Source organism: Trichomycterus rosablanca, chromosome 9 (genome assembly GCF_030014385.1).
Source record: "Trichomycterus rosablanca isolate fTriRos1 chromosome 9, fTriRos1.hap1, whole genome shotgun sequence".
NCBI classification, from domain to species: domain Eukaryota; kingdom Metazoa; phylum Chordata; class Actinopteri; order Siluriformes; family Trichomycteridae; genus Trichomycterus; species Trichomycterus rosablanca.
In genome coordinates, this window is record NC_085996.1 from 11,577,102 (window position 1) to 11,649,190 (window position 72,089).

General features: G+C 39.9%; 2 protein-coding genes across 5 annotated transcripts; one reads left to right on the forward strand and one right to left on the reverse strand.

The window, feature by feature from the left end:
- The first annotated feature begins 704 nt into the window (after window positions 1-704).
- On the forward strand, window positions 705-38,819 carry swt1 (SWT1 RNA endoribonuclease homolog). Of its 4 annotated transcripts, none has more exons than XM_063001138.1 (18): window positions 705-738; window positions 2,440-2,526; window positions 3,164-3,228; window positions 4,554-6,129; window positions 7,165-7,221; window positions 8,244-8,373; window positions 9,277-9,378; window positions 9,896-10,084; window positions 11,555-11,648; window positions 11,742-11,905; window positions 12,628-12,797; window positions 13,213-13,351; window positions 16,025-16,173; window positions 16,421-16,563; window positions 17,934-18,077; window positions 25,208-25,274; window positions 27,171-27,238; window positions 38,399-38,819. In XM_063001138.1, the coding sequence occupies exons 2-18, from the start codon at window positions 2,449-2,451 to the stop codon at window positions 38,475-38,477; spliced, it is 3,414 nt and encodes a 1,137-aa protein (XP_062857208.1). In that variant the 5' UTR covers window positions 705-738; window positions 2,440-2,448; the 3' UTR covers window positions 38,478-38,819. The 4 variants fall into 4 exon arrangements, with proteins under 4 accessions (XP_062857208.1, XP_062857209.1, XP_062857210.1 ...); XM_063001139.1 differs by having other exon boundaries at window positions 4,554-6,120; XM_063001140.1 differs by lacking the exons at window positions 16,025-16,173; window positions 16,421-16,563; window positions 17,934-18,077; ... (1 more) ...; window positions 27,171-27,238; window positions 38,399-38,819 and adding an exon at window positions 14,645-14,731.
- A 6,085-nt stretch (window positions 38,820-44,904) lies between these two features.
- Window positions 44,905-63,091, reverse strand: ivns1abpa (influenza virus NS1A binding protein a). The gene is made up of 15 exons (XM_063001888.1): window positions 62,961-63,091; window positions 56,451-56,691; window positions 56,183-56,316; window positions 54,683-54,852; window positions 54,516-54,591; window positions 53,741-53,914; window positions 53,445-53,570; window positions 50,349-50,456; window positions 49,825-49,939; window positions 49,484-49,711; window positions 48,267-48,388; window positions 48,062-48,188; window positions 47,821-47,952; window positions 47,538-47,711; window positions 44,905-46,068 (listed from the first exon to the last, which is right to left on the reverse strand). The coding sequence occupies exons 3-15, from the start codon at window positions 56,291-56,293 to the stop codon at window positions 45,812-45,814; spliced, it is 1,920 nt and encodes a 639-aa protein (XP_062857958.1). The 5' UTR covers window positions 56,294-56,316; window positions 56,451-56,691; window positions 62,961-63,091; the 3' UTR covers window positions 44,905-45,811.
- Between the last annotated feature and the right edge of the window lie 8,998 nt (window positions 63,092-72,089).

A 72,089-nucleotide genomic window follows, 5' to 3' on the forward strand; every position in this document is an offset into this window, starting at 1 on the left:
GGAAACCGGAGCACCCGGAGGAAACCCACGCGGACACGGGAAAGACATGCAAACTCCACACAGAAAGGACATGGGCTCTTCACCTGGGGATCGAACCCAGGACCTTCTTGCCGTGAGGCGACAGTGCCAACCACTTAGCCACCATGCTGTCCCACTTTAGATGCAAACGTACAAATAATATACACAATCAGACCTTTTTGTCTAATTGAGATGGGTCTTTGTTTTTGTATTTTATAATTTATTGTTGGAGCACTCTGTTCCATGTTGAGTATATAAATAAAGCAATTTAAATAATAAACATTTAATACAATGTTTTTTACATTAGTAATTCATTTTACATGTAATTTATTAATAAATTAATTTAAGCAACAAAAAAATCTAAGGAGCCACTTGGGAGCCGAAAGAGCCGGCTCTTTTTAGTGAGCCGAGCCAAAAGAACCGGCTCTCTAAAAGGAGCCGAAATTCCCATCACTATTGGCAATATAGTGTATATACTGTATGTGTGGGGCAATGCAGTCACATGATTCGGTACAGAACGAAGCTTGAGACGTCACTGGTCACGTGAATGCGGTTATGTTACGAATCAAGCATCGATGCACTGTTTTAAAACCACTGCTTAGTATCGGAGCTTCGGAGTCACTCGCTACATCACTAGGTGGCAGTAATGATCCATGTAATGAGTTTCTATTAACAACAAGTGAAGAAGAAGAATGAGTAAAGCCTTGAGCTGACACAGCGGTGAGTGTTCATGTTTGTTTTGGTGTCAAAATAAGAACTTTAGTTGGTCAAACTATTTTATTAACAGCAGTTATTTGTTTTATATCGACTTGTAAAAAGGAAATTTGCTCATTTATTTAATACTTTATGTGCTATAGTGCAGTTAACAATAATAATAATGTTTATTTGTGGAGTGTATGTAGTGTAGCATTCAGCTGCAGCAGTCTGACTTCACTGCTCTACAGCAGAGCTGCACAATTATTAACATTTTATTTACACATTTTTATTATTATTACTGACTTTCACAGTTTTTAGTTTTTAAGTTTAATTCTGGTGAGCTTACAGCAGTAGGTGAACTGAGGTGAGCTATCAGTTTCATTAGTGTATTAAATCACATCCCCATTCATATGATTTAGCTGTATGGTTTTGCAGAAAGTGGCTCATTCAACCACTTTTTAAAAAGTGTTATATTGTGGAATATTTTACCTTATTTTTTTGTCTATAAAACCTTTGTTGAAACCATAAACAGTCGTGTAAGAAATGAAGCAGCTACTGAGGAATGTGGGGAGGCAGCAGTGTCAAGGTTGCCTGATAACAAAATATTTCATTAGAGACCAATAAATAATGCTGTAAAAAGTGAACAAATTCATTAAAACTAAATGAAATTATTAAACATTGGTACAGAAAACTGAAGAAAATTTCTAAAATAAAATAAAAATTCACTGATGTAAAAAATGATAACAAAAAATATTAAAACTCTTTAGTTCCTCAGTTTTAGTATCTCAGTCTGCTTCTGACATCAGAACTTTTGGATCTTTTTGTGTAGTGGTGAGTATTTTAATTTTTTTTTATCTGAATACCTGATTGCATTACGCTTCCTCTGTACTGATGCTGATCTCCACTCCTGATTGAGGAGAGTGCACAGTAGCCGACTGCATCTTTTCACCTGCACGAGGCGAGTTCATATGTGGATCAGCTTTGTGTACGGGGAGCCACACACTGATCAAAGCTTTATTCCTCGACTCTGTGCAGGCACCATCACTCAGCCAGCAGAGGTCGTAATTGCATCAGTTATGAGGTCCCTATCCGGCTTCCCACCCTGTATGAACAACAGGCAATCGTTGCTTATGTAGGCGCCCAGCCCAGCCGGATGGCAGAGCTGAGTTTCGAACCGACGAGTTTGAAATGTCAGCTCTGGTGTGCTAGCGTGTTTTACCGCTGCGCCACCTAAGTGGTTGTTTTAACTTATTTTTTTTAAATAAAACCTTTGATGAAACAATAAACAATAGTGTGAGAAATGAAGAAGCTACTGAGGATTGTGGGGAGGCAGCAGTGTCAAGGTTGCCTGATAACAAAATATTTCATTAGAGACCAATAAATAATGCTATATAAAGTTATATAAAAAACTAAAATTAATTAAAAACTAAAAGAGATTATTAATCATTGGTACAAAAAACTATATAAAAATATAAAAACTCTACACACTTCTAGTTCCTCAGTCTGCTCCCGTGACCAGAATGTTTTATGATTTGTAAAAACCTTTTGATTTGTAAAAGGATCTTTTTGTGTAGTGCTAGCATAAGTAAATAATTTGTACAATACTTTTTATGAATTTTATCTCAAAGTTTTTTTATTTTTATCTGGTAATATTTTTTTCTGTTTTTGTTCTTTGGTGTAGATCTCTGTCAGATCCATTTTAAACATTTTTCTGTGTCCTTGCAGACAGCGACGATGACCAAAAAAAAGTCAATGAAGCACAAGAAAGAACTAAAGAAAGAAAGACCATCCACATCCTCTTGTGAAGATCAGGTAAAGTGAAAAACATCTGCATGTTCTATATTCTTTGGATTCAGAAACTATTCAAACCCTTTATTCAAACTTTTTGCACACTTTGTGTTATGGATTTGAGTTTGTTAGAAATAAAGTTGAACTTTTACCTGGCTAATATCAACCATACTGTAAACATGGTGCCACCATATAGGGCTGTTTTTAGACATTTTCAGTGTCTGGATCAGACAGACTGGATAAAAGCAGCCAAAAACAGCAACAGTTTGCCAAAGAAAACTCTGATTAGGTGATAGTTCACCTGTTAGCATGACAATAAACTGAAGTCTACAGATAAAAAAAAAAAAAAAAACACTGATGTGGCTTTTTGGCAAGTCTCTGAATATTCTTAAGGGGCACAACTAAAGCCCTGGCTTACACCCCATTGAACATGTGTAAAGAGGCCTGAAGATTGCAATTTACAAACACTCTCAATTAGACTTGACAGAGCTAGAGAGGCTCTACCATGATGAATGTAATAAACTGCCCAGATCCCAGTGGGTAAAGTGTGAAGCTCTAATTGCTGTGTTGAATAATGGGTCTGAATATATTTTGAATCCACTGAGCATAGTGTTTTTGTTGCAAGTCATTTTATTGTATTTTTGTGTTATTGTTGCTTTAGGAAGAAGATGACCCAAAGAGATCTGGCAGTTCTAAGAGCAAAAGCAAGCATAATCATGCTCACAGGTAAGAATCACATATGATATTAACACAAGTGGCAAGGCATGAAGATATGGTTCTGTCACCTTGCCCAGTCACTGATCTCCATTGGAGGTGAAAACGTTATAACACTTAGAAAAACAGAAAGCTACGGAGCCACAGCAAACCAAAGTAAACATCCTTTTCAGTACAGCTTGTTGAAGAATTTGCAAGGTCAAATCCTACTCTCAGACTAACATCAGGAAAGGGACGAGAAAAAAATAGCAGTCATTTGAAAAGCAGGAGGAACGTCCTTTACACTGATTCTAAGCAATGCTCTTCTGCTAAAAAATACAAAGATCTATCTTTTATAGTTGCACACAAGCATTAAGACAAATCAGAACACTTTTGGAATAGCATATGGCAATAACTTGGCTGTTTATGTATATAGAAAAAAGATCCAAAAAAACGTCATACCCACAGTAACGTATGAAGGTGGAAGCCTCATAATATAGGTACTGTGTCAAATACATAAATAAATAAAATATGAATTGAATCTTTTTAGTCCGGCTGCTTTTATATTTAGCTGGTCCGTATATTCGATTTGGCACAGTTTTACTCCAGATGCCTTTTCTGAGGCAAGCCTTTTTATTTATCCAGGTTTGGGACCAGCACTGAGAGTGCACTGACAAGAGCACCTTCTGTAAGCTAATCTGTTTGGCCCTAGCACTCAGACATATCCAATCATATCGGTGTAGATGCCCATATATATATATATATATATACGTATATATATATATATATATATACAGTATATATGTACCAAACATATATTATAACATACTATAACAGAAACCAAAGGCAGTGATAGCTCAGTGGTTACGGTACTGGACTAGTAATCAAAAGGTTGCTGGTTCAAGCCCCACCGCCAAGTTGGACCCCTGAACAAGGCCCTTAACCCTCAATTGCTCAAATGTTAAGCGTCCGCTTAATGCTGTTAATGTAAATGTAAAAACTAAAGTGGTTGAGGTGCTCAGGTATCACAGTGGTGGATTACGCTATTGGTCTACACAGACATGATCGGCTATATCTGAGAAGTGAATGGCGAAGCTTTGGAATGAATTGTCTACCTCTCCAGGGTATTCCTGCCTTGCACCCAGTGTACACCATGAAATTGGACCCGCCACAACGCTGACTAGGATATAATGGTTGATCAAAATGAAATCAACTGTACATGTGTTTTCATTTCAGCTGAGCTTATCAGCAACAAACTAAATCTCTAATTGAAACGGAGTGATGTTTTGTGTTGATGTCATAATTGTCTAGCTTTTTTCTGGTTTGCTTGTCATTGAAGTTAGTTTGTATGTCCATAGACGGAGCACTGGCAGCCCTCGGTCTCCAAGAGAAGATAGCGTCAAGACATTTAAACACAAACAGTCAGATGAAAAGAAACAGAAGTTCTCTCGGGACAGTGATGGAGCATCACATGACTCAGGGAAACACTCTTCATCTAAACATCATTCCTCATCCACAAGGAAGACCTCAAGCAGCAGCTCCAGTAGCCAAGCTCCAAAATCCAAGCCTGTTTCCGAAACTGTAAGCAAACACTCAGAGGAAGTGATTGAAACGAGAAGGCCTGCTCCAAAACAGTCCCATCCAAAAAGCAGCCAAGACTGGTCTCTCACTGAGGAACAAAGGAAGAAGCTCCTGAAGAGAAGGTCCTCCAAGCAGGAGGATGATTACCCTGTACCAAAGCGCCATTCCAGACAGGAACGGGCTGATGGTGGCACACACAAAAAGTCTGACAAGCTGTGCCAAGATGGAAAGGAGTTGGAAGTGAGAAAGTCTAAGAAGTCAGGTGAAGATCACGTCTCGGAATGGAAATGCCAGGATGGAGAGGAGCTAGAGGTGAAAAAGTCCAAGAAGTCAGGTGAAGATCATGTCTCGGAATGGAAATGCCAGGATGGAAAGGAGCTGGAGGTGAAAAAGTCTAAGAAGTCAGGTGAAGATCATGTCTCTGAATGGAAATGCCAAGATGGAGAGGAGCTAGAGGTGAAAAAGTCTAAGAAGTCAGGTGAAGATAACGTCTCTGAATGGAAATGCCAAGATGGAAAGGAGCTGGAGGCGAAAAAGTCTAAGAAGTCAGGTGAAGATCACGTCTCTGAATGGAAATGCCAAGATGGAAAGGAGCTGGAGGCGAAAAAGTCTAAGAAGTCAGGTGAAGATCACATCTCGGAATGGAAATGCCACGATGGAAGGGAGCTAGAGGTGAAAAAGTCCAAGAAGTCAGGTGAAGATCACGTCTCTGAATGGAAATGCCAAGATGGAAAGGAGCTGGAGGTGAAAAAGTCTAAGAAGTCAGGTGAAGATCATGTCTCTGAATGGAAATGCCAAGATGGAAAGGAGCTAGAGGTGAAAAAGTCCAAGAAGTCAGGTGAAGATCACGTCTCGGAATGGAAATTCAAAAGTGATGAGAAAACATGGACCGAAAGCTTATCCAAAGAGCCTCCTGTGGTCAGCAAACCTCCAGCATCTGAAGTTACACCAAACGTTTCACATCAAGGTGGTCATAAAGTACAGCATGAGCCTGCACTGCATTCAACCCTCAAAGCCAAAACCTCATCCAAACTTGGTCTTCCAATTACTTTCAAAATTCCAAAGAAGCTTAGTGTTTTAAAGGCACGGACAGAAATTTGGGACGCAGCCCTTGCTGAGAAAAAACCTTCCTTTATTGGTAAACATGCGTCGCTTGTTTCCGCAAAGAAACAATCTCCGTCTTCCAAGGCTGTCCCTCAGCCGACTGTACAAAGACCTCCTAAAGTTTCTTCTCAGGTTCCTCTTTACTCCGCTCCTCAAAAACCTTTCTGCTTACCAGAAGATAAGTTACTACATGACAGAGAAACAAAAGACACAAGCTCTCCAAGCAAAACTCCACCTGTGGTAAAACATGTACGTTTTTATATTTTATGATGGCATATAAGGGCCACCTTTTATTTTTTACTGTATAGGTAAAAGTAGAATAACAAAGTAGAATTATTATGGCCAAAGGTTGTGCTACGACGGCATTTGTAGGCTTGTCAGTTTAGCTTATTAGACTGCTGCACCACCCCAGCAGTCTTGAATAAATGACAATTGAATTCAATTTTATAATGTTTTCATTACTGACTCGATTTACACATCCATTTAGCATATACTGTGACAGTATATTGTCTAAGCAATTGAGGGTTAAGAGCCTTGCTCAAGGGCCCAATAGTGGCAACCTGGTAGTGGTGGGGCTTGAACCAACGACCTTTCGATTACTAATCCAGTACCTTAACCGCTAGGCTACAACTTTCTACCGTGCTAACATGGTAACATGGTTGCTACATGCTTGCTTTGCTTTATTACCCTTGTAGCTCTAGTACAAACCTAAACAAGTAAAGTTCAGGCATGGCAAGTGTCTCAGATAATTGAGTACATTAGGGGTACAGAGGGTACAAAGTTTTCCTCCCAATCTAGTCATATCCAATTACTCGATTGCATTACGCTTCCTCTCTACTGATCTTGACCTCCACTCTAATTGAGGAGAGCCGTGCCTAACACACGCCCCCTCCAACATGTGTGCAGTACCCGACTGCATCTTTTCACCTTTACCTTTGTGTCCGGAGAGACACACCCTGATCCCATTATCCCCCATCTCTGTGCAGGCGCCATCATTCAGCCAGCAGAGGTCGTAATTGCATCAGTTATGAGGAATCCCCTCTGGCACTCTCCTTGCAAACCGGCAAAACGTTGTTCGTGTAGGCACCCAGCCTGCCGGTAGCAGAGCTGACATTCAAATCGACAAGTTTGAGATGCCAGCTTTGGTGTGCTATAATGTGTTAGCGTGTTTTTACCGCTGTGCCACCTGAGCACCTTGAATGTTTGTATTGTTAACTGTAAAAAATACAAAATCTCGGCCTTAAAATATTTATGTGAAGTCTAAATCAAAACGTTATTTTTCAGGTTAGTCATCAGACCATTTCTGCTGAGCCCACGGAAAATACTGATGATGACCAGGAGGTGAGTAACAGAGTGAGTCATTTGGTGAAGACTTGTGAATGACTTTATAGTCATAGTATTACTTCATACCAGTAAATACTGTAAATCACACAACTATAGCCAAAAGTATTTGGACTTTACAACAGGATAACATATTTTAATGAATTTAAATAACCAGGCGTTTATTAAATTGTGTTACTATTAAGCATCCCCTTCCCCACAATCCCAGAAAAGTTTACTTACTGATCTAATTACTCTTGGGTAAACATAAACACATAAAAAAAATTATTTATTTATTACTGCAGTATTACTACAGTAGAAATACAGTATAAATACAGTACTACAGTATTTAATTTGGCATAAGACCCACTGGAACCAGTAAAATGAGCTTGAGAAACCTTGGCCTACAAGACATACTTATTTACACATACTACTGCATATGGTTGACAAAGCAGAGTGAAAACACAGTATGTGTTAGTGTTAGTACAGTGTGTTAGTGAGACGATTGGCCACCATAAGCAACCAGAACATCTTTACCGGACCTTGGTTTAGGTCTGGTTTAAGTCTCTGGAACTGTACTGGAACAATGAAACATCAGTTTACCAAACAAGTTTTCTATTAACTGGTTTATTGAGGGTGATGGTAGATAGTCTTAACACCTTAGTCCACGTCTCCTATATGTGTTTAATCAGTTTCAGATCTGGCGACCGTGAATGCCATAGCATATAACTACCTAATATAATTACCTCTTTTGCCCTATGGGTTACTGCATTGTCATACAGGAAAGTTGTTTCATGATCTTCTATCATATTGATTAGGGGTTTTGTCAGAAAATCTCTTGGACCCAACAGTGGACCCAAACCATGCCAACGAAGTGCCACCCTCTGCATCTGCACACCTGTTTTTCTAATCATTTATTTAGTGTTTTCTGTTTGTCACTTGTATGTACATACTGTTTTGGGCAGGGTTTAGTATGAGCATGCTATCTGAAACACAGGCTTTATGTGCAGTGTTGAGTGTAAACATCTGTGTTACATCTGTAGATGCAGCTGGTTGAGGAGTTGCACCAGGCGCGCACTAACAGACAACTGCAGGTGAATGTAGTGGAGAGCTATGGAGAGCTTACCGGCATGGATGTGGATCCACCAGAAGAGGGCACCACTGTTACATTCAGTAATGTTCCACTTGACTAAGTTATATGAAGCTTTACACTGCTGGTAAAAGTGGTCCAAATCATATCTGTTTTTTCATGAGTGACCCAGATTTGTCTGTTTAAAACTGACCACTACACGTATCCAGCCACATCTTTTCACCTACCAGTGGCAGATTCTCACAGAAAGCCCTCCCAGCACTGAGATGATGTGCTAAGAACCCAACAAACACACCACTATTAATTGTGCCTGTTTGAATGCTTGGCCTGTTCTATAGCACCTTGCATTTAAACCCAAGAGCTAAGATCTTAGCAGTGGTGGGCTAGCATGTAAGCTTACTGTGCCATTAGAGCGCCCCCTAATCTGACTTTTTTGTTGTTGTTGCAGTTTTCTCCCAATTTAGTCGTATCCAATTACCCAATTGCATATCGCTTCCCCTCTACTGATGTTGACCTCCACTCTGACTGAGGAAAGCCGTGACCAACACACCCCCTCTGACACATCTTTTCACGTGCAGGAGGCGAGTTCTTATGTGGATCAGCTTTGTGCACGGAGAGTTACACCCTGATCCCATCATCCCCTGTCTCTGTGCTGGCGGCATCAATCAGCCAGCAGAGGTCATAATTGCATCAGTTATAAGGCACCCTCCCTGAACAACAAGCCAATCGTTGTTCGTGTAGGCGCCCAACCTACTGGTAGCAGAGCTGAGATTTGACTGTATGAGTTTGAGATGTCTGGTGTGCTAGCATGTTTTACTGCTGTGCCACCTGAGCACCGTACCCTAATCTGACATTTTAAATTCTGATTTGGGCCACTTTTATACGTGGTACTGAAATCTGATACAAATCTACATCAATTAATGTGAGTATGAACATGCAGAACCTAATTTATAAGACTGTTGTGTTTTGTGTGGTTGACATTCCAGGTCAGGAGCCGTGCCAGAGAGACGTCCTCATAGTTCTTGATACCAACGTTCTGCTTAGTCACCTGGACTTTGTAAAGAAGATAAGGTCCCATGGACTTGGAGGTAGGAGGCCACAGGGCACATGGTTCACTACTTTATGTACTTATGGTATTACGTATATACAGTCAATTCTAGAATTTTTGGATAGCTAACCTGAGTTTCCTATCAGTGTGTACGTGTGTAATGTGTTTAAGTTCAGTAAAGGTGTACTTAATAAACTGGCAACTAAGAGAATACATGCCACAAATTAGTTTTTACTCAATTTCACACAAACTTGATTGTATCATTTCCACGACCTCAAATGGAAATTATTTCAAATAAAACGCACAATAAAAATAATGCCTGTTTTTAAATTGCTATAATAATTGAATAGATTTAGGTCTATGGATAACTAGAGGGCCTTTCGCGACCCACTTGTGGTCCCTAGAACAGTGATTGACACAGTAAGACTTAAGTAGCTGCCTCCTGTTTCCTTTAAACAGTGTTTGACTTGAAGAAATGATAATATGTCCCTAAATCGTGCTTTTCACTTTTACATGATTAAGTAACTTTATGTGATGTCCTCTTGTTTGATCTGCAGCGCTAGGATTTCCAAAACTGCTGGTCCCCTGGGTGGTTCTGCAGGAGCTGGACTCTTTGAAGAGTGGAAAACTGTCCAAGGATGTGGAGCGCAAAGCTCGGCCGGCCGTCGACTACATCTACAACTGTCTAAAGAACCAGGAGCCACGTCTCTTAGGCCAGTCTATGCAGCTAGCCTCCCAGGCTGCCTGTAAGTGTCTCTGCTAGTCCTGCTACAATACCATAATCTAGTGGTTTCAACATTTCTTACAGTTACATACCACAAGTTGTTACACCACAGGCTGAGCAGGTGTGGGTAGCACTGTCTGGATAGCACAGTCGCCTCACAGCAAGAAGGTCCTCGGTTCGATTCCTGGATGGAGCAGTCTGGAATCTCAGCACACCAGCACTGAGATTCTGAACACCCCGATTCGAATCTCAGATCTGCTACCGGTCAGCTGGGCGCCATCTAGCGGGCACAGCTGGCAGTGCCTGCAGCAGACAAAATTGGCCACAGAGTCTTCTGGGTGGGACAAATAACCAGACTAAGTGGGTAGGGTGCAAGGACCCTAGTTAGCAGACCAAGGAGCCTGTGCAGTGAGCATAGGTGAAAAGAAGAGGTCTGTAAGGACTGTGCACGCATCGGAAGAGGCGCGAGCAGCAATATACACTCCTCGAACTCTATCTATATCTATCTTAACCTTCTACTATTTTGATCTACTATGTGCTTTTTTATATTGTATTTAAAAAATGTACATTTCATGAAGTGGGGGTAGTAAATCGACCAGTAGTAGCTCATTGGTTGTGATTACTGGACTAGTGATCAGAAAGGTGATGAAGGAATTACAGTAAAGGATGACTCACATGACTATCACATTTTTCACCTCTTATTGATCGGTGTGGATGGTGGTAATGAGGGGTCAGTTTTCACCCTGTTTGCTGATCAATATCTTCTATAGATCTAAATCTCTTGCCATTTGTGCCTCAGTAATAAATAAGGCCCTACCTAGCCGTTTACCCCTGTGTAATATGCAATTTGCTGTGAAATTCAAAATATAAGGTTTGTGTTTAGCGAGTTAACATTTTTAATTCACGTAGCATTCTAGTGCCTTAAGTTTCCTAAAATCCTACGGCATTTTAGTTAGCAATCGATTAGTCAAAATGTCCAAGATGTCGGAGTCTAAAGCAGGTAAAAACACTACTCAGGTAACTGAGTTTGGAAAACTCCTGACCAATTCTGTGAGCCCCCACAGCCCCTGTGGAGGCTGTGGGTCAAAATAAGTATTTGAGAAGGAGCCTCGCACCATCACTGGATGTTGTATGTTTACATTCAACCATTAAGGTAGGCTGTGCTGTGTACTGTAGCTTCCATTGCTTCTATAATTTAATTTATAAGTGTTATTTAATGACTGCTGTGAAATCTGTGGGGTCCTAATAGAATAAGCCTTTCTCAAAGTCAGTCAGATCATTTTCACATACCATCTTGATCCAGTTGCTTGCTCAGCACTAAAGTAGATGCCATGACAGCACAGCAGGATGTTAATTGCGTCACTGAATCATGCACTACCCCTGCCCAGAGCATCAGAACACACTATGTTTTTCCAATCATTTACTCAGGATTTATGTGCTCACCTGCTGAGAGTTTCTGTAGTTTCTTAATACCTGAAATATGTTCCTGTAGATGGCCTGAACACTGCCAATAATGATGACCGAGTGCTGCAATGCTGCCTGCAGTATCAGAAGTTGTATCCAGATGGCGCTCTCATCCTGTGCACGTAAGCATGGACTCAAAGTTCCAAATATTAACAAAAGGTCTCTAACAAGCTGATCTCTCTTTTTTTTATCACATTTTCTTTTTGTGGCTGTAGTAATGACAAGAACCTGTGCAGTAAAGCTCTGCTGAGTGGAGTGAAGACCCTGAGTAAAGCAGACTTACAGCAGCAGGCTGAAGTGAACCCTGCACACTTCAACTACAGCTACAGCTCTTCTGATGCTTCTCCATTTGTTACCCCTGTCAAGGAAGGCCAGAATGGTGAATCTAAAATGCCTTGGTGTAATATATGTGTGGTAATACTTTGTTTCGATAAAAATTGCTTAGTAAGCACAGGAAAGAAAAACAAAGCTGCACTCTTAGGTGGCAGTGTTGCATCATAATCTTCTGAACTGGTTGCCGTGATGCTCTGAAAACATACACAGAAAATAAACTACAACTATCAAGGTCTAAAAACATACAGTGGCTAACAGAACACAGAATACACAGATCAGCCAAACAATTAACCCCTAAATATGCATGGCAGTGCCTATTTCATAACTGTGCATGGTAAGCGATATATTAAATGTTAAGCATATGGTAGCTGCTCTTGGTACACATGACTCATTTGTACTAGTTTGTACTTGTACTGGAACATTACACGTCACGTTCAAGGAAAATAAATAAAACAAATGTGTCAAGATATATTGGAGGGGATTTAATCTCGTCAGCCACACAACATATCAGCCAAAATAACTGTATGATGTTTTTCAAGGCTGTTTTTTTGTTGAAACTGCAAGTCCATTAGAGGGACCTTGTAACCTGGGGAAATTGGACATGGTTTGCCAAGAGGAATAGGCAGAAATTAATGTTGTTATTTGACTAGGGTGTATTAGATTTTTTTATTAGTATAGGATGATTTTTATTCAAAATGTAATGCAATACTCTGAATAAACCACATCTACTTAAATAGACACTTGAATTTTGATTTTATGACTCTGCAGAAAGGTCGAGAAGGGCAAATGAGGAGGAAGAGGTGAACAGGAGGAAGTCAGCTGTCAAAGAGCGAGAACTGAGTGAATGTGTGTCCATGCTGGAGAGCAGTTTGCGGAGTTCTCTGGCTGCGGTACTGGAGGAAGAGATGAAGGCTGCGTTTGGAGAACTGTGGACAGAGGTGTAGTCTAAATATATTGAATATCTTAATGCTTGCTTTGTTTTATTTTTTCTCTTGAAGAACATAAGTTCTTCGTTATCAGACAATAAATTGGAAAATAAAATAACTGCTTTCTATCATTCTAAATAGAACAAAATAAATTGGCCAATTTTATTTGAAAATTTTTTCAACTTGTCCTACCAGTGCTTTGTTTTACCCTGCAGAAAGTGGAATGGATTTCTAATAGCCTGCAACTATCCTCAGCCAAAAACGACCACTAAATTGCATGGTGGGAATTAAATCTTTCCTGCAGACACTAGCATTTATTTAGGGGCACTTTAAGTGGGTAGCTGAAGTTCTGCTGCTGCATTAGTATGCATTTAATGTTTTTTTTTCTGTTTACTAATGCTTTTTATGTTCTTTGTGTGTGTTGTAGATAGTGTACGTGAAGCCTCCATGGACTCTGGAGGGTCTGCTGCAGTGTTTTAAGAAGCACTGGATCGCAGTATTTGGGAACATCATAAAGAGAACTCTGCTCGGTTGTGTTGAGACGCTCAGCAGTTGTTTTAAGACAGGTGTGTTTGTTTTTATGTTTCATGTGATCTGAAAAATGGGTCATTAGAACAATCATTGTCCTACTTCATAGCGTAGCTTATAAAGGACGTCACGTTTGCTGCCTTGATAGGTATATAAGGTGTAGAAAGCACTCTATAATTGCCATTGCCTGCAGGGAGGGATGACCGGAATGTGTGGGCGTCTTCAAAAGCTGTGTAAGGACCCTCATTGGCGGATAGAGGCGCCTGTGCAGAGTGCATGGAAGGAAAATGGTTCTGTTAAGGGCTGCGTGTGGGTTGGAGGAGGTGTGAGCAGCAATATACCCTCCTCAACTACAAAAAATCGAGGATCCCCAGCAGCGGAAGACAAATTGACTACACTAAATTGGGAGAAAATGGGAGAAAAATGCATAAAATATATATATTAAAAAAATAATATTGAAATATATTTTTATATTGGCATCTTCGATTGTTTTTTTACATAACACCCTTTTTGATAATGCAGACTGAGCAAACCAGATGTTTTAAAAAGCGGAATTGTTAATTCCACTTTTCTACAGGTCTTCACATTGACAAATCAGATTACTGACTTACTCATATAAATGTTATAGGTAAATACTCATCTAATCTGATTGTGTTCATGTAAACACACTTAATCTCTGGCACTGCCATTCTATTAGCATAGGCTAATTACCTCATTTAAAATCAAATAAATGAGGAAACATCTGCTGTGTGTATACGTGCTTTGACCTGGTCTTGTCTGTCAGTGCTGTGAAAACTTGACTGTGCTTACCTTCCTTTATTCCTTGGCCAAGAGCCCAGGCTGGTTGCCAAAGGAAAAGTAAGCCAGGGAGGGAGGCTGACATGGAAAAGCAAGAAGTGCTTTGTATAAGTTTGTGGAGGAGTGGAAAAGTACTGCTCCCCCGTCACTGTGCCCAAACTCTTGAGTATATGAGGGTGGGATGTCTTTGTTTGACCTCCACAAATGTATGTGTGTGCATACAGTGCTTTTAGTAGGAGAACAACTACATAGTCTCTTTACTTTCCATTTTTTCTCTTATTGTCTGCTCAGCCCACTCACTGTTTATAGTTAGTAAGTTAACTTTTCTCATTTGAGATTTTTTTGCCTGAAAATACACAGATAATTCTTACTGTTTTCTACTTGAACATACAGACTAGTTCACAAAAAAACTGTACAATAAAAGAAAATTAGAGATCATGTTAGCAATGCATTAGATGGAAAGAAATTATTAATAAACTTAACATTTTCTATTTTTCCCACTTTTTTCCCCCAATTTTCTCCCCATAATCTAGTCGTGTCCAATTACCCTGATTGCGCCCTCTATACTGATTCGACCTTTCACCGCTGACTGAAGACGCCTCTCAACTGACATACGCCCCTTCCAGCACGTACAGTCAGTACAGACTGCATTTTTCACCTGCACGAGGCGAGTTCATACACCGACGGGCACTGTGTATGGAGGGACACACCCCCATCAGCATTATTCCTCAGCCCTGTGCAGGCGCCATCAGTCAGCCAGCAGGGGCCGTAGTTGCACCAGTTATGAGGACCTATGATCTGACTTTTTACCCCCTAACCCTAACAGCCAAATCGTTGTTCATGCAGCCGCCCAGCCCAGTCGGAAGGCAAAGCTGAGATTCAATACGATGTATTGAAAACCCCAACTCTGGTGCACTAGCGTACTTTACCGCTGCGCCGCCTGAGCAGCAGTTATTAATAAACTTCGTAAAATAACACATATTTTTTTATGTGAGTATACATAGGTGGGTACATGTGCTGGGTGTTTGTTTGCATTAAAGCCTTCAACTAGGACAAACTCTTCTCAAAATGTGGCACTGTGAGCAATGTATAAAACAATTAAAAGTAAATATGTTGAAGCAATAATAAATAATGAAGTATTTTATTTGAATAAATGAATAGTGGAGGACAGTGGTAATTCAGCAACTAGGGTACTGGACTAGTAATCAGAAGGTTTTTTGCCAATTTGCTTCTGTTGGGCCCTATTCTTTAACTGCTTGGGTTCTATTTGGTCACACTTGTGAGTTTTTAGGGAGAGAATCCGTCTGCTAAACGCTGTAAATGTAAAAATCCTTGTTATTTATTACTGACAAATATTGAAGTCATTAATTTAAGGTGGAATTGTTCTTTTAGTGTTGTCATTCAGACTTGCTAATGTGTTATACTGTCAAAACAATACAGTTCTCAATGTGAGTTAATGGCCTTGCTCAAGGGTCCAGTGTTGTGGCATGAATCTTCGACCCTCCCTCAGCTTTCCAATACCCGTACCACTGAGCCACTTACTATCCAAAACAACTGATGCTTAGGCAGCGAAGCCGTAAATAAAACTCTTTGATTAAAGCATTTTCATTAATAGTCCAGCATCTAAATTGTTAAACCAACACCACCTTGGTCGATTGATTTGTTGTAAGGTGCAATTTGTCTTTTAACCCACATGAGCTATACTTACAAACTGAAAATTTTGGGGAGCTCAAAGTCAGTATTAAAAATGCTGATTTTAAATTTTCACACATCCGGCATCTTAACAGCCTCTGATTCAACACACTGTGAATTCATGACCTTTTTCTCTGAACACTGAGTACTCAGTCAAATCCAAGATGAGCACAGTGTATTACCAAAGGTCTGAAGTGTTGTGTGTGTGTGTGTGTGTCTAGATGAGTCAGTGGATTGCAGTTCTATTCTGTTGGCTGTGTGTGCTGCTGAAGACCTGCTTACAGCACTGAGTAGCAGATCTGCATACAGAGGCCATGTACACTCAACCCTGTCTTGTCTCAAGTCTTTACATCAAAGGCTACAAGCTCAGGTTTGTATGAACACACAACCACACACGTACTCACACTTATGTGCTGCTGACTTCCACTGATCCGGTCTTGTACTGGCACAGTTTTTTTCTTCTTTCCAACCTGGGCGAGAGAAAACTGTTCCATGAACTTTTCAGATTTGCCCTTGGGTGTTTACTCTTGCTGGAAACATGTCTGTGGCTAAACATATTAGCTTTGCAAATAAGTGCAAATACAGAAGCTAACAGAGTGTATTTGTGTTTGTTTTAGCTTCAGCAGACGCCAGCGGAGGACACTGATGGTGATACACTGATGGCGGAGGCTGTCGAGGATGTCGCACCACCTCCACAGGCTTCCCATCAAGAAGTGTGGGCTTTGTTCGAGAATATCTGGAATAATGTGTGCAACGTCAGGTGAGAGGTTAAAATAGGGACAACATTTAACAACATTAGTAAATGGGGCAGTGACTAAAAATTACATTTGCAAAATGTACAAAACTTGAAAAGTACACCAACTTAATGAACCAACTAATGAAGTATACAATTACTGACTGTACACTTTGTTGTCCCCCATTCTATTTATCAATCAAAAATGACCTTTAAAAGCCCACATTGACCAGATGATGTTTAAGTGGTGGGCCATTCTCAGCACTGTGATGGCATTAACATCCCAACAACACTGCTGCACCACTGTGTACCATCACCTTTCCTATTATTTACACACACAATTACACAATTGTTTGGGAACTTTCGATATTGATTTCCAGTAGCAAAACTGCAACATGTTTTTGCTGCTCAACAATCTGTAGCCGTCGTTGTGTGTTTCACATCTTCATAATCACTGATGGTCTGTAACGCGTTACTTAGTAACGCGTTACTCTAATCTGACCACATTTTTCAGTAACGAGTAATCTAACGCGTTACTATTTCCAATCCAGTAATCAGATTAAAGTTACTTATCCAAGTTACTGTGCGTTACTATTTTTGTCACTTTCCTTAGTGAAAAGATATTTTTGCTTTCTTCTTGGCAGGGGCGGAGCACGGGGGTGGCCAGTGGTTGCCATGGCCACCATAAAGTAATCTAACTTAGTTACTTTATGGATTACTTGATTTTAAAAGTAACTAAGTTACTTTTTAAAGGAGTAATCAGTAATCAGTAATCAGATTACTTTTTCAAGGTAACTAAGCCATCACTGTTCATAATGCACCACTTTCATTAGGAGACAGATCTAGACTGCTGGCTGTTGTAGCACATGACTAATAAGGCCTGAAATTCTTGCTAAATCAATGATATCAATGATACATTTTGCTAAAAATAGTCTGGATAGTCCTTTTCACCTTTTGCATGGAGAACTTGACATCTGTTTTTCTGAATTTTGGTCCATGTGAGATGAGCTCACGCCCAGAGAACTCTACTGTGTTTTTGCGTAAAATTGAAGTGTGATTTACAATAACCATAATAGTTTTAAATTGCTTGAGTTTTGAAGTATGTTGATGCTGCGGCCGACTGTGTTAAGTGACAACAGTTTTTCAAACTGCTTTCCTACCTATGTAGGTTAAAATGCTAATACATACATACAGTACATAAATGAAAAGTAAATAAATAAATTGTAACCACAGCACATCAGAAAACCCTAATTCAAAAAGGGTGGCATTTAGCTTAAACTGCTTTATAAATTAAAACCAGATAAACCAGTTTTTAAACAATTATCTGCTAACTAATATTTGTAATAATGATTAGGAAATTTTTGTGGTGTTCCTGTCTCTCTCTTTTCCTTTCTCAGCTCAGCCCTGTTCACAGCATTACACTTCTCTCCTGGCTCAGAAGATTCTGTGCAGCACCTTCACACTTGCCCTCCTCAGGATGCCCTTAACTGCCTCCACAGGCTCTCTGCTGCTCTCGGGCAGTTGCTTGAAGCTTTTCAGAGGTACCCGAACGTTATTATGTTATTCATTTGTAAATTTAAATAAAAGGTCAACAGACATTGTGTGTCAAATTAAAGATATATGCACAGTAAGTAGAAATCCTGTTTCCAGAAGAGTCCAGATCATTTGAAAAATTCAACAAAAATAATCTGTGATTGTCCCCTGCAACTCAGTTTGGACACTAATTGTTGCAGTTTTACAAGTGTATTTTTTTTATTTTTGATTGACATTCTCATCAGGCCATACAAGCACACACTCAGAATCTACAAAGCCACACTGTTCTAGTGTGTGCAGAATTAGGCCTGGCATTGCCTTGCCTAAATAACCATGGACTTTCTGGGAAAATATTGCACACCCTAAAACAATCTGACACGTGGACTCATCTGACCAAAAGACATGTTTCTAATATATTTTGGTTTGTTTTAGGGGAGCTCAGGTCCAGAGAGCTTGGTGCTTGGTGGTGTTTCTACATTTATGTTTGGCTTTCTGTGTGTAATAGAGTTTCAAGTTGCATTTCTTTATGCAGCATCCAATTGTGTTAAGTACTCCCAAACCCATGTGGCTGTATTGATCACAGTAGCATGACAGTATTATGAATCTGTTCATACTATTATGTATGGTAGATGGTAAAAGAGTTTGTTTAGATGGTAAAAGAGTTTGTTTAGTTTGTTTATGTTCTGGTTGAAGCTTCTGTTCTAGCAAGTGGTGAGCCATGACCCATATTGGCTTTCATACTAAGCCCTTGATGGATCCTCCTTTTATATTCAAAATTCTCTTTTTGAAATAAAAAAATAAGTAAACAAGTAAAAGTACAACAAAACAGACAAATATTACACCTTGACATGCCGTCAGCATGTAGTCCTGCTTGTTGTTTTCTTTCTTTTTACCCTGTTATCGTAACCCTGTTTTATTGTTGCCTTCCGCAATTATAAAGCCTGTTGTTGTTGATCCTGTTGTTAAGATGTTATCACTACCCTCGCAAAAGCTTGTCCTGACTACTGGAAGTGACTGGCACCAAGTCAAGATGTGTGCACATTTTCTTTGAAGTTTACTTCAGTCGGAGCATGTGAGCTAGCCGTTGCATTCTTGTGCTCTTATAATATTTAAGATTCATGACTGAATGCTTTTAGTCTACCTTTAGTATTTCAGACAGGTATATGACTCTGGTTATATAGCTGCTGGAATATTTTCTTATCCGTGTGTCACAGTAGCCTAGAGGACAAAGCAGAGGACCTGGTTAGGCATTGCTAAACATCTCAGTACCTGATTATTATTGCAAGGTCACCTGAGTTTGGGCGTGTGCATGTGGCTGAATGCACGTATACATTTTACTGAACTTTAAACAGCCGGTAGATAAATACCCGAGGTCATTAAATACAGTTATTTTATCTTGTTTTCCATTGTGCCATAATCTAACAGGAGAATCATAAGCTGTTGTCTATCATGATCTGCATCTACATAACTGAATCAATTTAACTTTTAATACCAGCAAATTAATCACTGGAGTTGATGTTTGTATTTATTTGACTACCAAATTTAGTCACCTGTTTAGAAGGCCCAGAGGAAATGTATAAAAGGATAAAGATATGTATTGGATTAGGACATGTCCCCTGCAGGTTTATGTTGACTTGCTTTTGTTTGATGTGTATTGTGGGTTTTAAACAATTTAGGTTAGGCAGTCACTGACCAGTGTGTACATGGAGCAAAATTCAAACCATTTTAATGCTTTATTATTGTTATTATTATTATTATTATTATTATTTACATTGTGCCATAATATTACCAGAAATATACAGTGTATCACAAAAGTGAGTACACCCCTCACATTTCTGCAGATATTTAAGTATATCTTTTCATGGGACAACACTGACAAAATGACACTTTGACACAATGAAAAGTAGTCTGTGTGCAGCTTATATAACAGTGTAAATTTATTCTTCCCTCAAAATAACTCAATATACAGCCATTAATGTCTAAACCACCGGCAACAAAAGTGAGTACACCCCTTAGTGAAAGTTCCTGAAGTGTCAATATTTTGTGTGGCCACCATTATTTCCCAGAACTGCCTTAACTCTCCTGGGCATGGAGTTTACCAGAGCTTCACAGGTTGCCACTGGAATGCTTTTCCACTCCTCCATGACGACATCACGGAGCTGGCGGATATTCGAGACTTTGCGCTCCTCCACCTTCCGCTTGAGGATGCCCCAAAGATGTTCTATTGGGTTTAGGTCTGGAGACATGCTTGGCCAGTCCATCACCTTTACCCTCAGCCTCTTCAGTAAAGCAGTGGTCATCTTAGAGGTGTGTTTGGGGTCATTATCATGCTGGAACACTGCCCTGCGACCCAGTTTCCGGAGGGAGGGGATCATGCTCTGCTTCAGTATTTCACAGTACATATTGGAGTTCATGTGTCCCTCAATTAAATGTAACTCCCCAACACCTGCTGCACTCATGCAGCCCCAGACCATGGCATTCCCACCACCATGCTTGACTGTAGGCATGACACACTTATCTTTGTACTCCTCACCTGATTGCCGCCACACATGCTTGAGACCATCTGAACCAAATAAATTAATCTTGGTCTCATCAGACCATAGGACATGGTTCCAGTAATCCATGTCCTTTGTTGACATGTCTTCAGCAAACTGTTTGCGGGCTTTCTTGTGTAGAGACTTCAGAAGAGGCTTCCTTCTGGGGTGACAGCCATGCAGACCAATTTGATGTAGTGTGCGGCGTATGGTCTGAGCACTGACAGGCTGACCACCCACCTTTTCAATCTCTGCAGCAATGCTGACAGCACTCCTGCGCCTATCTTTCAAAGACAGCAGTTGGATGTGACGCTGAGCACGTGCACTCAGCTTCTTTGGACGACCAACGCAAGGTCTGTTCTGAGTGGACCCTGCTCTTTTAAAACGCTGGATGATCTTGGCCACTGTGCTGCAGCTCAGTTTCAGGGTGTTGGCAATCTTCTTGTAGCCTTGGCCATCTTCATGTAGCACAACAATTCGTCTTTTAAGATCCTCAGAGAGTTCTTTGCCATGAGGTGCCATGTTGGAACTTTCAGTGACCAGTATGAGAGAGTGTGAGAGCTGTACTACTAAATTGAACACACCTGCTCCCTATGCACACCTGAGACCTAGTAACACTAACAAATCACATGACATTTTGGAGGGAAAATGACAAGCAGTGCTCAATTTGGACATTTAGGGGTGTAGTCTCTTAGGGGTGTACTCACTTTTGTTGCCGGTGGTTTAGACATTAATGGCTGTATATTGAGTTATTTTGAGGGAAGAATAAATTTACACTGTTATATAAGCTGCACACAGACTACTTTTCATTGTGTGAAAGTGTCATTTTGTCAGTGTTGTCCCATGAAAAGATATACTTAAATATCTGCAGAAATGTGAGGGGTGTACTCACTTTTGTGATACACTGTACACCGATCAGGCATATTATGACCACCTTCCTAATGTTGTGTTGATCCCCATTTTACTGCCAAAACAGCCCTGACCCGTCGAGGCATGGACTCCACTAGACCGATGCTCACGTGCCAATTGTTGGCACTTTCGGCGATGGAGAGGGGTCAGCATGGGCACCCAGACTGGTCTGTGGCTATGCAGCCCCATACACAACAAACGTGATGTACTGTGTATTCTGACACCTTTCTATCAGAACCAGCATTAACTTTTTAAGTAATTTGAGCTACAGTAGCTCGTCTGTTGGATCGGTGCACACGGGCCAGCCTTCGCTCCCCACGTGCATCAATGAGGCTTGGCTGCCCATGACCCTGTCACCGGTTTACCACTGTTCCTTCCTTGGACCACTTTCGATAGATACTGAGCTGCAATTTTGAAGATGCTCTGACCCAGTCATCTAGGCATCACAGTTTGCCCCTTGTCAAACTCACTCAAACCCTTACGCCCATTTTTTCTGCTTCTAACACATCAACTGTGAAGATAAAAAAAATATGTTCCCACTTCTTGATATCGAGAAAATCATGGTTTTAGGAATATCTGTTCCGTTCTTTAATACTAACTGTATATCAGGTGTACTTCTAACACACTCACTGATTTTTGGGTTTTGTCCTTGAATTGAGCGCTGTTGAGGACCGGCTGGGGTGTAGAGGCAAATTTGTTTCCGTTGCCATGGTTATGGCTAGACTCATTTTCATGTGCTGGAAGCAGTAATGACTCACCAGGCAAACACTCTCTGCCTTCCTGTCCTTTCATTCCATTAACAGGGACGCAAGTGTAATTCAGAAATTGCTTTCCTTTCTTAATGTCGGCGTTCTCCAAACCTTTTGTTCCATCTCTCTAGACCTTATTGTCTATGTGCTCTTTATATACTACTCTTTTATCATGCACCTCCCCGCTCAGCTATAGCATTACTCTCTCGGTTTTCAATTTCATTACCCTTTCAGTTCCTTATCTCAGTGTTCTCTGTGTAGCAGATTTTTATTACTGAGTTATAAACTGACCTTCACCACCCAACAAAGACTTTCAACCACAGACGTGCATTTAGTGATTACATATGTTAGAGTTCAGTACAGTAAGTTCTAGTTCTTTTACTACACGTGACTAAATGATGGAAACACACACAGCTTTGGCTTAGGACTAAATTAACTCTCTTGTTTTTTTATTGCTTAGGTTATACATTGATGGTATAATATCTAAAACAACATTTAACTGTGAGGCATGGCCTCCTAATTCCTAATAAGAAATTATGATTGAATTATTGATTAGAGCTGGTGACCAGAGTCAATTTGACAGCATATAATAAAAATGAATAGTTCCAGCCAAAATCTGAAAAAAAACCCAACCTGTCACCCTATGCTGATTTCTTTTCATGGAAGGCAGATTTAATTCAAGAAGCATAAAAAAGTTGTTCATGTACAGTGTATCACAAAAGTGAGTACACCCCTCACATTTCTGCAGATATTTAAGTATATCTTTTCATGGGACAACACTGACAAAATGACACTTTGACACAATGAAAAGTAGTCTGTGTGCAGCTTATATAACAGTGTAAATTTATTCTTCCCTCAAAATAACTCAATATACAGCCATTAATGTCTAAACCACCGGCAACAAAAGTGAGTACACCCCTTAGTGAAAGTTCCTGAAGTGTCAATATTTTGTGTGGCCACCATTATTTCCCAGAACTGCCTTAACTCTCCTGGGCATGGAGTTTACCAGAGCTTCACAGGTTGCCACTGGAATGCTTTTCCACTCCTCCATGACGACATCACGGAGCTGGCGGATATTCGAGACTTTGCGCTCCTCCACCTTCCGCTTGAGGATGCCCCAAAGATGTTCTATTGGGTTTAGGTCTGGAGACATGCTTGGCCAGTCCATCACCTTTACCCTCAGCCTCTTCAGTAAAGCAGTGGTCGTCTTAGAGGTGTGTTTGGGGTCATTATCATGCTGGAACACTGCCCTGCGACCCAGTTTCCGGAGGGAGGGGATCATGCTCTGCTTCAGTATTTCACAGTACATATTGGAGTTCATGTGTCCCTCAATGAAATGTAACTCCACAACACCTGCTGCACTCATGCAGCCCCAGACCATGGCATTCCCACCACCATGCTTGACTGTAGGCATGACGCACTTATCTTTGTACTCCTCACCTGATTGCCGCCACACATGCTTGAGACCATCTGAACCAAACAAATTAATCTTGGTCTCATCAGACCATAGGACATGGTTCCAGTAATCCATGTCCTTTGTTGACATGTCTTCAGCAAACTGTTTGCGGGCTTTCTTGTGTAGAGACTTCAGAAGAGGCTTCCTTCTGGGGTGACAGCCATGCAGACCAATTTGATGTAGTGTGCGGCGTATGGTCTGAGCACTGACAGGCTGACCCCCCACCTTTTCAATCTCTGCAGCAATGCTGACAGCACTCCTGCACCTATCTTTCAAAGACAGCAGTTGGATGTGACGCTGAGCACGTGCACTCGGCTTCTTTGGACGACCAACGCGAGGTCTGTTCTGAGTGGACCCTGCTCTTTTAAAACGCTGGATGATCTTGGCCACTGTGCTGCAGCTCAGTTTCAGGGTGTTGGCAATCTTCTTGTAGCCTTGGCCATCTTCATGTAGCGCAACAATTCGTCTTTTAAGATCCTCAGAGAGTTCTTTGCCATGAGGTGCCATGTTGGAACTTTCAGTGACCAGTATGAGAGAGTGTGAGAGCTGTACTACTAAATTGAACACACCTGCTCCCTATGCACACCTGAGACCTAGTAACACTAACAAATCACATGACATTTTGGAGGGAAAATGACAAGCAGTGCTCAATTTGGACATTTAGGGGTGTAGTCTCTTAGGGGTGTACTCACTTTTGTTGCCGGTGGTTTAGACATTAATGGCTGTATATTGAGTTATTTTGAGGGAAGAGTAAATTTACACTGTTATATAAGCTGCACACAGACTACTTTTCATTGTGTCAAAGTGTCATTTTGTCAGTGTTGTCCCATGAAAAGATATACTTAAATATCTGCAGAAATGTGAGGGGTGTACTCACTTTTGTGATACACTGTATTTGGAACTGTTGGAACATGGGCATCAGTGTTCACTCTCCACAGTCAAGCAAGTATTACTTCAACGTAGGATTAGAGGCTACTGGACAAGAAACAAACATAAACAAAAACTCAGCTTATAAAATTTTTGGAGCAACGATGTCCAGCAAAAGTATTCAATTACAAAATAAGAAAAGTTCAAGGGATCATTGGAATCCAAGACCATAAAATATGTGGCTTTTACAATAGTACACTGATCAGCCATAACATTATGACCATCTCCACTGTCCATTTTACCAGCTCCACTTACCATATAGAAGCACTTTGTAGTTCTACAATTACTGAACTTCTGACCATTGAAGAACAGGGTGAAAGCAGGCTTAAAAGGTATATAGAGAAGCAGATGGACTACAGTCAGTAATTGTAGAACTACAAAGTGCTTCTATATGGTAAGTGGAGCTGATAAAATGGACAGTGAGTGTAGAAACCAGGAGGTGGTTTTATGTTATGGCTGATCAGTGTATATAAACGTCTGTGTATGTCCAGCTACATTTGGTTGGTAGGCTGTGTTTATTTCATACTCTGGTTGTAGTGCAATGTGTTGTTTTTCTATTGCAGGTTACTTTCTGTAGACAGCACTGTAGAAGACGCTCAGGCTCTGCTTGCCTTTATTCAAACTAGTACGGTAAGATAAACAACGCATTTTATTTGCTTTATTCTAAGCTAAGGTAAATAGGAAGCACACTGAGTTTTATTTACGTAAGCATTCTGTCATTCATATGCAAAACTGAGGTATTGGTTAATGCAGGTGGGGCAGGTATTAGTGAGAGCTGCAGCAAGGTGTACAAAACAACAGATGGGCTACCATCTGTAAATGTATATTCACAAATTTCCTTAGTATGATAAGTGTAGCTTATAAAATCATCATAAAATGGGGTCATAAAAAACAGCTACTGTTGGGCCCTTGAGCAAGGCTCTTAACCCTCTTGGCTTCAGGGGCACTGTACTATGACTGACCTTGCGCTCTGACCCCAGCTTCCAAACAAGCTGGGATTTGTAAAGAAAGAATGTTCGTTTTACTGTACACCTGTATATGAATATATGGCAAATAAAGGCATTCTAAAATAATCATTATAAAACGGATAGTTCCGGTCCTAAAATCTGATTGGCTGAGCCAATTTCAGTAACCCACTACGGCTCTGATCCAGGGTTCCAATCCTCAGATGTGCTGCACCGGTTGGGTGTCTACATACAGACATGATTGGCTTTGTCTGGATGTGGAGGTAGCCAAGTCCCTGTGATGGAGTGGCGTCCTGTCTGGTTGGTTGTTAAAACTTAAAAAAAAAATGTTGTTTGTGTTTTTCTCAAGTGCTTTTAAAGATATTGTTTTGGGGTTGATTTTCCTAATCATATGGTAACCCATAGGCGCTCGGGTGGCGCAGTGGTAAAAAGCAGCGGTAAATAGCCTGCTACCGCTCTGATCCAGAGTTCCAATCCTCAGCGGTGCTGCAGACATGATCGGCTATGTCTGGGAGTGGATATAGCCGAGTCCCTGCGATGGAGTGGCGCCCTGTCCGGAATGTGTTACTGCATTGCACCATGTGATTCTGTACAAAGTGATAAAGCAGACCCCACATGAAACAGCCTTGGTAAAACATGGAGGTGAATGAATTCAGGGTAACTCATGCATGGTGGTGTGGTTTTGTCCTAGATTTAAAGATATATATAACATAGTGATAAAAATATCCTAGTGAGCTGCATTTGTTGAGTATGTTGTGAAATTATCTTATTAATATGAACCTTATTTGAACAGTCTTCCCATACAAAACTGGGTTTTAAAACGTAACAGGCCTGCTTGATGTTTACTGTAAATAAAATCCTTTCAATTACAAAAAATAGAAGACAGTATACAGAAGGAAGAAGGTTGCATATTACAAAATACATCATTAAACATTCACAGTTATACAACAAGCTAGTAAATAATCACATGAGCCAAGTAAAATAAGAGAATTTAGGTGGAAGCACAGCTCAAGTTTGTTGTTTGTATATAAATGATCCTCATTCAGCATTTACTCCATATTTTCAGTATTACTTGCCCTGCCAGAGCACTAGAGCAGATTATTGCAAACACAATTTATGTAGACTACATACATAAATTAAAGATTTCTAATAAATGAATGTCCCTTAATATACTGAGAGAAGATTATTTATTACCAGGTAAAGCCTGAATAATGAGCCAGCATTGAAAACAGTCAAAACAAAGTCATTTAGAGGTTATAACCACTAGTCATGCCTCACTTCATACCGTTAAACCATGGTATTTCATTGACCATGCTTCACCTAATGCGTTCTTTAAAATATCCTGTGTTTACAAAATTTCCCACCAACACGTCCGCAGGCTGTTGGTTAAAGAAAACTGACTTAATACATAAAAGGTCGGTTAAACAGTGCTGCCTCAGGTCCACGTTTCAGCCAGAAACTTTCACCATAGAATTACCAGAGTAAACCTGACGAAAACATGCACTGAAATGATTAAAAATAAAGGTTAAAAATAAACCAAAAACATGACTCTCTGTTTCAGATTGCTGCCATGGAACCACGATTTAATGCCCAGGACCTGCTTGAGTGCCTGTCTCATCAGGAATACAGGTAGGTTTTGAGAAGTGGTTCTTAAATTCTGTACATCAAGAACCAACCCATATTACACAAAAATACAAGTATATACATACTCAAACATAGCTGCCTGTTTTGGCTCTGAACACTTATTATATAGGGAAGTGGAGCATATTTACAAACCCTATTTTCCCAAAAAAAAAAAAAAAAAAGGACTTCTCATATAATGCAATCAAAAGAGGGATTTGTGATCTGTTAATGCCCTTAGATCTTTATTTAATTAATACAAGTAGAAGGAAAAGATTTCCAACATTTTCACTGATCAGCTTCATTGCATTTTGTAAACAGAAACACATTTAGAATTGGATGCCTGCAACACATTCTAAAAAGCTGGAACAAAGTCAAAAAAGAGTGATACGTTTATAGAATAAGTTACACGTTTCACAATAAGCAGGTGAATTGGTAACCGGTACCAGGAATGGTTATAAAAGAGGATCCACCATAGGATCAGTCTTTACAAACAATGATAGGTCATGGATCATCACTCTGTGCCATACCTCAAATTTTCAATGCAAGATTCACCATCTACTGTTTATAATATTGTGAAAAGATTCAAGCTATCTGGAGAGATCTCAGTCCATATTGGGCAAAGCTGGAAACCACTGTTGAATGTGTAAGCTTTGAGCTGTCAGACAGCATGGCATGAGAAACCATCATGCTGCTGTCATGAATATATCCACATGGGCTTAGGAGTACTTCGGAAAACCATTGTCACTTAACACAGTCCACCGCTGCATCAATACATGCACCCTGGAACTGTTTAACACAAAGACAAAGCCATATGTGGTGGTACGTACTTATGGAAGGACAGTACCATGTCACTACTGGGCAGCAGTAGCTCAGTGGTCAAGGTACTGAACTAGTAATCAGAAGGTTGCCATCACTGCCAATTTGCCTCTGTTGGGCCCCTAAGCAAGATTGTAAGCTTTGGATAAAAGCGTCAGCTAAATGCCACAACTATAAATATATAAATATAATACCATGTGACTCTACCATGGAGGCATATATTGGGATTTTAAAGACTCATGCTTTCATTAAGGTGACATTTTTTCCTGGAAGTCCATAATAATTTCAGCAAGACGATGCCTGGTCTTATTCTGTATTCTCCATAACTGTGAGTGAGTGTGCTTGACTGGCCTGTCTGTAGTCTCCAGGTCTCCTATTTAAAATGTATGGTGCAGCATTAAGAGGAGCTGTTGGGCAGCTGGAGTCTTGTATCAAGCAAGAATGGACAGAAATTTTACTTACAAAACTGGAATAATTAGTGTATTCAGTTCCCAAACTAATAAAAAGTCTAAAATAGGAAAGGTGATGTAACACAGGGGTAAACACGCCCCTGAGTGTTTTGCAGGCAGTTATTTTTGAATGTGTTTCTATATAATTATATACAAAATATGATGAAGTTGATCATATGATGAAAGCATTGGAAATCTTTTCTGTCTTTTATCAGTTAAAGATTGAAGACAATTAACAAATCACAGATTCTTCTTTTTATTGCATTTACGAAATGTCCCAACTTTTATGTAATTGGGGTTTGTAGGATTGTGATACCTGTATAAATCTTAACCTTTGATGCAGTTGCGTTGTACCATCTAATACCTGCTTTTGACTCTTGCTGACACTAGCAGTGCTGTGTACACCATTACCGACCACTTCTCCCAAAAAAATTGTTGGTAGGGCACCCCCTACAAAGCACACATACACATAAGCCATAAGCTTTTAAAATTAACTAACCCCCTCAACAATTTGATCTCTGTTTGTTTAAATGAAACACTCCCCTTCAATCCGATCTCTGTTTGTGTCTGTCCCGCATGATTCAGACCTGGTTACCCAATTGTTCTCACCTAGAGTGTGTAAAACTACACTCCGGAACACACAAACAGTGTCTTGACGACCTTGTCGTGAGCTGCGTGGGCCTTGTGAGGACTCGCTGACATTCAACACCACAAACACACACGATCCCGCTTTGTTTCCTGCTTTGATCATTAACCTGATAGCGGTAACTGTGAATACCAAGGTCACGACATTCTGAATCTTAAAATCAGTGCTGCAGGTGTGTTGTATTACTTGAATAAAGCAAGGTGGAAGTGCTAGTAGCAAGGTCACAGAAGATTTTGTACCTGCAACAATGGACAAGTGTGATGTTGACACTACATTTACATTTTCAGCATTTAGCAGACGCTTTTATCCAAAGCGACTTACACAATGAGCGGAACACGATGAGCAATTGAGGGTTAAGGGCCTTGCTCAGGGACCCAACAGTGGCAACTTGGTGGTGGTAGCGGGGCTTGAACCGGCAACCTTCTGTTTACTAGTCCAGTACCTTAACCACTGAGCTATCACTGGCCCACAAACAGTAGACACTAAGTTTCTCCTATGATATAAATTGTAATATTTTTATTTTATACACTGATCAGCCATAACATTAAAACCACCTACACTCACTGTCCATTTTATCAGCTCCACTTATCATATAAAAGCACTTTGTAGTTCTACAATTACTGACTGTAGTCCATCTGTTTCTCTACATGCTTTGTTAGCCCCCTTTCATGTTGGTCCCCCACAGGACCACTACAGAGCAGGTATTATTTAGGTGGTGGATCATTCTCAGCACTGCAGTGACAATGACATGGTGGTGGTGTGTTAGTGTGTGTTGTGCTGGTATGAGTGGATCAGACACAGCAATGCTGCTGGAGTTTTTAAATACCGTGTCCACTCACTGTCCACTCCTACCTAGTTGGTCCACCTTGTAGATGTGAAGTTAGAGACGATCGCTCATCTATTGCTGCTGTTTGAGTTGGTCATCTTCTAGACCTTCATCAGTGGTCACAGGACGCTGCCCACGGGGCGCTGTTGGCTGGATATATTTTGGTTGGTGGATTATTCTCAGTCCAGCAAACACACACTAACACACCACCACCATGTCAGGGTCTCTCCTATTTATGAGAGTTGAATCTTAAGTTAACTGATAAAAGACTTCCATGTCTTCATTTATCAACTTCATTGTATTTTGTATATACAGTATAAAAAAAAAAAACACACACACATTCAAAATTGATTGCCTGCAGAACACTCCATTGGACGAGAGGTGTGTTCACCCCTTTGTTCCATCACGTTGCCTATTTCTGAGACTTTTTATTAGTTTGGGAACTGAGGACACTAATTATGCATTAATTAGTTTTGTAAGTGAAATTTCTTTCCATTTTTGGTTGATACTGAAATCCTTCACACCAGATAGACATTTATTGTGTCAGATTTTACTACAGTCATTGTTACATCTAACAAAACCTGGAAAGAGTAAATGTTAAGCCATTTATAGTGGGGGGTTGTTTTGCAACCCTTGAAACTACCCCCAGTGTCAATTTGTTGAGGAGTTTTAGCTGCTAGATTTATTGCCTACTGCTGTGGTTTTCAAGGTAAAAGTCTGTTCAGGTGTCTGCCCAGGGGCGCCGTAAAATCGGCTATAAACGTCAATCATTTAGTAGTGTGATGTGAAGCACACACAGGCACACACACACAGGCACACACACACAAGCACATCTTTCTCACCCTCAAGCTTTAATAGAGTATGAAAATACAATCTAAAAATGTAATGATTTATATATTTAACCGTTGACTTCTTGACCACCAGTTAAACTTTGCAAAGTGGCTGATCCCATTGCAAAAAATTTAAAAAAACACAATGTCAGCTGCTTTTAATTAACATGCACTGAAAATGGGGTGTCAATTCTGTGTGAAGAACTTAGCAAGTGCAGTATTTACATTTTCAGCATTTAGCAGACGCCTTTATCCAAAGCGACTTACAGTACTGTGACAGTATACAGTCTAAGCAATTGAGGGTTAAGGGCCTTTCTCAAGGGCCCAAGTGCAGCAACCTGACAGTGGTGGGGATTGAACCAGTGACCTTCTGATTACTAGTCCAGTACCTTAACCTCTAGGCTACAACGTCCCACAGCAACAGTATTTGGACATACATGAGCTAATGCTAATATTAGTAATAATAATAATACTCATTGTTATTATATTGTTATTATAGCTGGTATTTAAGCTCTCAAGTTCTGGAGTTCAAATCTCAGTTCTGTTATTGGCCAGCCAGTACCCTACACAGACGGCTGTGTCTGAGGGAGGATGCCCAAAGGGATTCCTCATTAACAATACAATGGCAGGCTTTGCTGACTGGTCAAGGCGTCTACACAGAGGCGATAAATAATAGAAATCAATGCATGACTGTGTGAACCCGCCTTGGGCAGGTGAAAGGAAGTGGTTGACTACCTCCTCAGTCAGGGAAGGGTTCTGCAGTGGTAAGGAGTGATATGTCTGGGTAATTGAATATGATTTGATTGGGAGAAAAAGGGGGAAATACACAATTGGGATCAATTGGGTTTAATTTTCACGCTGCATTAGGGTGTAAGTCTCTCCTCCAATCTCTGCACTGAGCCTCAGGTATAAGACATGATGAGTGTGTGAAATGTAATTTAGTGAAGGTTATATTTATCCCTTCACTCGGCAGGAGATGACAGTTCAGTGTCCAGCGAGCACTGCTGGAGGTCAAGCTCACAAAGCTTTAGTTTAAATCAGTGAAACTAAATGCTTGTGTATGTTGGCTTGGATAATTTGCCATTTGACTTAGTTTATAGTATTATTATTGTAAAAACAATATCTGAATTGCTTCCTGTTCAATATTGGCAGTCCCACAGAATCACATTCCATAAAGATTAGAAATGTTAGTATTTATATAATTTATATCATATTTGCCATTTTGTCATTAGTCCACAAGTCTGGTTGCCAAAATTACTATTTATTTAAATTATGATTGTTTCAATCACTAACACATGAGTAAAATTCAGATTTTATTAATGATAATTAATATGGTGGTTCGGGTGTTGCACAGCTCCAGGGTCCTTAGGACCTTGGATTGATCTTTGCCACTGGTTACTATCAGTGTTATTCTTATCCATGTGGGTTTCCATAGACAACTCTATGGAAGGTACCTTCCACCTCCCAAAACCTTCCCTGTGGTAGCTCCTCTTAATTACCTCTCATTTAAAGTTATTGGTGTGTGTGAAGCCTCACAATGCAATCCTGTGTTTCTGAGATCCATGTGTTTTGTGCAACGCTTTCATTCCTGTGAACACACTGTTTACCCAACCTGTTTTGCATTAGAATTTTAAAGTTAAATTTCCTCACAGGCAGTCATAATGACCCTGTAGAATGACATCAGATGACATCAGTGCCCTGTCCCTGTACACCCTACCCCTAAACATTTTACCTTTTTTGGTTATGCTGTGTGTACGGTTAGCTCAAGAATGATTGGATCCTCTGTAAAGGTTGGTAAAAGGGTCATGAAAAATCTGGTTAATTAGCTTAATCCAACAATTAAAATAGGAGTAATGCTTTACCCTACCAAAAAACATTTTCACATATCTAGTGGTTTTTTTTTTTTTAATTACAAGTATAATGAGATCCATCATTGTGCCAACAAACTATTTGGAGTAGCGTTCCAAATAATCTTTTCATTTATCTTATCACACAGAGTAAACTTTCTGAGTTTGCTAGGGGCTAGTGAAACTTTAACTTGAACTGGGTTCTATCTTTGTTTAGAAAGACAAAAGCTTTTGACAATAGAAGGTGGGTTTAGCTTTATAAAAGGCAAATACGCCCACAAAAAAGGTGGTACACTTGTAATATTCTAGTTTACATGACATATTTGGGGCTGCACGGTGGCTCAGTGGGTGGCTCGATCCCCAATGGGGATCTGGATCCTTTCTGTGTAGAGTTTGCATGTTATCCCCGTATCTGTGGTTTCCTCCTCCCACAGTCCAAAGACAAGTAAGTAAGATCAATTGGAGATACAAAATTTTCCATGACTGTTTGACATTTAACTTGTGAAGTGATGAATCTTGTGTAAGCAGTAACTACCTGTCCTGTCATGAATGTAATCAAAGAGTGTAAAACATGAAGTTAAAATCACTGTCCATTTTATCAGCTTCACTTACCATATAGAAGCACTTTGTAGTTCTACAATTACTGACTGTAGTCCATGTGTTTCTCTATATACTGTTTTAGGCTGTTTTCACCCTGTTCCTCAATGGTCAGGACCCACACAAGGCCACCACAGAACTCTATCAGTGCTGCTGTGTCTTATCCACTCATACCAGCACAACACACACTAACACACCACCACCATGTCAGTGTCACTGCAGTGCTGAGAATCATCCACCACCCAAATAATACCTACTCTGTAGTGGTCATGGGAGAGTCCTGACCATTGAAGAACAGCATGAAAGGGGGCTAACAAAGCATGCAGAGGAACAGATGGACTACAGTCAGTAATTGTAGAACTACAAAGATAAAATGGACAGTGAGTGTAGAAACAAGGAGGTGGTTTTAATGTTATGGCTGATCGGTGTAAGTGCCAGGTTATAAATGCAAATCTGGTAACCTTAAGCCTATGTTATATTTGGATCATAGTTGGATCTTCCAATGGGATAATGATCCAAAATGTACATCTGTTCACTTAAAAGTGGTTTCATGACCACAGAATCAAGCTTTGCTGTGACTCTTTTAATCCCTAGACCAAAACCCAATTGAAAACCTGTGGAAAAATTAATATGGTCCACAAGTTTTGGAAAGTGTTTTGCAACAAGATCATAGGTGTGATGCTCAGGTGTCCACATACATTATGTCCATATATTGTTTGAGCAAGCATGCTTTAAAATACACTGCTGCAAACCTCATGTTTCAGCCTGTTCTGCTCTTACATAAACAGAGTTTAAAAAAAGAGGAAAAATGAGAGAGGGAGGGCTGTGGAATGAATGTGCACTGAATTCTTTTTTTGTGTTATGTAACGTTAAGCAGTGGAAAAAAACTGTGCTAGCAAGAGTGAGAGGAGAGCAAATTATTCTTGGAAGTCAGACTGTTTTGCTCATCTGCAGCTTTGTCTTTCTTAGGTCAACCTGTCTTTTAAATAGTGTTGTGTTACAAAACGCCTAGCTCAAGGCAGAGTGAGGAAAAACAAGTCTTCAGCAAGTTTTATTTTGCATCGTTTTTTTATAAAAATATATTTTTGAGCATAAACAAATATACACTGACCAGGCATAACATTCTAACCACTGACAGGTGAAGTAAATAACACTGATTATCTCTTAATCATGGCACCTTTTAGTAGGTGGGATATATTAGCCAACAAGTGAACATTTTATCCTCAAAGTTAATGTGTTAGAAGAGGGGAAATTGGGCAAGCATGAGGATTTGAGCGAGTTTGACAAGGGCCAAATTGTGATGGGTAGACGACTGGGTCAGAGCATCTCCAAAACTGCAGCTCTTGTGGGGTGTTCCCGGTCTGCAGTGGTCAGTATCTATCAAAAGTGGTCCAAGGAAGGAACAGTGGTAAACCGCAGACAGGGTCATGGGCGGCCAAGGCTCATTGATGCACGTGGGGAGCGAACAGACGAGCTACTGTAGCTCAGATTGCTGAAGAAGTTAATGCTGGTTCTGATAGAAAGATGTCAGAATACACAGTGCATCACAGTTGCAGGGCTGTTTTGGCAGCAAAAGGGGGACCAACACAATATTAGGAAGGTGGTCATAATGTTATCCCTGATCGATGTATGTTAAAATAGGGAGTTGAAAAGTACTTACATCACAAATTAACAGCGTTAGTACTTACAAATGCTCTAGCATATAATTCACTCTTTAATAATTCAGTTCCTCTATGTGCTTTGTTATTAATTCATTAAATGGACAAAATTGCCATAAACTTGTTTGACATCCCATTACAAATCATTGGCATTAATATGGAGTTGGCTCTCCCTTTGCAGCTATAAACAGCCTCCAGTCTTGTGAGAAGGTTTTAAGGTCAAGCAGTGATGTTGGATGAGAGGACCAGCAATCAACATTACAGTTCATGCTGCATCAAGTTAAAAGTGTTCAGTGGGGAAGAGGTCACCTGTTCACAATGGGTGTGTACGGCACAGTGGCTGAGTGGGTAGCACTGTCGCCTCACAGCAAGAAGATCCTGGGTTCGATCCCCAGGTGGGTCGGGGTCCTTTCTGTGTGGAGTTTGCATGTTCTCCCCGTGTCTGCGTGGGTGCTCCGGTTTCCTCCCACAGTCCAAAGACATGCAAGTGAGGTGAATTGGAGATACAAAATTGTCCATGACTGTGTTCGATATAACCTTGAGAGGTGATGAACCTTGTGTGATAAACTAACGTTCCTGTTATGAATGTAACCAAAAGTGTAGAACATGACATTAAAATCCTAATAAACAAACAATGGGTGTGTCTGAAACAGCTGAACTTAGTAATAGAGAAGGTGTCCACATACATATGGCCATAAAGTAAACTAACTGTGACATTTAATTTACTTTAAATTATTGAGCACTTTTAATCTTAATGATCTTAATCACCAAAACATTCTCTTTGCCCTGACTTAACAAAAAATTCAGAATATTCATAACTCCGATTTCTCATACTGTCTTAGCCACTTCCTGTGTACGAGTGATCTGCTTCCTGTGAGTTATTGTCATGCAGCGCTGAAATAGGAAGTGTTGCAGCAGACACAGCCTGTATCAGTATCTGTATTTGTAGCAATGCTTCAAGACACACAACACCCCAAAAATTGGGACAGTGTCGAAAATGAGAAAAAAAATGCAGCGTTTCTTACACTTACTTTGACTTTTATTTTATCACAGACTGTATGAACCCAAGATATTTCATGTTTTGTTTGGTAAACTGTTTTTCATTTGTTAAAATACATTCATTTCTGCATTTCAGGCCTGCAACACAAAGTTGGGACGGTAAAGCATTTACCACTTTGTAACGTTGCCATTCCTTCTCACAACACAAGACATTTCAGTGCAGAGGATAGCAAGTGATGATAATAATACTGTAAATCATCGTTTCCTAACCTTTTTTGCACCATGGACCGATTTCATATAAGATATCATTTCACAGACCGGCGGGGAAGAGAGGATTTAATATATTGCTAGCCGCTCAGGTGGTGCAGTGGTAAAACACACGCTGTTCACCAGAGCTGAGATCTCGAATACATCGTATCGAATCTCGGCTCTGCCTTGCTGGCTAAAGCTGAGTGGCTACATGAACAACGATTGGCCTGTTGTTCAGATAAGGGGCGGGACTAAAAGCCGGATGGGGACTCTCTCTCAGACAAGTGCGATTACAACCTTTGCTGGCTGGTTGGTGGCGCCTGCACAGAGATGGGAAAGGAGTGCGGTAGGGGGTGTGGCTCTCCGTGCACAGCGCTGTACCGCACTGCGCTCGTCCAGTGTAGGTGATAAGATGTTCAATTGCTGTGCACGTTTCGGAGGAGGCGTGGAGCAGCCTCGTCCTCCCCAGTCAGGAGCAGGGACCAGCATTAGTGAGAGGATGATTGACGAGTAGAAATTAGATGCGCTAAAAGTGGGAGAAAAGGGGTAAAAAAAAAAATAATAATAATAATATTGCTCACAAACAGTGTAAAATGAGCTTTTTTTTGCTAGAACAAGACGCTGATCCCACCTAGGGGTGACAATAAGATAATAACACCCGAAATAGAACCCAAAAACTGCTTTTCTAGCGATCTCCAATTATTAATTTTTTCTGTGTGGCCCGGTAATAAATAGCCCACAGACCGGTACCAGTCCGCAGCCCGGTGGTTGGGGATCACTGCTGTAATAAAGGGGACCAGACAAAACTTGAAATATCTTGAGTTCATACTGCCTGCAATTAAATAGAAGTCAAAGTAAATGTAAAAAACACTGCATTTTTTTGTTTTGTTTTTTAATTATCTGCATTTTCCATTCTGTCCCAACTCTTTCTGATTTGGGGTTGTACCTTTCGATATACAAAAAAACCAAACACCACATAAAAATGTAAAGTGAATTAATCAGTTTTTCTAACACAGCTGCAGAGGTGAATTCTAATTTGCCGATTGATTTGCCAGTTAGGAGCAGGTCCAGGTTATAAATAAGCTTTTACAATAAGCACTCATGTACATGAGTTTTCAAGTGGCAGACTAATCGTTTTCCTGCTGTAGGAGTCACAGTACCTGGAAAATGATTTCATGCTTCAAGGAGAGTCTTTAAAGTCACTCAGGTAGTAGTTGTGTAGTTGCTAAGATACAGCTACAAAAAACAGTCATAGCATTAAATCTGCACCTTCAAGATCCAGTAAATACCAACTGTGGGTTGTGAGCTTTATAAAGCTGTTATGTCTGGAGACTGAATTCATATCTGGTGACTGAGGAGGCCATCGAAGTTCATTCAGCTTATTGTCATGTTAATAAAAGCAGTTTAGGATGACTTGTATGTTGTGCTGTATGGCACAAAGACATTTCCCACACTGGAATACCACCATCTGTCTAGACTGTTAACACAAGGCATTTCTATAAATATATGCTTTTTATGCTGACTTTATCTGCGTGCCGGAGCAGAAATCAAAATTCATCTTAGCAGGCAACATTGTTCCAATCTTTAGCTGTTTTGTTTCTGTAACCCTGTGCCCACTGTAGCCTGTTTCTGGTCGACAGGAATGGAACCTGATCTGGTCTTCTGCTGTTGCTTATTCACATCTAGGTTTGACTTGTTGCGCTTTGTATGATGCTTTATGTTCACTGAGGTTGTAAAGCAATAACTTGGGGCGGCACGGTGGCTAAGTGGGTGGCAATTCCCAGGTGGGGCGGTCCCGGTCCTTTCTGTGTGGAGTTTGCATGTTCTCCCCGTCTCTAAAGACATGCAAGTGAGGTGAGACACTAAATTGTTCATGACTGTGTTTGATATAACCTTGTGAACTGATGAACCTTGTGTAATGAGTAACTACTGTTCCTGACATAAATGTAACCAAAGTGTAAAACATGACGTTAAAATCCTAATAAACAAACACAACAAACACATAACCTGACACACCAATATCTCATTACTTGGACACAGGTAGAACTTGCAAATGGTGAAATCACCCACACCGCCAGCTGTGATTCCACAGCATCCTGACCAACAGATGCATACAATTCACTGATTGAAGCCATTATCATTAATTTTCTACACCTGCCTAACATTAATGAGTTTACAGATTGCGGAGTCCGTCTCCACTATTGCTCTGCTCTGGTTACATTTCTGTTTGTATGTGTGGTTTATTTCAGAGAGAAGCTGTGTGTAGGAGGATCCCAAATGATGGAGCTCAAAGCCAATCTGGATCGATGTGGAAAGTGTTATGATTAAATCTGGTTAGCGCTCATCCTGATGTTCAGCATTATTGAACTGTAGTATATCTCTGCCTCTTTTTATATGAGGCCTCTTCTTTTTTTACCACTCAAAGTTTTAAAATAATGCTGTTGTTTTTTTTTTAAATGCTCCAACGACTCTACACAACTCCTGTCTGTGGTTTAAATTTGGTTTCTAATAGTATATTGCAACCAGAATGTACAACATTGATGTAGGAGAAAAGCAACATCCACTCTTTGTATAGCCAGTTTGTAGTGGATTAACCAAGAGGTATTTGGTGCCCGGTGTTTGCTTTATTATTTTGCTCTGGAACTTTGATACTCTAATAATAAATGGACCTTTTTATCACCAAATTTCTTTGCTAAAGAAGCAAACATAATAAAGTTTCCACACTTTAATATTTTGGTTGGAAACGGTGAGGGTGGGAGGATTAGTAATTGATCGAGTCTGAGAGACTGAGAGAGAGCTTATAGTCCGGATTTAGAACCATCTGATTTCCACCTTTTTGTACGCTCAAAGAAGCTTTAAGAGGAAGAAGATTTTCATGTGCATCAGTGGCTATGCGCTCAACCAAAAAAATGTTTTGCTGATAGCATTAAAAAGTTGGTACGATGCTGTGAAAAATGCATCGGAAAGGGACCATGTTGAAAAGTGATGTCATTTGTTTTTGAAATTCTTAATAAATACAGTTAAAAAAAAGTGCGGAAACGGCCGCTCAGGTGGCGCAGCGGTTAAAACGCACGCTGGAACCAGATCTGGGATCTCGAATACATCGTATCGAATCTCAGCTCTGCCTGCCGTCTAAGGCTGAGCAGCCACATGAACAACGATTGGCCTGGGTCAGATATGGGTGGGACTAAGCCGGATGGGGTCTCTCTCTCATGACTGGTGCAATTGCAGCCTCTGCTGGCTGATTGATGGTGCCTGCACAGAGATGAGAAAAGAATGCTTTCAGGGTGTGTCTCTCCATACACAACGCTGAGCTGCACTGCACTGCACTCGTCAAAGTGTAGGTGATAAGATGCATACGGCATGCTGCCCACGTGTCGGAGGGGGTGTGGGTTAGCTTCGTTCTCTTCAATCAGAGCAGGGATCGGCATTGGTGGGAGGAAGCATGATGCAATCGGGCAATTGGACGCGCTAAAAGGGAGAAAAAGGGGAGAAAATGCATTTTTTAAAATATATTTTTTAAAAGTGCGGAAACTTTTTGAAGAACGCTCGTATATTGACTACATTTGGGATGAGGAACAAATAGTGTAAATTCAGTTTTGGCTGAGCGAATCTTAGAACATTTAGTCTAATCCAAACACCTTTGGGACCAGCTGGGTGGTTTTTACATTTGGTTGATTAACATTGAGACACTGTGAGCTCCTATTTGCATTAGTAACCATTTAAGCTTTTCTGAGACATTACGTCAGTTCCGTTGGTTGTGTTTAAGGGCTGATTGATTAATATTGCTCCTGTATAATTACACAAAAAGTCTGTCTTCTTGTCCTTGTGATTCAGTGGCATCAGGTTTGCCTTCCAGCCAGACAGGAGCTTCTTCTAATTTATTGATGCTGCCTTAGAGATCCCACATTTATTAATTCAAGAAGCTGAGATCAGGTGCAGGTCCTGCTTGGTTGGAATAAAAACTTATTATTACTATCAAACAACATTTGATACTGTACAGAATGACGTAAACTTTCTGCTTTGCTTCTAGATATTAGTTATCCAGATAACTACACTCTGCTCACTGGAATTGGACTTAAATTACTGCTAAAAAGCAATTTGGACCTAGTTCAATCCAGAAGATAGCATATTGTATAGAAATAGATCAACAAAATACGCAAGACCACCATCAAGTGTAACAGCATTCACATGGGCCCGGTCTCAAACTTCGTACTGCTGCATACTACTGTAGCACACAGTATAGTAATGGCAACAAGGTTGGTGTATTAAGTTTACATTCAGTTTAGTATGATACATTTGCGTAGGCCTAAGGTTCTTATCAAACATATACACCCCATCAGCCATAACATTAAAACCACCTCCTTCCTTGTTTCTACACTCACTGTCCATTTTATCAGCTCCACTTACCATATAGAAGCACTTTGTAGTTCTACAATTACTGAATGTAGTCCATCTGTTTCTCTACATACTTTTTTTTAGCCTGCTTTAGGACCACAACAGAGCAGGTTATTATTTAGGTGGTGGATCATTCTCAGCACTGCAGTGACACTGACATGGTGGTGGTGTGTTAGTGTGTGTTGTGCTGGTATGAGTGGATTAGACACAGCAGCGGTGCTGGAGTTTTTAAATACCGTGTCCACTCACTGTCCACTCTATTAGACACTTCTACCTAGTTTGTCCACCTTGTAGTTGTAAAATCAGAGACGATCGCTCATCTATTGCTGCTGTTTGAGTTGGTCATCTTCTAGACCTTTATCAGTGGTCACAGGACGCTGCCCATGGGGCGCTGTTGGCTGGATATTTTTGGTTTGTGGACTATTCTCAGTCCAGCAGGGACAGTGAGGTGTTTAAAAACTCCATCAGCACTGCTGTGTCTGATCCACTCATTTTACTGCAGTGCTGAGAATGATCCATCACCCAAATAATACCTGCTCTGTAGTGGTCCTGGGAGAGTCCTGATCATTAAAGAACAGCATGAAAGGGGGCTAACAAAGCATGCAGAGAAACAGATGGACTACAGTCAGTAATTGTAGAACTACAAAGTGCTTTGATATGATAAGTGGAGCTGATAAAATGGACAGTGTAAAAACAAGGAGGTGGTTTTAATGTTATGGCTGTTTCCTCTTAACATATGATGGCAACCTTGGCAAGAGATTACTGTTCCATGTACTGTTTGATGGGCAGTCAACCAACTATAGTCAATCAAACACCTTAACCAAGAATTAGAAGACAAAGTGAAATGCCTATATAGAGTTTTTACTCCACCAAATTATTTATAAACTGTTTATTTATTTTTTGGCACTGTTATCAGTTTTTAGTTTGTCACCACAGAGGGCTTCTGGCTGCGCTGCTTTACTGATAAGCTGATTTCATTCCACCACTATGCTAAGAATGATCTGTCACCCAAATAACATAACATAGTAACCTATTGTGGTTTCCTTTTATTGATAGACAACGTGGTGTGCATAGTAACAGCTTGGCTACAGTTAGTAATTGAATACCCACACATTGCAGATATGAGTGAAGGCTGTACCTTATAGTGGAAACTGAGCGTGATGTAAATACAAAGCAGTTGATCAAATTGAAGGGCATTACCTCATAATTGACCCTCCTTGTCTCCAGATGATCTCATCATCGTATTGATTTTGTAATGATTCCCACAGGAGTGCTTTCACAGATGTGCTCAGGTTATTTTTTAAAGCGCTGTATTAAGCTTCCGGATCCTCACACATGAGAAGCACTCTACACATCGCTGATATTTTTTTCTTTATAGCTCTTTTGTACTGTTAAACACAGTGGTGATTTTATTTATACATTAAATACAAGTCTATATTGTATATATTTAAATCAGCATTTTTTATTTCTGTTCGTAGCATTTCCTTTATTAAAACTATTCTATATATTCCCAAGTGTCCTGTCCATCATTTCCATTACTTAGTGTCTGCAGATGCTGATGACTGAGAATGAGGCAATGCCAGCTCTAAGAGGATCAGGATGGGTGATGGGAGCGCTCTGAGATTACACCTCCTCTCATTAACATGGGTAACATAAGAGCTCTGACGTAACTGCAGGATGAGGCAGTGACAGGATTTTGAAACAGTACGTGCAGTACTGTACAAGTGGGCGGAAAAGGGTAAAAGTAAAGTACTCAAGAAACCTGTGTTATGTAATATAAGCCCTGTTTACAAGTGACAGTCAAGGTGCGGTGGTTAATATTTATCTTGTTATTTGAAACAGGATCTACATCTACAGCCCCAAATCAGAAAAAGTTGGGACAGCAGTTTCTTACATTTACTTTGATGTTTATTTGATTGCAGACAGGATGTACCTGAGATATTGCAACACATTCCAAAAAAAGTTGGGACAGTAAAACATTTACCGCTCTAACATCTGTTGCTCTAAGATTTCAATGTACTTTTCTGCATTAATACTGCCATCACAGAAGTGTAAATGACCTTTGCCAATGGCACTGACAGCCCCATACCATGACAGACCCTGGCTTTTGGACTTGTTGTTCATAACAGTCTGGATGGTCTTTTTCACACGGCGTCCGTTTTTTCCAAAAAAAGACCTGGAATGCTGATTCATCTGACCACAATACACATTTCCACTGTGTGATGGTCCATCCTAGATGCCTCCGAACCCAGAGAAATCGACACCGCTTCTGGACATGGTAAAGTTAAGTGGCACAGTAAAGTTTCAAGTGGCATTTGTGCATGTAACTCTGTATTGTAGTGCTTGATAAAGGTTTGCCAAAGTAATCCCTCACCCATGTGGTTATATCAGCTATTGTTGAGTGGCGGTTCTTGATGCAGTGCCGTCTGAGGGATCAAAGATCACAGGCGTTCAGCTTAAGCTTGAGCACTTGGCCTTTACACACTAAAATTCCTCTCGATTCCTTGAATGGTTTAATGATATTATGCACTGTAGAGGGAGAAATATGCAAATCTCTTCATATCTTTATTTGAGGTTCATTGTTTTTAAACATTTTAATCATTTTCTCACGTATTTGTTGACAACCTGGAGATCCTCTGGCCATCCTTACTCATCAAAGACTCAGCCTTTCCTGGATGCTGCTTTTGTACCAAACCATGATTACAATCACCTGTTGACATCACCTGTTTGGAATCACATCATTACTAGCCCTAAATTGCCCCGTCCCAATTTTTTTGGAATGTGTTGCAGGCCTGAAATGCAGTAATGGATGTTTATTAATAAATGAAATGAAGTTGAACAGATAAAACATGAAATATCTCAGGTTCATCTGGTCTGCAATCAAATAAAAGTCAAAGTAAATGTAAAGAACACTGTTTTTATTTCATTTGCATTTTTCATACCGTCCCAACTTTTTCTGATTTGGGGTTGTACATAAAATGTACTGACTATAAAAAATAGCTGCACAACTGAATCAGAGCTGCTAAGTAAGAACTTATTTAGAGGGAGGCAATATTCTCCATTTAAGGTGCGTAAAAGATATTTGTTGTTGAAATAATTTTGTTACTTTGATATTGATGTTCAGCCAAAAAATTATTTGTCTGAGGTGTCAGTAATGACCTGCGTTCAGTGTTTAGGCAGGTTGCAAAGTGGCTGGTTATGTGAGGACATCATTGTGGCTCTTGGTTTAAGTCGGTCAGACTGTGCGTCACCGCTGCTTACAGAGCCTTAATACCAGTCAATGAATGGAATGTAAGAGGAGGGATTTGGACAGGATTTGCTTCTGTAATAGCACTCAGTGGAAATGTGTAAGATCACATGACCTGGCTAATGGACACAGATAAAGGGGAAGTTGGAATTGGCATGGAATGCGTATTACTCATCCTTACCGTCCCATAAACCAGTATGTGGTGATATAACTCATGATGCCACAACATTGTTATGTATGATTCTGTCATGTGATGAAGACAAAGAGTGAAAATGAAACACTTTTAGGTATTGGAACAATGTTGTTCTGCAGTGTTATGGGGGCTAAAAAAGTAAAAATTGAGGTAACAGGAATGTATGTTGAAATTAATCTTCTCAGTCAAATAGGGGCAAATAAGTTTTTAAACACCTCACTGTCACTGCTGGACTGAGAATAGTCCACCAACCAAATATATCCAGCCAACAGCACCCTGTGACCACTGATGAAGGTCTAGAAGAAGACCAACTCAAACAGCAGCAACAGATGAGCGATCGTCTCTGACTTTACATCTACAAGGTGGACCAACTAGGTAGGAGTGTCTAATAGAGTGGACAGTGAGTGGACACGGTATTTAAAAACTCCAGCAGCGCTGCTGTGTCTGATCCACTCATACCAGCACCATGTCAGTGTCACTGCAGTGCTGAGAATGATCCACCACCTAAATAATACCTACTCTGTGGTGGTCCTGACCATTGAAGAACAGCATGAAAGCAGGTTAAAAAAGTATGTAGAGAAACAGATGGACTACAGTCAGTAATTGTAGAACTACAAAGTGCTCCTATATGGTAAGTGGAGCTGATAAAATGAACAGTGAGTGTAGAAACAAGGAGGTGGTTTTAATGTTATGGCTGATCAGTGTATATTGTCTAAGCAATGAAGGTTAAGGGCCTTGTTTAGGGGCCCAACAGTGGCAACCTGGCAGCAGTGGTGGGATTTGAACCAGCGACCTTTCAATTACTAATCCAGTTCCTACAATTGCCTCTTGTGTATGTTCAGATTTCCATGGTCTTTCGACAAGTTGTACTCAAGAAGTCTAAATTTCATCAATGAAAAAAGGACACGAATCACTGGTTTCACTGGTGAATTATTTTATTTGTTAGGAAATATCAGTTTGTAACAAATGGAATACAGTTTTTTTTACCTAGGTCAGTCTAATGTGGAAAAAAAACATTGAAGAATTATTCACTTCTTAGATGTTTAAAACAGAAATATTGAAAAGAAAATATTAAAAGGAAAAAAAAAGTCCTAGGTTAGGAAAAAACTGCAGATTATGGATAACAGAAATTATACAGTGTGTGTGAATGTGTTCATGTGTAAATGTAAATGAACTGGCACTGATTATGGTTTATCTCATTCATCAATCAGCAGTGTATCAAAAATAGAAAAGGCCATCGATGGAGATCCAATCCTGCTATTGTAATGCAAAAAGCTATGCGAGTGATTTTGTTTAATAAGGCTTTTATAACAGAGCATCATCTTCAGTTCATATTTTTAATCAATTCAAACCAGTTCAACAAATTAAACCTTCCAGTGCCTTTCTGAGAATCTCTTCCAAACTAAACTCAACAAATCAACTCAAATGTACACGCAGTGTGCAATAAAGGTTGGCATTTTTTGTAAAGTAAAACCAACTGACAGAGAAAAACAATATATACAACACAAATACAATATGCAAAAGGATGGTTGCTAAATCCCCCCCACACCCCCCAATCCCATTCCGAATGAATACATCCCCACCTCACCCTTTAGTCGGTCTTCACTGAAGACCCCATAAATCCCTCCCACAGAGACTAAACCCCCCACCCCCGACCCTTATACGTACACTACATCACGAAGCACGATTACGTCACTAAGCCTGTTAGTTTGAGAGACGATACCTACAAGCACCCCTCAACACCCTGGTACCCCTCAACACCCTGGTACCCCTCAACACCCTGGTACCCCCCCCCCCCCCCCCCCTTCCCGTTCCATCGATCTCTTAGGCGCTGTCGAAGGCATCAGTGCAGGTGCTCCACTCATCCAGCTCCGGGTTGTAAACCTCCAAAGTGTTCAGGAACTCGTTGCCGTCGAAACCACCGACAGCGAAGATGAGGTTGCCAAGTACGGCGACACCAGCGTTGCTCCGTGCTGAATTCATACTCCCGAGCATCTTCCATTCGTTGCGGGCTGGGTCGTAGACCTCCACACAGCGCAGGGCGTGCGAGCCATCGAAACCGCCCGCTACAAACAGCTTTCCTATAAAGAGGACAGAAGATGGAGACTTTGAAATGTATTTTTGCTTTTGAAATCAGTAAGTCATTGTGATGTGTACACAAGTTGTTTTATACACATCTTGATAGCATGCTTGCAAGGTTAGGACAAAAACACTGAAGTTCCCAAGAAGCGGATCAAGCATCTCTATCTAAGCATGGACTATTTTGTGTATATGTAAAACTCAGCTAGGTTACTGATTAGTTACCAAAAACAAGAGCTAAGCAAGTCAATAACAAGTCTTTTTAACAAGAAAGTAGGGTGTGTTCGAAAACCTAGTGAGCAAAACCTGATGTTATCGCCGTCTAAGTAGTGCGTTCGAATAACCTGCCTTATGAGTCGACGACTTATTAGAATCCTCTCTACTGAGGCAGCTGCCTATGTAGACAGTAAGACAGCAAGGCAGCTCCCTAGGTTTTCGAACACACCCATGGTCTCTCATCCAGACAGTAAAGTCGGTTATACATCTTTGGAAGCAACAATGGCTATGGCATCATACAAAATAACAGTACACTACCAAGTCACCCACCCATCAGTATTCTGACAAATACAGTGGTACCTTGTAACTCGATGTCCCCTAAACTCGAAATCTTTGAAACTCGACGCCCTTTGTTGAGAAATTTGTCCCCTTCATCAAAGTGCAAATATGAGACGAATATGCATTTGTGTAGAATAACAGTCAAATTCACTGTATCTGTGTTTAGCTGGATTTTCCTCACTGTTTCACTTTTAAACTTGTGTTATAGCTCGAGGTGCTGAGAAATGGTCAGAATACGTTTTTCCAAGAGTCTAAAACGCTTATCGTTAAAAAAAGCTTAATGTGACTTAATGTATTAAAACTAATAAAATTCCTCGCTCGTTGTTTTAGTACAAAGTCACGTCAAGCTTTGTGCACTGGCACTCTCTATAGGAAATAACGGCACAGTCAGCGCACAATGCTAAGGAATATGGTATTCCAAGATCGAGCATCTCCACAATTAAGAAGCATAAGGAAACGATAAAGAGTTAAAGGTAAAGTCTAGGTTTTATTGTATTTTTATTGATTTTTAACAGTTTTTCGATTGTTTTTGTGTTTTTTATTGATATTTGCATTATTTTCAGTGCATAAGTGTAAAAAAAAAAAAACATACTTTTACATTAGCCTAAAATATATGCAGTTCCACGGGACCATGGAACGCATTAACAGGTTTCCCATACAACATTATTGGAAGAAATATCTTGAAACTCAACGTCTTTTAAACTCAACACCAATCCAATTGACTGCTTGTTTTCAACCTGCTTGTGAGCAAGAATTACTAGTCACTCCTGGTGTAGGAGGCAGCAGTAATTGTAGCAAATGTCTTTGCTACTATTCTAGAGTAACAGCAATGGATTGCCAATCCAAATTTTACATCTGTAGTTCCACAATGTTTACAGATTTTCCCTATGCAATGAGTCTTTCCCTTTAAACGTACCTGCATGTATGCCCACGCCAGCTCCTCTGCGAGCCACGTTCATAGGGGCGACCAGGGTCCAGGTGTTGTTTTCGGGGTTGTAACGCTCCACGCTGTTCAGACAGTTCCACGACTCAGCTCCACCAATCACGTACATAAAGCCATCCAACTCGCACACAGCCGCCTGGTGCCTCCCTGCACATGAACACAGAACTCGGTTCTTTAAAAATAGATCAGCGAAACCAGACTGAATACTGATCAGCCTGCATTCTAATACTAGCTTGAGTGACAAACATGCACTCACTGATGTTTAACGGGGCACAGCTGGTCCACTCCTTGGTCACAGGATCAAAAGCATCACAGTTCTTTAGACCTTTCTGTCCACAGGGGTCTGATCCCCCCACAACATAGAGCTTGTTGTTTAGAGAACAGACACCTATGAAAACAAACAAGTGAATAAACATCACCAGTGTTTTGTCTTGAATTGCTACCAGACAAAACAAACCATGTACAAACTGCAGGATGCCCCTCCCCGCCTTGCTCACCTGCATTGCAGCGATTGGTCCGAAGCTCTGGGACTTGGGTCCACTCATCTTTGCTCGGGTTGTACATCTCCCCACAGCTCAGCTCATCCGAATGACCGTTAGATCCACCCATCACGTACAGATGATCCTGATTGGTTGTAAATTTAAAATCAAAGGCATTTAAGATCAAAATTGTACACAGCTCCAAAAATAACCCTATATTTACCATAAGCACAGCCATCTGAAAGCGAGCCCGGGGTGTTCTCATTGGCGCAATAAAACTCCAGCTATTATTCTTCAGGTCGTAACATTCCACAGTCCTCAGGCATTCCTCTCGGTTGTAACCACCTACAGAATAAATGCCAGACGTTCCACATTAAAGACTACGTTACTTTGAAGTGAATTTGTAGTTTGTACCCTATGAAACCCCACACAGAATTTCCAATTTAATTCCAAAAAATGTTTGTGTGTCTACAACACATGAACTGACCAATTAGAAAGAAGGTACACATATGATCCCACCCAGATGTATACAAATTAATTATATAAAACAAATTACATGCTTTCAACTTAGTGATTAAGACGGATGGGCATTCCCCAAACTATTGCCACATATTTTGAAGACGTATTTCTAAAATAAATAAATAAATAAAATATCTCGTTCATAGAAGTATTCAGACCCAACATTTAATATTTTATATGAGCAAATGGTAGATTATATAGCTGCAAGCTTTCTTGGATATGTCTCCACAAGCCTTCCACACCAAGGTTTGGGCAGTTTATGACAAATCCTCTAAAGCTCAGACATAATGATGACAGATGTTCAATGGGATTTCGGTTTGGTCTTTGGCTGGGAAGATGTGTTGTTTTGGCTGTATGCTTTGGGTCATTGTGTTAAAAGGTGAACTGTTGCCCCAGTGTGAGTTTGCATAGAGATTTCTTCAGGTGTATAGTGCCTGTTTTTGACCAGACCTAATGCTTGCTGTTCTGCCCAGTAAAAGCCCTTTTTATCTCTTTCCCCCTCATTTTACCAGAGTCCAAGCGGCATGTAATATGCATTTTGAAAAATCTTGCCACCCTGCTATAGGGGTCTGATTTATGGAGTGCTACAAAGAAGGCTGTCCAACCAACAGGTTCTCCTACTTCTGCACATGATTTTTGAAGCTTTTTTTAGACTGACCCGTCAAAGAGAGCCACCTTACCTCTCTGAGCAAGCTCCTTTTTGCCCATATGCCCAAATTGGTAGGACAGTCAGCTCTAGGAAGTTTCAAGGTCTTGTCAAATTTCTTCTTTCAAAATTATTGAGATTGTGGTTTTTGTACCTCTCAAAGCATTAGATATTGTTTTATAACATTGCACTGATATATGCTGCATTTAAAAACACATTTCAGAGAAGTATACATGTACCCAAAAGAAATCCCCATGAATCAAAAATTAACCAACCTGCAGCGATCAGTCGTCCACTGAGAGCAGCAGTACCCAGACCGGAACGGGCATAGTGCATGGGAGCTAGCATCCGCTCCTGCTCCTCTTCCAGGGGTGCAGACTCGAAGCTCATGCTCTTTTGCAGGCAGGGTGTGGCCGAGGGGGAGGTCTGGGGACTGTTTCGACCATGCAGAAAGATGACGCACAGTACGCCATTGAGCACAGCCAGGCACAAGTATGTACTGTCTGTAAGGGAATAATTAAAGCAAGTTGTGGATGTGTAAAGAGGTTTTGATTATTAAAAAGCTTTAAGTGCATCTTCATAATGCACTATTAAGTGCTAGGTGTTAAATGCTTACTGGTGGTCTTCTCGGAGGCGATGTATTTCCACTCCAGCTTGGCCGAGCCGGGTGAGAGGCTGCCGGAAGAGCTGTTGCTCAGCTGTCTGTGAACATTCTCTCGCGGTGGTTTCTTCTGTAAATGCACAGTGCAGCTACAGACACTGTTCCCATGGTCACACCAACACACCTTTCTGATTCTAAACACCCACTACGGTGGATCCTATTTATAATTTCTTGCAATATTAATTACAAATCAGGCTGAAAGTGCTTTGCATCCACCAGTCTAAAACCTAATCTAGTGCTTATACTCTTTAAAGCAAAGCTACAAGCCACGCTACACCTTCCCCAACTACATGACTACTACACACATTCATTAGAGCATAGAAAACAATCTATGCACTCCTACAAGAACAAGCAGCATCAAAAAGCCTGCAACACAAAGCAGCTGCTTCTTAACTTCAAGCTACAAAATCCAACTACAATTTAACGCCATGCCAAATAGTCTGGCAGGGCTAAACCGGTTTGGTGCTGGTTTCGTGTACCTGCACAAACTGAACGCGGTCGTCTTCGGCGCCAAACACCTCGGCCTGGCTCTCAAGCAGGCCCCCATCGAGCAGCTTGTGATCAGCCGAATAGTACAGCGTTTGCACCTGCAAGACACACAGCGACACAAGAACCCATGTGGCTGTCTCCATGGCAACAGTGCACCCGGCAACACAGGAAAAGAAGAAAAGAGGGGGAGAAAAGGTGACGCCGCAAGATGGCCGCAGGGTGCTGAAAAATCCATGTTAAAACTGTGAACACAATGTGGCTTCTGTTCAGGGAGATTTATGAAAGCACGGTGGCACAAAAAGCTCTTCGTTGGCACCGTCGAGGCTTCGGGAGCATTTTTTTTTCTTCTCACACACACACAGATGGCAGCTTTACAACCCAGGAACTACTTGTTAATATAAAAGAAACAGAGAAAAACAGGTTTGCTGTGTCGGCTGCTATCCAGACGTGCTGATGGTGTTATCTTCATGACTGGGGAGGTTAGTTAGACTTGAAGTAAAGTTACACATAATCCAGAAAGACAAACGGCTCCGGCAGCTCCTTCTTAATCTGCTTCAGGTGCAGGGCAGGGATGTTTTTTTTTCTCAATCAGTTTAAATTATATAACTTAAAAATACTGGAATTAAAATAGGCATTGAACTTAAACTCATGTATAAATTAATACATGTTTTGAAAATGTGAATAACAATTTTCATACTGAAAATATTATGAACCAACAAAATTAAGAAGGGGGAGAAAAAAAAAGAAAAAAACCCTCATGCACACTCCAGTTAAATGTGGCGCGATCTGTTAATTCTTTACATTTTCGGCATTTGGCGAAAACTTTTATACAAAGCAACTTACAGTATACAGTCTATGTAATTGAGGGTTAAGGGCCTTGCTCAAGGGCCCAACAGTGGTAACCTAGCAGTCGTGGGGTTTGAACCAGCAACCTTCTGATTACTAGTCCAATATCTTAACTGCCTACATGTCTACACGTCTTCTACAACTGCCTACATGTACTGTAAGTATTAGTCCAAAAGAATCAATAGTCCTAAGGCCCTGTTTAGGCAGAATTATTTTACAAGGGATATGGGGTAAGACTAAGTTGTTTTTATTTTAATTAAGGATTTTATGCCCCCAAAAATCAAATCAATCAACTGTAATTCTAATGGTCTGGCTGTTCCATTGTCTGGAAATATTACACATTACCAAATAGCTTCATTCAATCTAGGTAATCCACTATTATTTATTAAGTCACTATTATATTTATTAAGTCTTTTTTTTCTTGTTTCTATTTATCCAATTATATTTTTGTTTTCATTGTTGTTCCTGCCAGGAAGTTTAGGATTGTTCTTGTGTTTTCTTGGTTGAGGGTTTCTTTAACAGTTCCAGGTATGTGTAGCTGTTGTCTGTCTCTGGTGTATTCGGGGCATTCGATTAGAATACGTTTTATTGTGAGCTGTGTTTGGCATTTTTCACATGTTGGGGGAATGACTACTTCTTTTAAGTATTGGTGAGTGATTTTTGTATGATCTATTCTACATCTTGTGTATATAACTTGGTCCACTCAGGTAATGCACTATTAAGAGGCTATCATTAGGTATTTCACTGAATAGTTCCAATACTGACACCTAAAACAAGTAATTGTTTTTAATGCATTTTCTCCCAATTGAGCGCACTCAATTTTGTCTTCCGCTGCTGAGAGATACCCGATTATATCCAAGGAGAGCACGTCGCTGTACACGTCTCTTCCGACACGTGTACAGCCCACCTCTTCTCACCACTGCGTTCTGCACAATCAGGGTCCTTACACAGCGTATGAAGACACACCCACCCACACATAGTCCGGCCCCCACCCTGCAGATACGGTGGCCAATTAGTATCTGCTGCAGGCACTGCCAATTATGCCCGCCGGATGGCGCCCAGCCGACCGGTGGCAACACCGAGTTTTGAACCGAGGAGTGCTGGTGTGCTAGTGGAATATCCCGCTGCGCCACCTGGGTGCCCTGAAACAAGTGATTTTAAAGGTGAAAGCAATTCACCGTCAGCAATAGCGGCACCATTTGGCAATTTGGGATTTTGATGTTGTTTATTGCAACATCTGTAATATTACTTGACAGTCTCTGGTAGTCTGCAGGGCCACTTTGATTAGCCGAATGATACTAAATATGACAACAAGCCTATTTTTAAAACATCTGTAGGATGGGTTGTTTTTAAATTTCTCAGAATTTAGATTTTCTTAAATGATCTCCAAATTTAAAGTGTAGGCTTCGCACAGTTGATGGACAACTTTTGCACGTACTTTCCTCAGATGGATATCTAGCTAAGAAACTAAAGAATACTACAAGGCATCAATAGTTTGTTTATGCTACAATTTAAAACATCTTAAAACGTATGCTTTTTTCTGCATTCATAACTACAAGCTCATGTGCATTTTTGAGCTCGAGTGGTCTTATCTTCTAATATTTCTTTGCAAGTGTGCGCTGAAGACAATATTTGCGCTGGTGCGAGTGGCTTTCATCAACAGACGTGGCTCCCCGTTTTTCTTTCTCTCCCTCTTTTTTCCTGAATCATTACCCTGGAGGCCCCAGCTGTGGTTTCTTCACTCTGCTCAAAGTCCTGCAGATGTTTGCTTTAATAAACCTAAAGAAAAAAACAAAATCAATGGGGAGGAAAAGCCGTTAGTGCTAATGCCCAAAACGCGTCTATACGCACTCACACACCTGCTTAGAAAAATGAGACATTAGTTCATTAGTTCGACAACAAGGCTTTCTTTCAGTTCGGAGAGGAGCGTTCGACTCGCAAAAACAGAGCCCTGAACGGGCGGCTTTTTAAGTTCTGCTCACCTGGACTAACCTCTGGCCTTTGCGGAGTGTGTAACAGCCCCGCACTGTACCTATTGCAAAATATATACTCTTAAAAGACCTGGGGGAAGGGGTAGTTTGTGTTAAAATAAAAGATAGATATAAAACAAAATCATCAAGGCTGTAAGTTTTTGAACAGACTTGTCAGTGTTGTCAGAGAATGCAAGGTTGTGGGGCAAAGAAATGGGTGTAAAAAAAAAAGGTGAGAAAAAGAGAATCTCAAAGGAATGTAGTGCTCACCTCTTCCATCAGTCTCTCTAGCGGCTCCCCGTTCTCCCACATGCTGCGCTGCACCCAGCTGATTACTTTCGAATACAGCTTTCCATTGCTGGGCAAGCTCAGGTGATCCTCCAGCATCACCTCCAACTGTAAGCATGTCAAACATCTCATTAGTACAGATCATTTAATACACCCACTGTTGGGGGAATTCATTAAGCTTTGTGCTGATTCATGACAAACTAATACTCACAAGAGCATGCCTTATGTGAGTGTGGATTCTAAATCATAAACACAAACACGAGCCGTGAAGAACTTGCCTTCAGACGAGGAAGTTTGAGGAAGTCCTCCTGCTCGGATATCTCCAACAGATGCTCCTGGATGTAGCCGTCAATCTTGGCTAGCAGACGACTGTCCCCCATGCTGCTTGCAAAGTTGCGATAGGAGATAGCATTCTGGGAGTCAATTTTGGAGAGCAGATAGTCTCCACAGATCTAAAAAAGAGAGATTAGATACAAACTTAAAAAAAAGAGTACATGCATATTGTGGTAGTATCTGATGGTAGCGGTCATGATACTGGACTAGTTGAAGCCCCACCACCGCCAAGGTAGCACTGTTGGGCCCTCTAAGCATCAAATGCTTGGATTGATTATATTCAGTCACAACTGCAATTTGGTTTGCATGAAAGCATCTGCCAAATTTTATAAATGTAAATGTAGTGACAGAGTAATACAAGAGTATCTGGTTACAAGTTCAAGTAAGACATCTTTGGCCTAAGCACTCTATTGGTTGGACTGCAACCTGCTTTAATTGTAGTGGTTGATAAAGTGTAGACCATTGTGGCTTCAGGTTTAAGGCTTTGGGCCATTAAGTTCAAATCCTAGTTCTCAAGCTACCACTCCACAATTGAGCCCTTGTGCAAGAGCTTAACTTAAAAGTGCTTAACCTAATGATAAGTACCACAGGCTTACATCCTCTGCCAATTTATTAATTGAACCATGCTGAGTGTACTGAATATGTGAAATCCAAAAACAACAAGGCAACACCAACAGTCATTCTTAAACGTTTGATATATGCTACAGTTTTAAAGCCTACCTGCTTCACCCGTTCCATCTTGAGCCTTTTAGCTGCAGAGTAGACCTCCCTAACCAGATCCTTATCTGCCTTCAGCCTTAAAAGTAATGACAAACATACAGACAATAAGTTAAATGATTCTGGGTCTCGATCATTAAGGTAAAAAGAAATGGCCGAAGCATACTTACTGGGCAGTGTAGGCATAGTTGAGCAGGATCTCCACAGCCTCTGGGTTCAGATCTTCAAACTTCACATGGGAGATGCCGTGAGGCTCCAGGTCACTGTTGAAGATCTCAAAGAGGTACGGGCTGCAGCAAGCCAGCACCGCACGGTGCGCCATCAACTCATGACCACACACCTGGCAGGGTCAAAGGACGAAAGGTTACATTGATGTAGATACTGACCATCACAATCATACTCAACACTATAATATACTACAAGTCAGTATGAAGAAGCATGAAGAAATGCGAAAAAAGGCGAGACTGTATGGCCAAATGCTAAAAGAATTGATGTGACCCAGTGGTAAACATGTGGTTTATGATTCCTTGCTTCAGCCAAATGATCATTCTTAGAATTTAGTGTAATAAACAGTTAGACCAATAACTCAGCCTAGAACTCTGCAGAGCTGTTGATTGACATCCAACCAACCAGACAACTTTCTAATGTTTCATATGCTGTAAGTACACAGTGTAAGGAAGACTCAATATACACCGATCAGCCATAACATTAAAACCACCTCCTTGTTTCTACATTCACTGTCCATTTTATCAGCTCCACTTACCATATAGAAGCACTTTGTAGTTCTACAATTACTGACTGTAGTCCATCTGTTTCTTTGCATGCTTTGTTAGCCCCCTTTCATGCTGTTCTTCTAAGGTCAGGACCCCCACAGGACCACCACAGAGCAGGTATTATTTAGGTGGTGGATCATTCTCAGCACTGCAGTGACACTGACAGGGTGGTGGTGTGTTAGTGTGTGTTGTGCTGGTAAGAGTGGATAAGACACAGCAGCACTGCTGGAGTTTTTAAACACCTCACTGTCACTGCTGGACTGAGAATAATCCACCAACCAAAAATATCCAGCCAACAGCACCCCGTGGGCAGTGTCCTGTGACCACTGATGAAGATCTCAAAGATGACCAACTCAAACAGCAGCAATAGATGAGCGATCGTCTCTGGCTCTAACTACATCTACAAGGTGAACCAACTGGGTAGGAGTGTCTAATAGAGTGGACAGTGAGTGGACACGGTATTTAAAAACTCCAGCAGCGCTGCTGTGTCTGATCCACTCATACCAGCACAACACACACTAACACACCACCACCATGTCAGTGTCACTGCAGTGCTGAGAATGATCCACCACCTAAATAATACCTGCTCTGTGGGGGTCTTGACCATTGAAGAACAGCATGAAAGGGAGATAACAAAGCATGCAGAGAAACAGATGGACTACAGTCAGTAATTGTAGAACTACAAAGTGTTTCTATATGGTAAGTGGAGCTGATAAAATGCACAGTGGGAGTAGAAACAAGGAGGTGGTTTTAATGTTATGGCTGATCAGTGTATATAAGCACTTATTTTATTTTCAAAATGCTATTTTCCTATGCACAGTTGCATCTGCTCTAATAAATAGCTCATATTCCCAAAAATTATTTTATAAAACTAAAAATAAAAGGAGAAGTGTGTACCTGAAGTCTGACATCACAGAACTGGCCACTCTTCCTAAGAGCATTCATCTTGGCAACGGTGGAATCCAGGAAACTCTCATCCTCGAAGATCAAATATCCATTGGGAATCATATTTGCAGTTTTATAAGTTGAACCTTTTATAATTGATAGAAAAAAACACTTTATACAACAGGTGGCTTGATGTCCTGTTTCATTTTATCACCACTGCAATTATGATTATGCAAATGAAAATGCAGCGGTTTGTCCGCAGAACAGGCAATGTGCTTACCTAATCAAAAATTTTTTAATTCTTGGCAAAACAGTTGTACCGGGGTTTGGCAATCAGGTCTTTTCTTCACTTCTGTATGGGTGGCTGAGGTGATACTGGTAAACCAGCGAGCACGGAGCAGGGGGGAGACCGGGTAGCCGCGCTAATGCAAACTCTCAGGCTTAGAGCGACTGTAATCAAGTCCTCGGGATCCCGTAGGCTATAGAATAAAACCTTTTCTGTGTTGGTCCTGTATTATAACCTGCAAGACAGAATGAGACACACGTGAGCTTTGCTTGTAATAGTAAAAAACAGTTGTTTTTTGGTTGGACAGTTATTGGCAGTCTTAAAGATCATAGATGAATGTACATAGCTATAACCCAGTAAACCAGGCTATGGCCTCATTTACAAATCATTACGCAGTGTTTACATAGTCTGTGGTCATACCGAGGGTGGTGCTAACGACAGAGAGTTTCAATATGAACTGGTAATGGGAAACAACTAGATTTGGATATAAGAAGCCTTTTTTCCAGTTAGGGGTCGCCAGAGCGAATCATCTTGCCCTTTCCTCACCATCTTCTTCTAACACCCCAATCACCTGCATGACCTCCCTTACTGCATCCATAAACCTCCCCTTCGTCTGTGCTCTCCATCCTCAGCACCTTTCTCCCGAGAATGCTGAGCTAGTTCTGCTCACTGTATTAATGTTCATTTTATCGTTCTATGTTACTACAATGATCACTATGTTACTACTATGTTATCGTTTAATCAAGAAAGCATAAAGCCTTGCTTATATAAAACTCGGTGCGTTTTAAAATGTGATGAGACACCACATGCTTGTCTGTTAAGGATTAACCATTAAATAATAACAGCCGATTACCAGTTAAAAGAAATTCAACATCAAATATTGGGACAAATTCTCACCATGGTACCTATTCCTATATTAATCTTTAATTTGACCCATTGAAAATGAGGTTTAAGTCCTGGCATGACTCAGCTAAAAAAAGCACAAGCCTTTCCTTGTGCACAGGACCGTTACGTCCTTCACAGAAGGACACAGAAAGCAAGAAACTGAATTGAGAAAGGACAGTTAGAGAAACAGTTACAATAAAGACCCTTCTGTGCATGCTTCTGCATTGTGGTTTTGACCTTTGCTAAAGCGTATTCTCAGCTTGTGTGTGGGTGACTGAGAAATGAAGAGAGGACACAGGACAGGACACTGCAGTAGTTGTTCTATTGACTGCTAAAGTATTTAACTAAATTATTACAGCAACTAACTGATTGTGAGAAAAACACTGAAATGGTTACATGAGCGGTAAATTAAGTACACTGTTGCTGAAGCACAATACCGGCTGTAAGCTCGTACATGCGATTACAATTACACTCATTACTACCAGTGGACCCGACACAACACAGTGGGATTTCAGCCACTAATACACATCCCAGTTGTCCTTAACCTCAGGCCTTAACCAACTTGTTTTTTGCTTTTGCTTAAAAAATGGCCTCTGTAGACGTTGAGGTTGATTTGGTGGGACTGAACATGCATTATCTTGTTTGTTCCTGGACCACAGCACATAAGCTTTTAAATGGGACATGAAACACTAGAGCAGCCCATCAGCACTAGGCATTGTAACCTTAGCTAATGATTGCTATTTAGCATGTAAAAGGATGCAGCGTATTGTTTAAAACGTCGGCGTGAGTTAACATTTCGTCTGCTTTCACTAAGTCGCCAGGTTAAGTTGACATTAATATCTGCATCCGCTGCCTGGCCACTATAAATATTCAATGCTGCATTTACCGGCAATTTAAAAGTGATTTCCTTGCATCAATTTTTGGTTTGGCTTTTCTTATTTTCCATCGAGTTAGCTAATGAAAGCTGTTAGCTAATGTAAACTAACGTAGGTTTTCCACGACATCCAACATACCGATATCACATGCTACGTTAGGACAAGATCGCACCACACTTGTTTGAAAAATGTAATATTAAAAGCTTATTATTTTGAATCTAGTCTCACTGGTTGTTAAACCTGTATTGTTTTTAATGTGTGAATATATCTTGTATTTCAAAGCTAACGTCATCTACTGTTTCTTTGCCCCTGTAAGATCATCCCAGACTTACGCAACACTGTAAAAAGTGGTGCAAAGTAAGAACGAAATGTACAGAGTTGACAAAGCGTGAAGAGATGGGGATGAATCATTTAATTCAAAACATCATAGCGCATAGACTTTGTGCCAACATGTTAGGTAAAGCAACAAGTTATAAGTTGATAATGACTGTCATAATGACGTCTCTTTGGCTTTTTTGTTTGCCCATTACTCAACACCAAAATAAATAGAGCCAACCGTAGAAACTTTCAGATTATACTACTTGTCATATATGCCATCTTGCCATGTAAACAAAATAAACCTATCATTACACTCAAACCAAGATTTACATCTGATTTAGCATTAGTGTTGATTACCAGAATACACAGACTGTCCTCACACTAATGAGCCAGCTTCCCCCATACAATAACTCAAGATCCCCCCCTACCCTTTTGCCCAGCACTGGACTCTGTTTCATTATTTACACATATGTATATATTAGAATATATAATGTTTGTATTATATTGTAGTAATTGTAGTAAAAGTATCATATCATACTAACCAACAGAGAGACTGCCTAATGACTAGGGAAAAGTAAACTAAATAAATGTTAATGTTTGCCGTTTACATGACTTGACCTAAATGATAGAAATGTTAAAGCAAGCAATTAAAAAGATCATTTATGTACACAAGTGAACATTTAATGCAGATTAATCTTAGTCCCCAGTCAGCACTACTGATGACTAAATAACTACTAACACATACACTTTAATACTGTATTGAGTGATTTAGATGCTGTGTAGATATAATAACTACTTTATAGCCATTAGTCTACTGTGTATTACAGTGGTGTTTTAAAATAAAATGTTTATTGTTCACAATTTTTACAGTTGCACACTGCTTGGTAAGAAAGACAACACATTATACTTTAATAGGAGATTTATCTAAGCTTATAGTTGGTTTACACTTCAGTGTAAGCAGACAGATTATGTTTAATTTAGCTCTTCTGACATTTATCTTCAATGAATCGTCAAGTAACAATTATCTTCACACAAAAAACGTGAAACTTGTTTTTTTGTGACTGGTAATGCAAATAAATTTACATTGGACTAACTAGGCTCGGTGTGATGCCCAACATTCATTTTCAACTCTGACTACAATCCAATTTCAGCATTATCTCTATCAGTATCAGCCTCTAGGAAACCTGAATTAATTGACCACAATAAAAGCTGCTGGAAAAAACACAAAAGCTAAGAGTTTTTAATAAAGCACCTTCTTACTTAATACACTTGCTTTCAGCAGAATTTACAAAACAAATCAGATTTTATGACCTGGCTAGATAACCACATTATACATTTGATAAAATAGAACTATTTTCAGACAATTAAAGTAAGATAAATACAATGGACCACTATCTGGTGTCATTACTTTTGTTAAGAAGACAGTAGAAATACAACTAAGATTTACAAATGCAATTGACACAGTTAGTTGACAATGGCATGATAAATGATAGACCTAGGCAACATTAAACAGGGTAAGTTTCACTTGCCTTTCACCTTCCTTAAATATCAGAAAAAGAATTTTCCACCCGCTATATTAATTTTCTATGGTATTTTATAATTTTGTCCCCCACCACCACTGGTTTACCAGATTCAAAAATGACGTCATTTACACAAATGACATAATTAGATAGCAGACCTTTATAATGATTTAAGCACAAATCATTAAATCATCATCATTACATTTGTCTCTGACTTGCATTTAAAAATGTTATATATGTACTGATTCCCCACATCTGACAAATTGCAGATGTGGAGAGAAAATACAGAAGTGGTTTAGGAAACAGAACTGGCTGCTGATACACCGGATGTGAACAACTGTGTAAATTTTTAATTTTTTGAATCCCTACCCCACCTCCCCCAATGTAATCATTGCCAGTTCCCCTGTTGCAATCTCTTGCTGCTTATACTATCCCCACACAGGCCAACAGGCTGTAATCAGTGGCGGAGCCCTACAGATAGCCCTATACCATGCATGCAGAGCTATGCAATAAACTCTCTTTGACCACACAGCAAAGGTCACAGTTGGCCGATGTCAATAAAACTCATTTAACCTTTGCCTCTCAGGCACAGTCAATCGTGTCAATTTGGGTGCCTTGTCAGGTCGATAGCACCAGTGCATTAGACTGCTATCCCACTCGAGTGCCCTGTGTGTGAACATTCTGCTTTATATAAACACTACGTCGCTTCCTTCCAAAATCTTTCTATCTGAAAATAAAAAGACAATCATGCATGCCACTGCGTAGCAACCGCCTGGCAACCTTTCCCGAATGCTGATAGGCTAGAACCGATGAATCGAGCGATGCTATTTGGCAGAATAAATGTCAATCATTGACATTTCCTACCTACAGCTGCTGCGTCCTAACTACGCATTAATGAAGCACATAGTGTGCCAAAATAGTTAACATAAATGTTGGTAGTGCGATATTTTTAACATGCTACTTAGTGTAATATTAAGCGGGTTAAAACACATCCGGCTCCTTTATAACCAGCGCATCTCGGCTAGCTCACTCACACGAGTCAATCCGCCCTTGAAAATGAGCCAGTATCTGAAAGTAGGTCAGTGGGACTAAAAAATGGAAGCTGCGGCTACTTTAGTAAAAAATCCAAATAAAATACTAAAAACGATGCCACCAAAACCACGTTTTGACTTACACAGATCTGGGCTATTCTGTGAGAAACGTTAACATACAATGGCGTAACGGACAACGCGATGCTTGACAGCTAGACATTTTGTCTCGTTTTCGTCACTTAAAATGTCCTCGAATTTCGAGTGATTTGAACGCGAATGTTGGCTGCGAGTGTGAGTCTAACGAGTTCTTTTTATCTATATTTATTTCACATGAAGGCACAGTGAGTTAACAATTAAGCCATTTGTGATCGACATTCCGAATCTTTTCAGTGAGTTATGTTAATTGACTCAGCAATAAGAGTCGACTCTTTCGACTCCAGAACTGGTGCATATTTAGTTCACTTTTTTCTAACGTAAATAAATAAAATAAGTTTTGTTCTATTTTTAGAAATTAACAAATAATATTAAATTACATTTTTGTGTTAAAAAGCCATACGCTTTATAACATATACGAGAAATAATGTTGATATATAATGCACAATTCTTTTTTTTCTTTTTTTTTCGTTTTGAAATGTATCATACAGCTGCTAAATAAGTAAACATTTTAATAATTTCATGTTTTATTTATGTTTATAGTTTTTTGTTTTTGTTTTGTGCTGCAAAATGCCAATAATCTTAACTTTGTTCGCCGGAGTTGACTCCCAATGTTCACTCCAAACAACCGACTCTTTCCAAACGACACACCACTGTAGCTTAACCAGCATTGTTGAATTGAATAGATAGCGGGAGAGGAACATGAGAAAGAAAATCAGTCATAAAATCTGAGCACATTGGTAGATGACACTTGTCTTTATATATTTATATTTTCCTATCATATGCATTAAACATGATCCTAAATGGATTGAAAAACCCATGTCGCATTCAGGCTGATAATGCATTTTCCCTCATGCTTTGTTATAAAGACTGTGATATGTATGTAGTAAAATACCCAGTACATTATATTTTTTACTCAGTCACCACAACTCAGTTTGATGTAATTAAGCCAGATTCCACCACGATTCATTTAATAAAAAATATAATAAATGCATGCAGTTTTATTATACCTATTATACCCATAAGGCGGATACATGACAGCATATACACACTACTGTACTGAATATAATGCCAGAATAGTAGGATTTATATACATTAATACCCCATATAATGCAATCCATATAGAGTACGACACTAGTGCTTACAGTGGCAGTACAGACTGTATAAAGAACCCAACATGACACCATACGGAAAAGGTGGAATATTTCCAGCTAACGTTAAAAAAATATATATATTTTTTTTTTTTTTTTTTTTTAATCAAATCACACACTGCTCTACTGAACAGTTATACAATGATTTAATAATCACGTCATATAATGTAGCTGGGACTAGTCTGATTCTTAACTGGATACTACAAATTCCACACCACTAAACCATACAACTAACATGCCAATAATTACATACTACTAAACACAAATGTAAACTTTGCTATAATGAACTGAGGACTATTTATATATATATATAAAAGTATGCGGTTTAGAAGGAGCTAACCCAACATTGTAAGACTGAATCCAATCTGGACTCCACCAGCACTCATTAAATAGAAATCCTGTACCTAATTGCATACTAGTACACTACACTACAGTACACCAAAACACGCTATATCTGTCCAGGCAGCATTAATACTACTTAAAACAGAGGGTAAATCTGATTATTAAACCGATGTTTAATTATCTACCTGATGCACGGGTGTTAGAATGTATTAAAGCACGCAGTCCTTACCAGATCTTTGTGACAGCAGACGATGGTAGACATATTTAGGCTCAACTGGAAGCTATTTGGCAGATATAAGGACAGACGGTTCGGGCTCGTGCTGGTTCGTGCTGTTTGTAATCCTGCGCGCGAGCTTTACTGTAAAGACTGAAGCGCGTTTTTAACAGAGACCACGCCGCTCGTGACACACACGCTCCGGCCCCGCCCACGGAAAAGTACGGGCTGCAGGGGCGGGGCCAGCGGCGGATAGAACCGGTTTCAACGAGACATCACGTGGCGGTTAGAAAGCGCCATTGTGCGTTTGTTCACTGTTGGATTCTTGGACGATTAATAGTGTTATAAACAATATATTTACACATAAACACAATATAATGTAGTTACCATGTAATGCAGTTTTGTTTAATTGTCATCTAACGTTTACTTACACTTGTAACTAACATGTAAGTCATGGTAGTGTTGGCATTCCAGTGATTTATTCAATTTAAACCTGTAATCACTATATATCTTTGGGGGAACACATGTACAATATACTGATGTTAAAATTATATACATAAATAAACATAAACTCTCTAACTTTGCATAATGTTAAGATTCATTTGTGTTGCCGCTCAGGTGGCGCAGTGGTAAAGTACGCTAGCTCACCAGAGTTGGGGTTTCAAATAGGGATGCACCGATCCAACTTTTTCAGTTCCGATACCGATCCGATACATATACTTTGCATATCGGTCGATACCCGATACCGATCCGATACCGTTGTTGAATTAATAAACCGTATACTTTATCATGTGGGAAAGACTTAAGGCATCAGGATTTACTTAAACATTACTAAGTTTGCAAAACAAAATATAATTGACACATATAAATGTACTGAACTGCTATTTATTTGTCAATAAAATAATAAACAATTGTGCAGGACCTTGGCACAGCATTCAAATTCAAAATAAAAAAGGCAAACTTCTTAAAATATTTTAAAATAAATTAAATGTATCAGCTGAAACTGAAGTAGTTACACAAACAGTAATCAGTCTTATTTTTTAAATATGTAGTGTAAACAGTAATTCAAAATCTAGCAGCGGAAGAAGAACCTGAGAATAAACGAATACACTGGTACAATATAATCAGTAATCAAACACTGTAAACAAGCAAACATCTAGTGCATAAAGGGTGTGTTCGAAAAGCTAGGGAGCTCTCTACACAGACACATTTTACGTCATCCTGTGCGCGCTCCCGAGAAGGAGGCTGTTCGAAATCTTCTCTCTTTCTCTCACAGAAAAATAAACATGGCTGACGGTGCGGACAAACGAATGGAGTTATTATCAAACCTGGGGATCGAACCCAGGACCCAGTACCTTCTTGCTGTGAGATGACAGTGCTACCCACTTAGCCACCATGCCCCCCGTACACTATATGGTGGGTTACTGGGCCAAACTGTTACATACAGCAACTACTTTTTATTTTATTTTATTTTCAGGTTTTACTGCTGATTTATTATGGTCATGATCATGGAGGATCCAATTTCCTTGGAATCACTGGTGCCAAGGATGCCAGGATCCACAATCCATCCGGAATCTTGGCCATCCTTCCTCAGACCGAGCCATTCATGTCACCATATCACCACTGGGAATTCAAACCGTGGATCCCAGGAGTACTGGGCTAGCATATTTTACCATTGCATCACCCAAGCGAACCCTGCCTTCTTATGCTGAGAGGAAGTTTGTCTGCATAGGCAGACGTAAAAAAGAACACACCACAAACAGGTGGTACTCGAGGCAAACTACCCATGGCACACAACACCAAAACATAATGAATAAATGGCCAAGTGTTCTTTTCATGATTGTAGCCCAATACAAAAAAAAGTTTGGACTAAATGCAATAGAAAGGACAGTCTGTGATTTTCTTGAACCTTTTTTTAACTAGCAAAACTCCAAAGAAAAGAACTGCCTACTCAGAAAAAAGGCATACTCAAAAAGTTAGGACAGAGGCATCTTTACCACTGTTACATCACCTTTCTTATTTATTACACCTTTTAGTGGTTTTAGAACTGAGAGTACTTATTGTTGCAGTTTTGCAAGTCAATTCTTGCATAATCCAGAACTTAAGCTGCTTAACAGTCTGTAGTCACCATTGTCCATTGTGATTTTCCTTTTTATGATGCACTGTTCAATAAGAAACAGAACTGGACTTTAAACTGGCCAGCCAAGCACACACAGTCTGTTTGTGCAAAGCCACACTGTTGTAGCGCATGCAGAATGAGGTCTGGCATTGTCTTGCTATAATAGCCGTGGACTTCCCAGGAAGTCATTGATCACAGCATGTGTCTCTCTACAGTCTCAGTATACCCCTACATATCAATGGAACCTTCACACTTACACAAGTCACCCATGCTGTGGGCACTGATGCACCTCCATACCATTAAAGCATAAATTTTTTTACCACTGGGTCATGACCAGCCTGCACCAACCTAAACAATCACCTTCGTCAGCTAATCTTTAACATGACAGTTTTCAGTCTATCCTTTCCTTGTTCATGTTGAGACATGCTCTGTTGTCACATCCCTAATTATAACTGTTGGTGAGAACAAAGAGTTCTCCAATGAATTTAAGAACCAATCAAAAAGCAGCAGAAACATTAAAATGGCTGGACCAGGTCCATGGACTGTGATTAAAACAGTCAAGCTTTATGCATATTGGACCTGACATCACTATTTCAAGTATGACTCTTGTCTTTTTTTTACCCTTTTCATGCTTTGCTTCTTTGCTTCTAGACCCTGTCTATTTTTTCTTACACAACTAAAGTATACCAGCACATTGATAGACATGGCTTGGACACTTCTATCTGATCATACATTCTACATTTAATAGTTTCACTTTTTAGCCTTTACCCTTTAAAGAAAACGTTTTATTGCTAACTCGGTTCTTACTAAGGAAGCAGAGCTGGTGACTTAAGAATAGAGCTAAACCAGAGTTCCTGTTCATATTCACAGCTTTTGTGGTTTGGCTACAGCTACAAACCAGTGTGTTCATGGTAGAGCTGTGTCTAAGCAACATCTTCCTCCAAAACAAGGAAAGAGGTCGGTACTGCGGTTGTGTTGAAGTTTGCAGGACTATGCTGTGGAAGGACAACATAAGTAAACTCTAATGCAGTTTATGCACAATAACTGCCACCAAACACTACAGATAACTAAAGGTTAGTCATTTACATGACTGTGGAGAAATTATGACCCATTATGTTTAACAGAATTGCTTTAAATCAGCCACATCAAAAGGGGAAAACTCTCTATTTACGTCTTGCAAGAATATCTCAACAGGACACAACTCCAAACTCTAAAACCTGAATTCTGTTTCTTATGAACCAATGACAGGTGAACTTGTTTTGTTGCCTAATCCAATTGCCCTTAAACTTTATATCATTGACTTTCCTCTCCAGGACTTTTTGGTATAAAGCAGAAATCGTAGGTTCATCAATTAGAACAATTCTTTTATTATATAAACTGGTAGACATACCAGAATGCTTACCACCACTTACTATATAAACTGGTTATACACACATACTAGAATGTGGTTTGGGATTTGTTTATGACTAAATTACTCTAAATTACAGAATTTTGCACAAGGTAAAGGTTTGCCTGGACAGGTGAGCCCAGCTAGCAAACAATATATGTTTAAAAAAAAAACATGTTTCCATAAGGAGTTATTCAAAGTAAGAAGTAAAATCCTTGTTTGTTTTAGTAAATCCTTTGTTTATGTCTTTCTTAATTTATTGTTGTCATCAGCCAATCAGGGTTTCTAGCATGACAATTCTGATGGCCTGGTATGGGACCAATAAATCAAGAAGTAAGACTATGACCATGAGGTTATAATCAAGTGATAACGAAAAGATAAACATGTACGGCATGTACTGAGACAGTAGGATTGTTTCTTTTTGCTCTGAGGCTTGTTTAAAACATGACATTTTAATGCTCATTTTAATTTTGTAGATCACATTTCTTTTAGCAATCCTTTAACAAGTCTGGGTCATTATTGTTCCCTAGTTACCACCAGCACCTGGTGCAATCCCAAATGGAATGCAATCAACTTCCCATCATCCATACAGCTCCTTAACACGCCTGCACAGTCCCCAGATATGAGTCTGTACATAACATGTTTTTAACAACATCCCCAGGGCATATCCTAACAGAGCCCGGTAAGACTTGATTTGACCTACAGTCTAATGAGTTCTCGCAGATGACTTTGAGGTGTAATAAAAATAAGATGATTTATAATGATTTCCACCTTAAATGCCCTTAATTAATAGTGAGTTGGCTCATCTTGCTTTGGGTATTGCATTAACTGAAATGTTTGGCCATGAGCCAGGCATTCATGATTTTATTGCTTATTTATTAGGTTTAAATAAAATTTAATAAAAAAGCTAACAAGTTGTTACGTGAAGGTGAAGTGGGAAAACAAACTCACAAAGTGATGTTTTACTTTATAAACTATTCTAGCCATGAGATGTTTCAAGACCTTTTATTTAATTCAATTTTATAATATGAGATTAATTTATTAGTGTATTGGATGATTGGCAACATTTTCCAGTAGTTACTGTACTTGAATGCAAAAACTACACTTGATTCTCTGGAATCAAGAAAAATGATATTGTTATTATTTTATCAAGAGACACTAGATAAACAACTACTGTAAAACTGTCAAATAGCTTAAAACAGGAGTGGTCTTAGCACACACCCCTGAGGCACTCTGTGTATTAACAAATTTTCTCTACATCCTTGGTCAGCCAACAACTAAGTGTTTACATCAGCAGTCTTGTCAACTGAGAAAGAACACAGAGTTCTGCCAGTTCCTCCCCCTGCCTTTGACTCTCCCACTTTAGTAATCTTGTTTGCTCTCTCTGTGAACTGCGAAAGAGGGTCAGATACCATATTGAATGATACTGATTTGCTGTTCACCAAAACTCTAATGGTTTACAGGTTAACTAAATTTTGTTGATTTTTAAACAGTTTGAATGAAGTGACTCCATGCTGGCTGTGGCACAGTGACATAGTGTTTTCTTGTGGATTTTTTCAGCAGAGACTATCTGACAACCCTGCAATCTGAATGTACAACTTTTCAATCACTAACATAGAACCTTGACCACTGAGTCACTGCTGCCATAATACTTTTACTATGATTAATAGTTCTTAATCTAGGTTAATTTATTTATTACATGCTCACTTTGACATGAAAGTCAATAAAATAATTAGTTATTGACTCTGACACCAAAAATATGTCTAAAAAAATAAAGTATGTAGTTTACTGTCAGGCAATATCAGTATTACTGTACGTTCTGTATGTTGTACCCTTTGAGACACAAGTCTGGCTCTTCATGATGTAACCATCAGAATCATCAGAGGACGACAGGCGTCAGGACTATGCTGTACAAGCATCCAAGTGGTGAAATAAACTTTTCTTGCCTTTTTGAACATCTCTTTCTCTCTTACAAATGTCTAAATACCCACCACTTTACTAAGTACTTGAGCATTTAAAAATATATACGATTCCACCTATATTTTCTGTTAACAGTGTTTTAGCAGACTCGTATTCATGTACTTCTGTAAATTGCTCTGGATAATAGCATCTACTAAATGCTGTAAATACAAATGACTAAATATGCTATTTTACTTTATTTAGGCGCTTAGCTGGTGCAGCGGTAAAACATACTAGCACACCAGAGCTGACAACTTGAACTCAATGGTTCGAATGTCAGCTCTGCTCCCGGCAGGCAAGCACCTACTCAAACAACAATTGGCTAGTTGTTCAAGGGAGGGTACCAGAGGGGATTCCTCATAACTGATGCAATTACGACTTCTGCTGGCTGATTGATGGCGCCTGCACAGAGATGGGGGATAATATGATCAGGGTGTGACTCTCCGTACACAAAGCTGATCCACATATGAACCTTGTACAGCTGAAAATATGCAGTCGGCTACGGCACGTGTCGTATGTGTGGAGGTCACCATCGGTAGAGAGGAAGCGTAATGCAGCCAGGTAATTATACTTTACTCAAAGTCTTACTGTCTGGTGCCACATCTATTAAATTTAACTTGTAAAATTCATATACTAATATAAAGTCAGATTGATGTAATGAAATTGTAATGCACTTGTCATTTTATTCTCACAACTCACCGGGCCTTCAGTATCACAGCAAATAACGCATGTGTGTAGCATATGGGGACATGTGTATTCTGGACTGACTTTTCTGGTCTTGAGGGTAGAAATGCTTCTCAGATTCTAAGTTCATAACACATCACATCTGGACTGTTTACTGTCCTGTAGTATAAGACAAGCTATTTGAAGCATATGCTTAATTACCTGTATAAATCACTCTTCTGCTCCGTCCACTATGTGTTATTCTTTTTTGGCAATTAATGCATCTGTTTCAGCAGGAAAAAGATCTGTTTTAGATTAATAAGTAGAGCTGGCCCAACAATTAAAAGTGCTTTGCTTTCAGTAAAACCTATTTGCCTATAGTGTGTACTTTTCCTTTAAACTTACACATGGTGCTAACAAGTTTTGGACTTTGACTCACTGGTTGGAAAAACAAGTGCTTGGTGTTTTTTTCCCCAAATTGATCAGCTTTCTAAAAACTCTTACTAATGTTAAACAAGAAATCTGACATAAGTTTATTTTCCAAATATTTATGCACAAATGAAAGACGTTCTTTTCTGAATGGTTCTGTCAAAAGTTAAGGAGCTTGCTATACAGTGTTTGATTCCAGCTACATAATAGCCCTACAGCCTGGCCTTAGCTCACCCCATACCTGATATATGTTTCCTCAAGTTGTATAAGGCTGCTTCACACGTTTACTTTATTCAGACAGAGAGGTGAGAGAGGACGGAAGGACATCATTTTGGAAAGTGCATCCGTGTTTTCCTCTACCTCCGATTTTTGATAAACCATGTACTTCCTGTGAGGAAATTCGCATTTAGCTGTTCAAATCCATGTTCAGTTTGCATTGTCGGAGCTGTTCGCCAAAAAATATGCACTTCATTCATCAAGTGCTTAGAGCCATAATACTAAACAGTCACCATCTTCTTATTGGCCCATCCAGTTCCAGTCATTCAAAGCAATAGGCAGATTGGCCATCACTATATTTACCATCTCCAACCTCGCTGAGGCATTAGTATCAGCAAGAATAATAAGATAAAAAGAGAATGAGGTAATGCTTTTTGGTAACTAGATAATATAATATGATTTTCATGTTGATTAGGACATGAACAAGCTTTCCCTTTTTCAATCTCAGCTCTAGAATGGTCTCTGGAGCATCTACAATAAACCCCACTTTTCTTTGTTCCATGGTGAATGAGCTTTATGTGAGCATATGATATGATGGGTACGATAAGTGCATTGTTAATACCAAGTTCACACTACACGACTTTCCAAGTCGTCAGGACGCTGTACAGTTCACACTACACAACTGGATCTCTTGTAATCGGGAGTCTTTCAAGTGGGTGTGGCTTTCACACTACACGACTAATCAGCGATAGGGGGTTTCACACTACACCATCTATCACCAACTGGAATCACAGACGAGCTTCTCTGGTCTCCCAAACTACGTTTTGTCACAAAAACAAACGCGAGAAGTGACGAGGGGTTTAATGAAACCACGTCCAAAAATGCACGTCAACAAGTAGCGAGCGATCAAAGTTTGTGCGCTGATGTGCAGTGTAAAATCAAAGAGAATAAGAAATGAATCTGAGTGGATTTGGCAACGCGACCAGCAGGGATTATTTGGTTCTGGAGCGAGTTGAAGGTTAATAAATATTTTTTTGTAATGCAGTGTTGGTATTATGGTTTGGCGTGGACGATAAGTTCACAAATATTGTAAAGCTTGTGTGTGTGCCGATGTATTCTGATACAAACTATATTATTCCCCCACAACACTCATTGCCAGTCGCAACCGACTAATCCAGATATTCAACATGCTAGATATTTCTCCTCAGTCGCTGAGCGCTCGGATCGAGTTGTTGAGTAGTTCACACATAGCAATTGAGAGCCGAGTTTAGATCGCCGAGCGAACGCCGAATTGCTCCCGAGCTGCCACATCCAGCGGCGACCAGTCGACGAGCGAAAATCAGGGCAAAAATCGTGTAGTGTAAACTAAGCATAAGGAACTTCAGTTCATAGTGTTATGCTTATTACCAGCACACACACGATCATTCAAAGCTTTAAATAACAAATACAGCAATCTGTATAACTTGCATAAACCAATGTAGCTACAGTATATATTAAATATTTACAATTATTTACAAAAAAAAGCACTATAAATGAAGAATGGTAAATATGCTCAGCAGGCACCTCATGTACTGGTCAGGGTGATTAACACTAATTTGCTTTAGAGACACATTGTCCTGTAAGCAGAAGAAATAAGACCTAAAAGGAAGTTTGGGTTTGCGTGGTGGCAAAGCTGGTAGTGTGGGTGATGAACAGAAATGGTTCTTGAGGTTCTCGGTTTGATCCTTGTTTCCCATGTTCAATTTTTCTCAGTGTATAGAAAAATAGATTGATGTTCTTTCCAGGGTGGGTTCCCAACTGCACCCAGAGTCTTTGGATGACACCAGATTTACATTTAAACGTTTACATTTACACACCACGACTCTGACCCAGGATGAATCATTTAGTAAGGTAATTACATTTCAAACCACAAAAAGCTGGTATGTTCCTTTTTAACAAGCTATGACTTATTAAACCTGGGGAAGTTGTAGGATGGTATGAGACTAAACAGAAACAGAAAGAGAAACAAAACAGAGAAACAGTGGCTGAAAAGAAAGAGAAAGTACAGTAGTTTATTTGTATCTATATGTAGGGTAAGAACGTACATCCTCAGTGGAAAAATGCTTCAGTCATTTGCATCCCCTTTGACCTAATATGTAAAGCAATAGAAAGATGAAGAGCATGAAGAGCAGGGCTCAGTAGATTAGAGACTCACATGTTCACAAACAAAAGCACACGTTTTAAAATGTAACCACTTAGGACTTTGGTCTGTGAATTTTAAATATATCCCAAATTTGGCATGAAGTCACTGTGTTTCAGGAGCCAGTCAGAGCTGGAAATAAAATCTGATTAAGACTGGAAGGATCTACTGTACACAACTGCCGATTAAAGT

Bases quoted from the DNA above. Each gene is read 5' to 3' on its own strand.
- swt1 (XM_063001138.1), top strand. From the start codon at position 2,449: ATGACCAAAAAAAAGTCAATGAAGCACAAGAAAGAACTAAAGAAAGAA. The intron at 18,078-25,207 runs GTACCCGAACGT...TTTCTATTGCAG, and splicing joins TTGCTTGAAGCTTTTCAGAG to GTTACTTTCTGTAGACAGCA. The intron at 27,239-38,398 runs GTAGGTTTTGAG...GGTTTATTTCAG, and splicing joins CTGTCTCATCAGGAATACAG to AGAGAAGCTGTGTGTAGGAG.
- ivns1abpa (XM_063001888.1), bottom strand. From the start codon at position 56,293: ATGATTCCCAATGGATATTTGATCTTCGAGGATGAGAGTTTCCTGGAT. The intron at 54,592-54,682 runs GTAAGTATGCTT...ATTACTTTTAAG, and splicing joins AACTATGCCTACACTGCCCA to GCTGAAGGCAGATAAGGATC. The intron at 53,571-53,740 runs GCAAGTTCTTCA...ACATGCTTACAG, and splicing joins TCAAACTTCCTCGTCTGAAG to TTGGAGGTGATGCTGGAGGA.